The 72,089-nt window shown below is 39.5% G+C and overlaps 2 protein-coding genes and 1 long non-coding RNA gene across 8 annotated transcripts; 1 reads left to right on the forward strand and 2 right to left on the reverse strand.

Annotated features, from left to right (window-relative positions):
- Nucleotides 1-4,755: 4,755 nt before the first annotated feature.
- On the reverse strand, nt 4,756-13,777 carry LOC115338837. Its single transcript, XR_003922547.1, has 2 exons — nt 9,565-13,777; nt 4,756-5,627 (listed from the first exon to the last, which is right to left on the reverse strand). It is a non-coding gene; the product is annotated as an uncharacterized LOC115338837 (long non-coding RNA).
- Nucleotides 13,778-13,781: 4 nt separating this feature from the next.
- Nucleotides 13,782-54,180, reverse strand: LOC115338835 (spidroin-2-like). Of its 6 annotated transcripts, none has more exons than XR_005932027.1 (7): nt 53,381-53,623; nt 45,037-49,542; nt 34,478-34,536; nt 30,784-30,849; nt 27,938-28,023; nt 17,900-18,009; nt 13,782-17,800 (listed from the first exon to the last, which is right to left on the reverse strand). XR_005932027.1 is itself a non-coding variant. In XM_030007749.2 (6 exons), exons 1-5 carry the CDS (start codon nt 54,178-54,180, stop codon nt 30,805-30,807), a joined length of 681 nt encoding a protein of 226 aa, XP_029863609.1. In that variant the 3' UTR covers nt 28,019-28,082; nt 30,784-30,804. The 6 variants fall into 6 exon arrangements, 1 of the variants encoding a protein (XP_029863609.1); XR_003922545.1 differs by having other exon boundaries at nt 13,783-17,800; nt 45,037-45,187; XR_003922546.1 differs by lacking the exon at nt 45,037-49,542 and having other exon boundaries at nt 13,783-17,800.
- An 11,205-nt stretch (nt 54,181-65,385) lies between these two features.
- On the forward strand, nt 65,386-68,195 carry OTUD1 (OTU deubiquitinase 1). Its single transcript, XM_030007748.2, has one exon. It carries the CDS (start codon nt 65,619-65,621, stop codon nt 66,969-66,971), a length of 1,353 nt encoding a protein of 450 aa, XP_029863608.1. The 5' UTR covers nt 65,386-65,618; the 3' UTR covers nt 66,972-68,195.
- Nucleotides 68,196-72,089: the final 3,894 nt, after the last annotated feature.

Genomic DNA, 72,089 nt, shown 5'->3' on the forward strand with positions numbered 1-72,089 from the left:
CCTTTCTATTTTAATGACAAAGTTTGAATGAAAAATTCCATTTAAAGAGTCACTAACGTTAAACGCGGGTTTGTAATTTATTCCTGTTGCCGGCTGCCGGCGAACCGAGCGCCCTGGAGAAGCAGAGGCCCGGCGGGCGGGAGCGGCAGCGCCCGTCCTGCGGGGCCGAGCGGCCGTTCCTCCCGGGCCTTGCCCGACCCACGCGCGGCGGGGACGCTCCGCCGCCCCGGCCTGTCACACGCCGCCGACAAGCTTCTCGCCGCCGTGCCCAGGGCGCGACACCGCCGGCGCGGATCCCGCCGCCCGCCTCCCCCGCTCCGCGCCCGACGGGGCGGACGAGGCTGGCGGGGAACGCCCGCCCCGGCCTCCGGCGCCTCCGCTCCGGGCGAACCCGCCCGCCGGCCCCCAGACGCCTCGGGCGGCCGGATCCAGGGCGCGGCACGCGTGGGCGGCCGGAGCGGCTCCCCTGGACCCTGCCGCAGCCCCACGGAGCGCACCCCGGTCCCGGGTGGCGGCGGGGAGGGGAGGCCCGGCGGGGTGCGGGGGTCGGGTGTCCCCTCCGGGCCTGGGTGCCACCGCCGGGGCGGGGGCACGGGAGGGGTGTGGGAGAAGCAAAGGGCTTCCCCTTCGGCATATAGGCTGACGCGGGGGTTGTGTCGGCGTTCAGGAGTGACGCTGAGCACCGCTGTGGCCAAGGGGACTTTCGCCTCAAAGTGTTAAACCCGAACCCTTCTCCTTCCCCGCCTCCTGTTGGGTAATCACTGCTTTAAAAGTTTTCGGTATACAGGACTCTCAGCCTTGACCTCACTTCTGCTTAAACAGTCCGTGACAGTTTCTGCATCCTCTACTCTCAAGCGAGGCAGCTCAAAACAGCAACAAAGCCTCACCCAACAGGGAAAAAAGATCAAACTCGAGATGGAGATGTGATGGAGACCTGGCAGGAACTACTGCGTGGGGCAAATCACTACACTTCGGTCCGCGCGTAGGGGTGTTGATCCTCTTCCTGCCTATGTGAGGGGATTGGTAAAACGACGTTTAACGAAATCGGCGTATTTGACAGGCAAAGTAGAGCTTATGCACCATCACAAATAAGTAATTAAGGACGGGGTTGAAATTTATGAAAAATCCCTTGAAAGAGCCCTTTCAAGCATTTTTTTTTTTAAATATGACCTCTTAACCTCTTCTTCCTCGATTGACAGAGTAATTTGAAACAGAAACAATGTAATCTATCAAAATAAGTTGTGTTACTTCTCTAAATCAGATATTTATGTTTGAGCTTTCTCTTACTGACAAGCTGTAAAGGCTCACTGTTATTCCAAGGTTTTATCTCTGAGATTCTTGTCTTTTCTGCTCATTAAGAGCCAGTCTACAGATTACAGAGTCAATAGATGCAAACACCGGACTGTGAGAAAACTCTCCCTGAGTACATAAAAATCAACAGCAGTGGATGCTATACAATGGAAAGCATAGATGTTTTTAGGTGTTCGGTTTTATCATCTTTAGACAAGGAAGAGAGTAAATATTGTGGCAAAACTTCACCTTCCAGTGTTGCACGCTTCCTTTTGCCATTCCCAAAGGTGGATCTCAATGCATCATCATTTCTCAGTGGCAGATTTAAGTGAAATATAGCTTACAAGTGTTCTGAGTGCTCTACCTGTAACTATAGCGCTAATTATCAGTCCAACTACCCGGCGGTGGACCTGGATGGGATGATTTTACAGCTACTTTTATGGATTTTCCTGTAAAGGCATGACTGAACCCAGTGGAGCTCTTTCACTTGATTAAAAGACTGAGGGATCCTGGACCCTGGACAGGTCCCTTCTGTTGCTGAGAAGTGCTTGTAGGCGCCGATGTTCAGTATTTCCTGCCCTAACGCATCCAAGTTATTACGGACGTATTTTTTTACTGGTGCAGCTTATACGTTCCCAATGGTCCTCTGTGCTCGCCCGTTAAAGCGAGACTAAAGTAAAAAAAACCAACCCCAGGCAAAACTCTCAGCTTCAACCCAGTCCGCGTGAGAGGGCACTTAGGTATGAGCAAGCTGAAGCGCGCAGCTGGGTGGATGCGGCCAAGCTTTTAAAAATGGAATATTAATGTCAATAATACTCCTTTACGTGCCTGCAAGCAGTATTTTGGACCACCTTTAAGAACCGGCAGAAAGAAAAATGCCTTCCGAACCGTTCCCGTGGCTACCGGCGGGCCCGCGGTGGGGGATGACTCACGGGGAACCCGACGTCCGCCCCCGCGCTGCCGCTGTCGGTGAAGGGCGCAGGCGTTGGTGGCCGCGGGGACCGGACCCTCGCTCCCACGCCCGTAAGGCCATGCCCAGACAAGAAGCAGCAAGCAGGGTGCAGGCTCGGAGAGAGCATTTAGCCAATCCCGCTTACAGAATACGTCTGCTTATCAGGCCTTTTCAAAAGGGAAAGGCAGCCAAGCCTCGGAGTCACCTCGCCCCGCCGAGGCCTCGGGCAGCCCCGGCAGGGTGTCCTTCTGCCCGGGGCCAGCCCCGCTCCGCGCCCGCCGCCGTGCCCTGCCTTTCAGGGACCCTCGGAAACGGCGTCCCTCGGAGCCGCCGCCCGGCCGGGGCGGGCGAAGGACGGCAACGCCAGGCCTCGGCGTCCCACGCGGAACCCAAACCCACCCCGCGGCCCGCGGCCGGCCCGCGGCCCCGAGGACGCCGGGTCTCGCCGGGCCGGCGGTGCCGCCCGGGGCGCGGAGGCGGCCGCGGGCGCGGAGCGTGTCCGCGGTGCCGGGGGGAGGCTGGGAAGGGGGCTGGGCGCGGGCTGGGGGGCCCCGGCGCCGCTTCCCCCGCCAAGAGCCGGTGGTCGTGAGCACGTTCGGAGCGATCGCGCCCGGAGGAGACGCCCAGCCCGCCCCACACCGGGCTTCTGACGGCTGGGGCTGGCACGGGGTCGTGTCGCGCTGACGTTAACTCGCCCTTGCCGTGCTGTCCGGCACGCGGCTTAAAAGAGCAATCCCGTTTCAACCCGTTCTCAGCTTTCCCCAGCGGCAGGGTAGACCTGGCGTCTCCCCTGAGGCGCCAGTTCCCCCCTTTGGAGGGGAGGGAGGGAGGGAGGGAGGGAGGTGGCTCTGGGGCAGTCCGTGTAACTGTCTGCGCCCGATGCTCTACAGCTGGCACCTCACTCCGCTCTCCGGAATTAACTCGCCCCCACTACACACCGTGTGCTGTTGTCGTTCACTGTCCGCTCAGGTGTATGCTGCTTTTTCTCTTCGTGCACAATAGCAGACAGTCCCTTCCCCAAGACCAGAACCAGCCTTCTCCGCGGCCTGGCTTTACACATGGGCGCGTGTGACCAGAGAGGCTGTACTTGCAGCTTTTACTTGCAACCACTTTACAAAAGTAGTGAAGAATTCAAAAAGTTCTACTTGAAGAAAGAAAAGGATACAGGTAAGGAGGGGGCAGGTGCGTGAGCTGGAACCTGTCTAGGATAAAGACGTTTAATACGTCTCCTGCGCATCTATAAAATATTTTGTTCTGCGGGAAGTTAAACTAGAATATGATTTTGTCTTTTGCCTTTAGAAAGGCTTGACATTAGACATCATAAATTTTAAATAAAATATATCTGCATAGAAATAAAGAATCTATATTGAAGCTAATAAAGCGACAAGTATTTTTACTATAAATCCTATTGTATTACTAAACTTGTATGTGGAGGCAGACAATTGGTGGAAGTGATGCAGCACTTGAATCCCAAATCCAGGAACTTCATGAATAGATAAAGGAAACAGTTCACTTCCTAATCCTTACTTGATTTAGATTATCATACATTCCTAAGCCCCTCTTTTTTCATGCCTTTGCTTAAGCAATCATTTGTTTCACTAAATGTCAGCAAACTTATTCACAGAAAAAGCTGTGCATTAAAGCATTGTGTCATTTTCTTGTTTTAAGAACAACTTCCCAAGCTGAGAAAGTTCCAAACAATGAACTCACCTGAGATTTACTGCAATTAGTTCTACCTCAGTATACACAATTCACTGGATTTATCCACGGGTGCGTGGATGCAACCAAGAAATGATTTCACTGGTGCTTTGACGTGGAGCACTGAAGCTGTTCTCACTTCCATACTGTTTGCCAGTGTCACCAAAACAATGCAGTTCACCGTTGTAGAAAAGAAATTCACATTCATTTCACCAAGTGAAAATTTATGAACTGATGTCAATAATCTTTCCATAAGTTGACAGCTTGCAATAAAATCGAGGATATTTTAAACAGGAATCATGTACCTGAAGCATTTCTTTATGTTTGCACCAGTTATGAGGGCTTCAGTATCTCAAAAAGAAATTCTAGCTTGTTATTCTTGACATACAACTGATAATTTTAAAATCAATTACATTTGTACCATACAGACATTTCTTTTGTGAACTGGGTTAGCAGTGTTCCAAGTATATTTCCCTGGAAAGCTCGAACATACTATACTCAGTTTGGAACTTACCAGAGTTTTTCTCCCTGAACATCTGACCACATGATTTGAAGCAAATCAAGCAAATACATTCTATTATTGGAAGAGTAAACCCTTGCCCAGTTTTGGACAGACTATCTACTGTGTTTAAATCTTGTTTCAATAACCTCTGTTTTCTGACTGGTACTTATTTATTGCTGTTGTTTGTTAAGATAGGCTGTCTCTCTGTTATTGTAGATATACAAACCCAAGACCTCAAGACTGGGAATGTAGGGAAGCCCTTTCCCATCCTTGGCTCACACTTACCACAAGGTCTGAGAAAGAATATTCTGCATGGGTTTTTTTTCCTTTTTTTTTTTTTTTTTTTTTTTTTTTTTTAAAGTTTTCAGAGGACTGAGAAGGTGAGGTAGGAGGGCAGGGTGGACCATAGGCACCTGCATACACACACTAAAGAAATTAATCTGACAACAGTTATCGATAACTTTCTTCTTTTGGTGTGTGCTTACATATACAGTCATATGGTTCGGGACTCCAAGCAGTGCACCTCCTCAAACTCCATATACCCAGAGAAAGCTCATGCAGTCAATATTGAATAAGGACGCTGGGACTGTCCTCCCATATGCAGCATCATGTATCAATACTTCAGCAATAACACAGGTGGAAATGAGACATTCTGCAAAGAAGCCACTGACAGCCCTTGAATTCTATCTGTACATACTCTGACAGCTGAATGTTCAAAATCTTCACAGAAAGCCAGTGGCAATAATCCCATGAGAGAGGAAAGGTAAAGCATTTTGCAAGTGTATCTTGCAATTAAAGCTAGGTAGGTCAATACTCAAAATGGGGAAGAGGTGAGAGAGAGGTTTTTTTTTTCTTCTTTAAAAATTGTTCATTTTTTTAGTACCTTTTATGTCTTGTTCAATCCACCAGCAGCAGTATCCATGACAAGAGAGGGTGTAGGCGTACAAAACAGAAAATCCATATGGCCAAATATACTGGACACCTTCTAATAATTCACTCGGATATGGAAGCACAGATGAGGTTGGTTACTACAGAATATTCAATGCAGAGTTTATCAGTTGTCAAGAAGGGACTTTGCAGGGCAGAACAGTAATTGAAAATATCAAAAGATTCCTTCAGAATATCCCATATCCTCTTTGAGGGGAACCTGTCGGGCAGACATCACCCAGCGGTACAGGTCTATAACTGGAATGACATTATATAGCACTGGTAATTAGAACAATTATATCTGTAATAGCTTCAATTATGCATGCAGACATTACACTCTACAATTTAATCACATTAATTCATGAGAAAGATATGAAGCTCTATGCAGAAGACAAAACATCACTATATGTTGGAAGAGTCTTCTGTTGAGTCACAGTTTTCAATATACTCCTTCGCATAACTGAACTGATGAATTTAATCTATTTTTCAATCATTTTTTAAGTATCAGGGTTAGGATTGCTTTAAAGGAAATTAATGAAGAACTTTGTTTCTAATAATTTTCTCTAGTTCAGGGAATATTTTCCTTTCAGTAAAATCGATGCTGCAGTGAATATTCTTGTTTGGCTAACTAATGCCTTTTTTTTTTTCCTTTCAAAAGTGCTGAAAACAAAACACAGTACAACATCAAGGAAAACCAGTCCCTGGGGTGGCATGTAGAAACTCAATGTTTCTCAGATCTTAGAAGCATTTTCTACTGAAAGAATTCAGGTTACAGGAACATTTCCCACTACAACTTTGTGAAAAATAGTTTCCTTCTTTAAACTAAAAAATCAGAGCAAGACATACTAACATCTTATGTTCTAGACTGCTATGACATGAGAGGTGGGTCCTATGAACAGTGGGGTCAATTCATCCTCTACCCCAGTTGGTCACCTTGTGTACTCCAAGTTCCAAAAGTAATCCAAACTCTTAACTTTGAACCTTGGTACATATGAGCTCTAAAATAGCTTAGAGCAGGCATTTACAAAGTATCTATGAATGCTATAAATAGCTTTGTATAATATAAACATTGAGCATCATCAGAACAGGATGAGCAGACAAGCTGGTCTTGTTAAGGAAACAATTGCTGAAGTATTTCAGAAATAGGAATATTCTCAATCACATTATTTTCCTGTGTGCTCCATGTTGCCCCGCTGAAGCCAGCAACCACCAGCAAAACCCGATAGACTTGTTGCTGAAAGTGTGGCTGCTTTCTACTTCAACAGTCACAATTCAGCTGATCACCTTCCAGTATCTCAAAAAAATTCTAAACTTTTTTCTTCATTCAGCCAATAGTCAGTAAGAGTGATCGGTTTGAAGAATTAAAACAAGTCCATATTACTGTTCTGTAAGCTGAAACCTGCTTCTGCCTTGTTAAAAGAGAATGGAGAAGATTTTCCATGAGTTCTTGATGACACGGAAATGCAATTGCATTTATGTTTTGCTATGCTTTGTTTGAAGCCCCATAGCTTCCCTCTTCCCCTGACACTTTGGTAAGCAAAAGACTGTGAAGACTGCTATATAACTTTTGGCACCTAGATATGGGATGGAGTCATAGATGGCACTTGGAAAACCAAATAATCGCAGTCTCTGTTATGCCTGGTTTTCCTCTGTTCATCATCTGTGAAAAAGTCAGGTGGAAATTACTGTAGTAATGGTGGCAGAAAGAAGGTAACAGTCAGTCAAGAAACTCTCCAGATCAGTCTCAAAAGACTAGCAGTTTGCTGTACATATTAGAGGTTGAAGAAAGGAGGAAAGGAAGAAAGACAGTTCAGAAGTCTTTTCACATAGATGAACTGTCTTTTTTTTTTTTTTTAGAGAGAGAGAAAAAATGATACAACATTCTGGCTCAAATTCCCAGAAACGTTGGCAATTACCAAGAAATGTTAGTAACAGTGCCTAGCTGGACAAATTCCTGCTTCATAGGTATCTGCAAGGCTTATGCATTTGTTAGACCATGTTTGCAGAGTAAAGGAAACTAGCGTGAAACCTCCAGGCACTGAAGCAATCAGACTTTTATCTGCATATCAAGAACAGAAATCACCTCATTTGCAACAAGTCATAAACACTCAAACATCCCCAAAATCCCTACTTACCTAGTCAAAATAAAATATCTTCTTATAGGCTGCCTCCAAGCCTTCGGATCCCATGTCTTGAGTAACAGAATTGTGTCTCTGAGAGAACCACACTTTAACTTAAAATTTGGAAATCTCCTGGTTTTGGCTGGGATAGAGTTAATTTTCTTTGTAGTAGCTGGTATAGTGTTATGTTTTGGCTTCAGTATGGGAAGAATGTTGATAACACACTGATGTTTTCAGTTGTTGCTAAGTAGTGTTTAGACTAAAAGTCAAGGATTTTTCAGCTTCTCATGCCCAGCCAGCAAGAAGGCTGGAGGAGCACAAGAAGTTGGGAGGGGACACAGCCAGGGCAGCTGACCCAAACTGGCCAAAAGGGTATTCCACACCATGTGACATCATGTCCAGTATATAAACTGGGGGGAGTTGGCCTGGGAGGAATTGCCGCTTGGGAACTAACTGGGCATCAGTCAGCGAGTGGTGAGCAATTGCATTGTGCATTGCTTGTTTTGTATATTTCAATCCTTTTATTATTATTGTCTTCTTCTTCTTCTTCTTCTTCTTCTTCTTCTTCTTCTTCTTCTTCTTCTTCTTCTTCTTTTCCTTTCTGTCCTATTAAACTGTTCTTATCTCAAGCCATGAGCTTTACTTTTTTTTTCCCTGATTGTCTCCGCCATCCCACTGGGTGGAAGGGAAATGAGTGAGCGGCTGCGTGGTGCCTAGTTGCTGGCTGGGGTTAAACGATCACAGGAAACAAACGACTCTTCCCTGCTCCCCAAAGACTCCTTCGCTTGAAATCTGTGTCAGATAAAATAGTCACTGACAGCACAAATGCCACCAAATGTAATAGATTCAAGTAATTTTGAATGTAACCATCTCTGCTCTCTTTAATTTCATTTCTTTCTTGGCTTTCTGCATGGGGAAAAATCTTACAGAGAATGACACTGAAATCATGCTCCAAAACCATACAGAGCTAACTTAGCTCTGTTCATAGCCTCAGCAAATGGCTGACTAGAAGGAAGAAGAAGATGGTTAATCAGAAAGGTAAAGTACTGTGACATACAACTTATCTCTTTCTTCGTGGTTGCCCTTATCACTATTATTTATCAATCAGAGCACAGCTAATGCTAGCTGAAAAACAGCAGACACAGCTAAATGTTTCCAGGATCAAGACTGTCCCAGGGACCAAGACCGTCAGAAGAAACACCATACCTATGCTATCTCTAACTCATTCCAAAATAAAAGTAGCTTTTACATACAGAATCAGAAAAAGGGCTGGAGAAGACCTATAGAAACAGAACACAAGGAGTACAGCAAGGCCCAAGGTAAAGGCTTACACTGGTTAAAGTATATAACAAAACCAAAGAGAAATATTTAAATTATATTTGTGCATTTAGAGATACAAATGTAGAAAATGTAGCAATTCTCTACATTTATGAAGTCAGTGAGAAATACACATGTGAAGAATTATTTACGACAAAACATTTAAGAGTGCATAATTGCTTTTAGCCATAAGAATAGACACTGGACTAAACCACACATTTGATATTAAGCAGATGTTTTCAAACATCTTGCTGGAGAAGGAATCATAAGGCTTGAGTAAAGAAACTGTGACATCATATGTCAAAACAAAAAACCTGCTTACTAGCATTCTAAGACAGATAGTGAACAGCCTTGTGCTTAATGGTTATTACGCTTTTTATTTTTTAATAGCAGAGATATTGAAAAGAAGACAGATTAGTATTACAGTTTTGATGCACTCTTGTTGAAGTATGGTTTTAATACCTACCCCATAGCAAACAAAAGTAGAGGTTAAAAAAGTTCTCATAACATTCTTCAAATACACAGTTTCATGGTGATATTATTAGAATTCAGTATTGAAATGGAATTAAGATCATCTGTGATTTCTCATGGAAAGAGATGACAATACATCAAACCCTTCCAAAATCTTACAAGAAAGAGAGATCTGGAGAAATACGATCATGTTCAACCACATGAAGTTAGAAAGAAGTTCTAAGCAGTTAGAAAGAAATACTTAAATTGCGGAGTAGGTTACTATGCATCGCAAATTTCAGACTCACCATCTTCAAACACTTGTTGTATTTGGAAGTCTAAGAAATTAATCTTTGCCTTCTTTCTGCTCTTCTGTGGACTGGGAATATACTGGGGGTTAGTGGTGAAATATTTTCTTATCAAGGTTGATTAGAAGCTGTTGGTTGACTAAATAACTAGAAAGCCAAACTACAATTAAGTTCATCTGAAATCAAGGAAAAAGAAGGAAAATGAAAACTGTTCTTGAAACAAAGAAACACTGAACCACTATAAAATACAGAAATGAGACTTATATAAACAATTCCCATGCTTAGCTTAGTAATGAGTGCTTGAAGAAACCCCCCTGAGAGATATTTCAGCTACTAGCATTTAAGCCAAACCTAATATGGCCTTAATTCTTGAGAGCCTATTTTAGGGCCTGATTAAATTTTAATTAAAATAAGCATAACTATTTCCACTGAGTCTTGAGAACTAGAATTGTTTCGTACATGGCCTTTGTGCAGGATAGAACATGAAGTATTTAGTATTTGCATGCTTATTTACAGAAATGTATATTTATATATTTCAAATATATACAGGCAAGTCTGTACTTCTGTACACCTCTATCTCTATCTCTATATGTATTTCTGTAAACAAACCTGACTGGCAATTTGTTTTGACATGAATAAGGCACATTTCTATCATCTTGCTTAAGAAACTAGTTTTATTCAGTTAAAAAATTTAATGAAGGTCATGTAATCATGGATACAGTGAATTTGATTGCTGTCAGAAACAGACATGCTAGTGTACTATGTAGACTATCAATACCCATAATTTTAAGCACTTAAGCATCTAATATTCCTTTTAAATAATTTCATTTTTTTTAAAGAATTGCTAAGATATTTTCATGTTCTTTTCTGAGAGAAGCATCTGAAAGTCAATTCACCCTTTGCTATTTGCAGAGACTTGTTTAGAGAATTGAAAAGAGATACTTCAGGATGCTTGTCACTGAAAATTGTTCTTTATTAACTTTATGTGAATTGATGGTTAAAATGGAAAGCTCAATTTTTGTATCCTTGGTATCTTTTCTGTAATTACCTATAGCAACCTGAACAATATCTTATTCTTCACTAGCCTTTACTTAAAGGTAATTTTTTTCCACCTGAATATCTTCTGGTGCTATGTTGGCCCCTGGATCCCTGTCATTTTCTGTCATAAATAATTGCATCATATGGGCATTTATATTCACATTACATTATATGTCAGAATTTCAAACAATAATCCCAGTTGAGCGACATATATTTCTCATAAAGATTCTAACTGTGCTAACAAATTGGGCATAGAATTCTCCATCCCCTGAAGTAATCTGATAATCTAACCGCTGAGATTGAGTTATTAGGCTTAAAAGGTAGCAAGACAAATTAAACTCTGACGGATCAGGCAACTGGTGGTGTTCATAACTTTAGAATCCCACTCATTTCTCATTTAAGTCATTTTGGTCTTCCCATTTATTTTAGTACTGGATGAATCAGGCTTACACTGGCCTTGCTAACCACTGAGACATTACTTCAGTTCATATGCAGGTGGTTACAATTGCAGCCACATAATTTTTTTAAATTTTTATTTTATATTGCAGCTGGCTTTAAAACAGAAGCTGGCATGCTTTTCACAAATACTTGTTATTGCAGGCATATGAAAACAAAAAACCTCAGAAAATATGAATATGTTAAATATTTCAAAAACAAATAATAATATGAATGCATGTAAATAATCATAGTTCATACTGTAGAGAAATGGAAAATTCCACATGTCTGCAGCAAGTCATTGTCTGACATTAAGCAACTCTCCCATTAAAACAATCTTCCATTATGCAAATGATAAATGTTGACTCTTGGATATATAAAAGTCTTACCCTATGCTTCACAAAAGTATCAAAAATGTTATCATTATTAAGTACAGAACATATTTAAACATTTATGTTTAGAAAAAAAAAAGAAGTTACATACCAAATTTGAAGGCAAATATAGCCCAGCTCTGAATCCCTTCATAATTCTTGTATCATTTTCAACACAAACAGGACAAGCCACCAGTGAGTAACATGCTAGTCACATACTAAACATATTCCAAGAAAGTGTAGCTTAAGATATATAAGCTGATAAGTGAGAAAACAACATTAATAAAAGATTTTTAAAAGAATGTAACTTTTTGTTGACTCTAATCAAATATGGAATTGCCATGACATTGCAATCATTCTTAAATCAGGGCAATGTTTTAACTTGACCCTACCTGAATTGTACATCTTTTACATGGAAAGTTGAATATATTTGCAGCTACATTTGATATATGAGTTTAATCAGGAAAAGAAAAAATCAGTGCAAAGTACTATTTTAATGCAACTCTGTGTTTGAACATTCATTACGCTAGTGATGGTAAACTCAAAATGGTTTCAGTTTGACAAGCTCCATCCTTGTTCATTCTCCCTGAAACTCTTACTATGCTGTCAGAACTGCACAAAAATGGGCAAAACACATACAACTCTATATGAAGGAAAGAAAAGAAATTAATTTTAGACATTTACTCCTCCCAGTTCTGTTTTGCCAAAATCATTTTCTTAGATTTCTCCAAGCACGGCGCAGTGTATGTCTAACTGAACAGAGATAGAGACAATACTAAGTTGTGCTAACACATGCCCATCCAAAGGATTGATGTGAAGACCTTTCTGAAATCTAGAGCATTTAAATTAAATCCCAAAGGACTCTGAGTTAATATGGAGCCCTCTCCAGTGATCCAGGCAGTAAGCAGACTGTGCTAGTCCTGCACCTAGACTAGGGTATATCTTCCCCTATTTAACTTCCCTTGAAAAAAGGAGGACCCTAATTTCCCTGTTGCCTGCTGTACCCACTTGCATAAGAGAAGGCTAGATGGCTTTTTAGGGGGGCTCTCCCTGCTGTGTTAGGACTTAAAATGTGAGTAGCCCACAGGGCAAGCAATATGCCAAACCTCACAGTTCCTGATCAATCTACCTTCTGTCAGGTGGCTCCCAGGGGCAACCTACAGCCTGAGTCAGAATTCACAGACTAACTGAAGACGTTATCATTATGGTTCATCCATATACTGCAGACGGATGTTGTGTTTACCTAGTGATGTATGCCAGCCAAGGCAAAATTTATGTGCTATTTGTATGCACAAATTATGCACGCAAGATTGCATTGCATGCGGCTGAGCATATCTGACTTTGACAATCTGCCTCTGTTGGACTTAGCATTTCATAATTTTCACTATCATATGGCCTGAGCTGGCTTCTATGCCTTCTTGTATTAGAAACGTTTCTTCATTAAATAAAATGAACCAGTTGCCTTGTCTTTACTTACTGTCTCACTGAGAGATGTGTATTTAAGTGCTAGTAACTGGCATTGCAGGTTTTTTTCTAAGAAACACCTCATCCTTAATCGCATGCAGACTGAAAGGTTTTTCACATTAAATTAACCTACATTAGCTTGTTGTCATTCTTAAGAATTGCAATACATAATTAAAAACATACTGATATTGAATTTCCAAAATATCAAAATAACTATAATGAAGCAGACATTTGATTGATATTCACTCAAGAGTTTTAAATCTGAGAGACTTAAATATAGATGGAGTACATTAGTTCTGGGTAGCCTCAACCTATCTCATATGATTGTTAATCTGCTGAATTCAAGTTCAGAGCACTTTCACCATCAGTGGCTAATCTTAGGACATTCTTCCATTTCCAATAACATTGAAGGCTGGGCAAAACCCCACTGCAGCTGAATTCCTCTAATTTAAAGAAATCAGTCAATATATGAATTATTACCCATTGCTCTGCCCAATTAGTATTTGCATTTATTCAAATTTTGAAAATGAGAAACTTAATTTGATTTCACCAGTAATGAATATGAGGTTTGGCTTTTTTCTCTCCTCACTAATTCACTAATCTTTGCCTGTTCTCTGACATATTTTCTACAAACTCCTGTGTATTTCTTGTGCATGTAATTTCTATGGGGTATCAGGTACTAGAATTCTTAAATTCTATTCATTCTACAGTGAGTCTTCGCAGAGTTCCTTGAGAGTTTGTATTAAGGATGCAATGATAAAATGCATTTTAACGATGAATGTCAAGCACCTTTGTGAATATGGTTTCTCTTTTGATGTGTGAATGTATGTTACATTTTTTAGGAAAAAAAATAGATACAGAGTAACAGAACAAGAATTAACAAACACATTCCAGTTTTAATCTGATTCCATACTACTGAAAAGATTGTGATAAACATGAATAAAAATAGCAGAAAAACAAAAATAAAAGATCAGATTAAACCAGAAAAATATAAATAGATGTGTTGATAGTTTACATTTCTTTAACATATATATATAGGTGTGTCATAAATAAATAATTTTACACAAGTATCACAAACACTGTGATATGGAAGAAGGTTAAGATATTGCAACCAATACTCTCCAGCACAACTTTAAAATAGCCAAAGAAAAAAAAGTACAAAGAAATGTACTTTTATGGATCTTTTTAAGGCCTCAGGGGAAATAATTAAGCAAACGCTATCGATCAGCAAAATTAGAACAAATAACCAGTAAGCGTTCAGCAATCCATGGGACATACATACATTAAAATGCCATTAATATATTACATTAAATGTATAAGTAAAGTAACAGACCTTATGCAGTGGAAAAATCTGTGAGGAGTAGAATAAACACTTTGAATTTAAAATACCATCCTTTTCCTGTCTGTAAATTTACTATAACTTTAACCACAGAGTGCTGATATTTTATCTAATCAATGAAAATTGCTACCTCATTTCTCAAGGTCCAGTTCATGAGGTAATTTGAACAGCTGTAAAATTTTTCCTCTTTCTTTACAAAGAAAGGTATTACACTGCAGAAACAGACCTTTTTATTGAAGGGAAGCAAAAAACCTCAAAAAAGATGAAAATTATTGTATCAGGTGATAAGAATTTTTCTTAAATAAGAGTATGTAGTTCAGATGATTTGGATTATTTTCCTTTGAATTTGTGAGGAAAGAGTGATAAGTGGCAATGAAATATCATCTCTTCTGCCTCAAAATCAGCACGGAGTTCAGCTCCAGTTCAGTAATAACTAAAAGACAACTCTGACTGAAAGTCATGTTTGGTCCTATGACTTAAATCATTGATATGTAGAAGATTTTAAAGTAAAAAACTCCTGTATCGTAAAAAAGATCTTCACAAAAAAACATTTCACATTAACTAGCACCTTTCATGGCAATTATACCACAATGGACAAAGTTATTAGAAATCTTGGAGTTCTGTGCCCTGGTTGTGTCTGGTAACTTCATGGGCATTTTAGCTACAAACAGTAAATTAAGAAAGATGTAAAGGAAAACTTAAATGAATTGAGTTGTTATGACAAATGAAGAACTGACATTAGAAGTACTAACTAAACAAATTTACATTCAATGTTCTCTAGATATTTTTCAGGGACTTAATTCACCAGACCACACAGTCTTTGATGATTTCATAGGACACATAGAAGGTATTTTGGCCACAAGAGGGCTCACATATTTTATAGTTGTTTTTTGAAAAATATGAGTATAACAAAATAATAACAATACACAGGCTAAATTAAAGACAAATATCTGCTGCCCAGAGAGTCACAGTGTCATGAAAAGATAATTTGCATGGTTCTTTAATAAACTTTCAGAAAAAAATGAAGCAAAAATAAGTTTGTTCCTGTAGTCTATTTAGATCTCATCATTAATTGGCTTTTCATCAAAACGAACCTGTTTCTATGATGTTACAATGATTAGCTATGTATAAAATGACAAATTAATCTCTTATTTAAGCAAGTAATTTTAATGGGCTCTGTTAAAAAAATCCTCCAGTACCTACCTATTCAGGTAACACAGTGTATACTCATTAAAGTAGACCTGGTAAGAATAATATAACTTTATTTTTCTACGGAGACTTGCATTATTACTAAAAACACTGATAACAATGTCATTGTATGATCAATGTAGTCTATTCTCACCATTTTCAGATGAGAAGATAACTCGGGGCCTATTTCAATGAATGCTGAACTTAATGAGAAACTATCCCCTGACCTTAGAGATATTGTATCAAACTAAACAAGCACGAAGTACAATACAGAGGGTTTGCTGTGCAGTAGATGTACCTACCATTTGTAGGACAGGAATTACTGCATTTACACACCTTTGGTGTTGTGTAGATTAAAAAAATACAGGAAAAGGACCATCTGAAATACAGTAGAATGTGCAGTTGGTGGGAAATTTTGTTCTTTAAAATTTGGTATCAGTCCAGATAAATTTGAAGTAAACTTGAAATTCTGAAAAAAAAAAAGAAAAAAAAAAATCTTGGAAAGAGCAAAATATGATGCTTACATTATTAAATAGATTCCTTCAGGACTCCATGAATTTAAAGTTAAAGTGTGTCTGATTCATCCCTACAACAGTAGCAAAGATACCACCAAGAACATATTACAGTCCTTTGGTATCTGCTAGGGCTTTCCCACTCTTCCATTCCAGGCAACACTCACATGCAAACTACCTCTGGCTGTAAACCCTACAGCTTCCACATCTTGTTCCAGAGCTTTCAGACTCTAGTTCCTAGGTTCATAGCTCTGGAAGCTCTGGCAGCCCTCATTAGAATGGAGGCTACCAAGGTTTTCCACACTATTTGCATGTTGTGGAGTTCAGCCTTAGCAAATCCTGCGTGTTTCTTCAGACAATAAAGATGCTGAGCACACTATATAAGCTATGCACTACTAAAATATTTTGCTGCAGGGGGAAAATCATAGACCTAAGACATGCCGCACAACTTGTTGTCCACACTGATCAGTACTAGTGACCTCCAGAGTGGACTAGTTGTGCTCATACTGGGCCTGGCTGGGTCCCATGGGGCACATGTGTGGATTTTAGATATTCTTAGTCGGGAGTTTTCGAACTAAAATAGCACTGGGCTATGTCATGGCCTATGAGAGAGGTGTTTTTATAGCATGTTTCCAAAGACAGATATTGTGTGTTCTGAGATGTGGTCTGATGCGACGTGGATGTACCATCTCATCTGTACTGCCTATAGGGAACAAACCAGTACCAGAACTGCTCTAGGGTTTTGTCTTGAGGAACTGGTTGCTCTATTCCAAAAAAGAATATGAGTGAAGCAATAGAGACACACCGAGGCTGACAGAGAGCCAAGACCCAAGGACAAATGTGAGTATCTACACCATTAAAAATTTGTTAGTATAGGCGTAGTCCTAGCATATCTGGCTGTCCCAGTGCTACTTGCCCCAGAAAACAGCATAAGGCTTTTTCAATGGGCAAGATTTATACTAGGACCAGCTTTAGACCAAGGGAATTCATAGCTTTACAAGGTTTTCAATCTCAGTCACAGCTTCACGGCAAATCAGAAAGCGACGCCCCGAGCAGTTGTGCTGGGGCTGTGTGACCTAGAAGCACTACAACTCTCAGCCGGTCTCCATGACCCTGAGCAGAGCTCCATGGGAGCCTTCGTGTTCTTTTGCTAGAAGTTCATTACATTTGATGATTAGAGGGAATTTGTGGGTTTCGACGATTGGCATTTTTCAGCCAAAATGTTTCTGAATATAGAGAAGGAAGATGAAGATTCTAAAGAGGATGGATAGAGCAGAGGAGAAAACTGGCTGAGTAAAAAAGCATGCATAAAGGAGAACTGCCATCACATGAAAACCAGAAGCAAGCACTGTGATTCTGGGATAGAGCAAGTGTAGTGACAGAAAATGGTGAAGTACGAAACGAGATGAAAAAGAATTCTGGGAAAGAGGGGCATTAGGAAAGAAGACAAAGAGAAACAAATAGCCTAAAAAAAGAGTATTAACAGCTTAAAATCTCATTCAAGATTGCCATAAGAAAGACATTAAACAAAATGTAGTCTAACAGCACACAAAACAAGTTTTGTTTTTAAGAACTCTGAGTACTATTAACACAAGCCTACAAAATTACCTGTCTGAAGTGTTTATCATTGTTACAAGCATGTTAACAGTATATTATTCAGACCATTAATATTTAATTCCAATCTTTTAAACCTAGCTATTACATCCTGAAATGCTAATGACTAGGTAACTTAATAATGTATATAACTACCTTAATTTTCCCAAATATAATTTGGAAAATCTATAGGCCTGAAGTATTTTATCAATGCAATCAATGCAATAATATTAAACCTGTTGTGTAGAATTTGTAATTTCTTTTTCCATCTTGTATCACTTTGCTCAGCTTCCTTCCTAAGATAGGAAAAAAAGAAGTGTAAAGAGAAGAAGTTAAATCAACACAGAGGCTTCTTAAATGTCTTCAAAGCACATCTTAAAAATTTTGGCCACTACCTTTCTGTGGTTTGCCTTTCTTGATCTTTATGTTTCTTCAGTTTCTCTGTTTCAGCAGTCAGGGTTCTTTCAGCAGCTTGCTGCTCAGGTACCACATATGTAATCTGAAACTAAGTAAAATAGCACTTATTTTCCTCACCAACTACGGAAAAACAAGTACAAAGTTCTGCTCATACACAGTGCTATTCTTGGAGCAAGTTCTCCTGTTTGGGGTTGTTAGATATTCCCAGTAACCTGTTAAAAAAATGAAAGGTTTTGTAACCCTAGCCAGTAGTTCAAAGTCAGCTCATTTTTTTTCTTTGTTTCTAAGGATTGCGACAATTAGGCAACATTTTGGCAAGTATAATAAAAACAGCACTGTGGATAATTAAATGCAATCTTGTCCTATGTATATGTGTCTGAACCTCATCTTACTGCTATCAATGGCACAATTGCCATTGCCTTAAATGGACGAGGACTCAAGCCCTATCATCATAAATTCCCCACGGCAAAAGCAGTAGTTTGTGGAAAGCATATGGCCAATTGATTAGAACAAAGAATTGAACTCCTGACTCAGACCTAACTTTGATTTTCATGGTTATGTCCATACTTGGGGTCCAGGAATGCTTCCTAATCTTTGCTTTTGTGTGGATGCCCTGACTCAAATCAGTCCCATGTCAAGGGTAAGAGGTAGGAAAATGCAGGTACGCAGACTAGAAGGGAGCTGTGGCACATTTGCAGACTGGGTGATTGGATGGAAGTACCTATGCAGGTGCCCAGGGAGCACCCATGCCATACAACTTAGACGCAGCATGTGTGACTTTGGCTCTTCACTCTCCTTTCTGGGAAACTGATTCCTATGTCTCTCAGAGAAATGTCATGAGAAATTCTGTAAGGTCCTGGGATAAAGCTGCTACATAAATGTCTACTACTACCATTACTTTAGCAACTAAAATGTTAAAGATGCAGTAGTTCCGTGAGATCCATAGACTTTAAAAAAGTCTGTATATAAATATATATAAAATATATACCTAAACATATTAGCTTGTAATAATTAAAAGATCACCTTGTCAGTAAGTACTTTCTTCTGTTTAATGTTTCTGTTTCATAAGATGTTCCTTTTCCAAGGGACATTATCATTTCAGTTTCATTTTGCATTGGCAGACTGCTCATTATAATCTCTTTTTCTTCTACTTGCAGTGCTGAAAACTGACAAATAGAGTCTAATGAGCCCACAAACCTGTGTTAGTTTCCTGTAATACTTTTGTGATTCAGGGAAAGAGAGCACCATTGACCAGGCATGCCATATCAGAAATCTGAAAGAAACTAAGCAACCTCAAATCTTCCATTCTCTTTCAGCAGGCTGTCATATGTATTACTTTTCCAACTGTAAATTATATGCTACACAGGGCAGAGCAAATCTGAAAAAACCAAAGATGAGATTCTTGTTCAGTCCTCTCCCCAGACATCTCCTCCTGCTTCCTCACACAAATACATATTCCCTCCCCCGAGAGACATTTCAACCCTGTTACATTTCCACAGGTCTTCACACAGACACACTGGGCTTGAATCTGGTAAATCAAATACATTACCCACCCGTCTGTTTGAACAGAACTTCCAAGCTTTTGGTAGTGTTTTGTATTAAACACTAGCCCTATCCAGATCAAGTCATCATTTTGTTTTTTCAGCTGCAGATACATTCCACTTTCTCTCACATACACGTGCTGGTAGCTATGTGGTTAGTTCAGAGGTGTAAACACCAGAGTTAAAGAACAGATAGTATTGCAGATACATTGCAGTATCAGGCCTTTTTAAATAAAGAAAAGTCATTTTAGCTACATACTATGAAAGCTGCAAATGAAATTCACTGTAAATATGAATTACTACTAAATGACTGCAAAACCAATCGCATGGTCAAATTCTCCTTTCACACATGGATTTTATACTGGTGTAACACCCTAGATTTCAGTGGCAATATAGCTGGGTAAATGCAGAGTTTGTAAAAGCAGATTCAGGCCCATTGCAGCTATACACAAAATGGACTAGATCTCAAGCCATGGGATAATGGTGCAAAGCAGCTCTAAAGGCACAAGATTTTATTCCCAGCTGATTCTTCTTATAGATTACAGCTGCTTGAAATATAAGCATAATAGGGCTTCCCTCACTGACTGCTGGGACACAGCAGCATAGAAAAGACCATGTCTAAAGACTTTCCACAGTCTGAAGATCCCTAGCTCTTGGGATGGTTCCCTGATGAACCAGTGGCACTTCCAAACTCCAGTTCAGTATGGCAGTCAAAAAGAAATGAATGACAGTTGCACCTGTCCTTCCTTAACGTTTTCTGTGAAAAGATGACAAAAAACCCCACTTTAATGCTAGTGGCAGCTACTTTCTAGGCTTCAACCAGTTCAAATTTAAACATAAATTCCCTCCATTATATTTTTCCAGCTCACTCCTTTTCCTCATTGCAAACCATTACCATGTTTCTCATTAGATCACTTCAATCCCTTCTGTGCTTTGATATTCTTTCTACTTTGTTTTTATTTACTCCTCTGAAAGCTCTGTCATCACATGTATCTCTCAAAACTATGCTCTTCCTGGCTGAAAAGAAGAGCAAACCTCTTTTCAAATGTGGGAAGCCACCATAAACTGGATTAAAATTCAACTTTTGAAGACAAGTGAGACTCCTGCCCCTTTTCAAGAGCTTCTCCAGCTGACTGAAGCATATTCTTAATACAGAAGGGGTCTTGATTAATCTTGTGATCAGAAGAGTCTTTGCTATTTAAACTGCATTTCATATCTTTCAGCTTTGAAACCTCAGGAAGGCCTAATTAAGATTTTATTCACGTTTATATATAAAAGTGGTAAGAAACACTAAACACTAATGTAACAACCATTAGTGCATTAGTGCATTAACGTTTTTGCTTTTCAAAGGCTGGAAATGTATCATTCTAAGTATTTATTACTGTCACTCATTCAACTCACTGCAGAATGGCGGGACTAAATTTTATACCCTCTTTAAGGTGACCAAAGCTAACGAATTGAGTTTCTGCCCTCCTGTTGATCTAGCCAACGAAACCCAGGTGAAGGGCTAAGAAACTCTTGCTTTCTTCCTTCTGTTCAGTTTAAGTTCTCACGTGCCTTCGGTTTTACACAGCAGTGCTGTTCAGAGTAGGACACCGGGACACCCCATAACCATAAGCCTACTGAATATTCTCCACTGTCGGCTTCAGCTCTCAGCAACCACCCTTGGTACATATGCATGGTCTTTGGACTGCCTCAACACATGACCATCTGTCATGATTGCATGGTGCCTCTCCACAACTGGGTCGGATCCTTGCCTGAGGGCATTAGGTTCCAGACAATGCTGGTTTAGATGAACAGTTTGGTTAACACTACAAGGGCCATCTGTTCTACAGGAAATCCTTTCTCTGTGTCATTAATGAAGGATTCCCAGCACATAACTATATATTTGTCTACTTACGTAAGCTTTTATGTAATAGGAATTATAAGGGTATGTTGTTTGCAAATGAATAGTTTGCAAAAATACCAAATTTCATTACATAGGTTTGTACATACTAGTATAGATGAAAACTAACCACATATTTGGCAGAGGAAGTAGTTGCCTAGCTAGTGTTTCAGCACGGTTACAGTACCTCAGGCAATGTAAAAGAACTGAACCTCAATCTAAACCTTGCAAATAAAGTCTATTGCCTGGAAATCAAAATATGAATCCTATTGAACAGGATTCCAAAATTTAACTTTGGTAAATCCAGCTCTTCTGTAGCGTAAGCTACGATGCCGCATATTAGCATGGTGATTATAAGAATTACATTTCAGGGAAGACCTTTCATATATTTCCCATATGTAATCAAATACATAATTAATTTTTAGCCAATTAAGCATGGCCAGAATCTAATAACTACAGTTTTTCATGTTCACTAAGCTTTTCATCCACTGTTCAAATAGACTTAGCGTTCAGACACTGGAACTGTAACTTACTGAGTAGGAAGGAGCATTCTGCAACTAGTCTTTTGGTAACATCTCCCTCTCCTCCCAATCTCATTTTCATCTTAAAAGGTGAAAGTTTGAAATACAACATATCCTACTTATCTCAGAACAAAAAGCTACTTATAGCTATATTACTAAAAAGTATTACTAGTGCATTTCAAAATATGAATAGATTTCACCTTCAACAAGACTCCTAATTGCCTAAAAGGTTCTAAAATGAAACACTGTTGGCTGAATAGCCACGAAGGCCTGGAGGTGGATGAAGATACAGTGGGTTTATAGCCTTGCTTAGAGGGCTTGATAGGTTTTCACTTTATGCTCAATGTAGAAGAGTGTAGTAAATATCAGACACAGTGTCCTGACTGGGAATCTTCCATTTTGGGGAATTTCAGGAATACTCTTTCCTCTTTCCTAAGTTTTGAAATTACAATTACTTAAGCCATTTAAAAAAAAAAGTCTAGAACCTTAAGATCTATGTGCTAGCCAAAGGTTAGTGTCGTCATTTTTGGATATAGTTACAGCTTCCACTACTTGCAATACAAGTGGCATCAAAATGGTTTTATCGCTGTCTGTTAAGATCATATGGAAAATTCACTCCATTTAGTCTACTTAAGTTCAGAAAGATTTGGCAAACTTGAATGAGCCTCAACAGTATTAATAGGACAGATTTCAACCCTAATAAATAGTTTTTCCCATTAATTATATTATTATAAGGTTTTAGGATAACAAGGAGAAAATCTTGAAGAATATAAATACTAAGGAAAAAAACCATTCAGTATGTACTAAATATTAGGAGTTAAGGGATGAATTTAGGGAAGTTAGAAAACAGAATGAAACCAAGAAATTGAACTACAAATAAGAGACACAAGGCTATGAAACAGATTTCAGGGGAACTGTGGCAATCCTATTACCTGTGACACTATTTCTGCTCTACTCTTATACCCTTTCCATCAGGACATTACTTGGATATGAATTATTTGCTCTAAATAAAGAAAAGAGTAAAAAACATTCAATAAGAAAAACCTCCCCATTGACGGGACTAGCTAGAATGATGTAATATACTTTTCCATCTCTAGTCTCCTGTTTCTGTAATAAACACTATTTCTTATTGCATGTATCTCCTATTTTATCAACAGTGCAGTATGCAGTCATCAGCTACCCCTGAAACAGAGCATAAACAGATATCCTATTGTTTTCAAAATCTTAATCTATAACAAAATGGTTTTTCCAGTGTAAATATAATCCCTATCTAGATACATAAAAATTTCTAGAGGTGAATGCAGGTGTCCCCCACTCTATCTACAAAACAAAATTACACAACCAAATCTGCTACAGTACAAACACTGAGCAAAATATCAGCTAACACCATATGTGTACTTAATAGTAGTTGAATAGTAATTGAACTTTATTGAATGTGCTATTGTGTGTTTCTTCAAACCCACATTCAGAAATTAAAAACCTATAGAGCAGAACCTTACGAATATCATTTAGTGTTTCACTCATTAACAGCAGATTGTATCTTGAAAGCACTTCAGGCCGTGCCAAAATCTCCATGGTTTCTGAGAGGCACTGTCCTCCCAGCACTGCAGAGCTATGGGCAGCATGTCAGGTTACGCCTGGACATCCCCACATCCCCCTTGTGATGGCTGGTGAGGAGTGGTCAGGTCCGGGCATTTACCTGCTCGTTTAAGAGACTGAAGGGAATAAATGAGCTTTGCTCTTTTTAGAAGGGTGCGTGGAGGAGGAGGATTCATGTACTCTCTTGCAGGATCAATATGGTATTGATCAATATCGATACAAAACCACACAGCTCTGGGAAATGAATTTTTAATTCACCAGGTTAAAATCCTATTCTCTCTGATGTGTTTTAAAGCACAATAGCAATTATGAAGGTTTTAGGCACTAGGAAGAACAACAGTATGAGTACTAGTAAAAATGTAACAGAGCTACGGTTATTATGGATGGGATATTCTTAGAAATCCAGCTAACAGGAAAAAAGATTGTGAAATAGCAGCAGTAAATTGGTCAAACAATATTATGTAGCCAAGGACGATGACAGATAGAACAGGAGAATCAGGTATTAAAGGAATACAGAAAAATGTTAGCAGTATTTCAAACTCCTCAAAACATTTCTAACAAGAGAAGAACTAGGCCAGGTCATTTTAAAGGTGAAACTATAGTCAAGTGCTCCTTTGGTTCCTTGTATTCAGGTATATTCAGACAGGTACAGACTTGGTCCATGGATAGTGGATTTTTGACACATTTACAACAGGAAAATTCACAAAACACTGAAAGATGCAAGAGGAAAAAAGCATTTGCAACCACAAAAATGATACCTGATAGAATACTGGAAAACCTGAAATTCTTATTTTATCAAATTGTACCAGAATAAAAGAAGAGATCTAAAGAATGATTCATGCACAAATGTTAAGTGCTTTTTTTTTTATATAAGCTGGAATTTTCTTTTAACTTTTCAGTTTCATACCTTTCCTTCCCTGCAACTGGCCACATTACCTTTAGCCTAAAGCTCTAGTCTTTTCAAACAGACCAGTCCAACACTGGGAAAGGTTTGCTGGACAACAGCCTTCAGTAACAACCCCTCGGTAAGAGTCTAGGCATGCAGAAACACTTTGTAGGCTTTTCGAGTACAGAAATGACATAACTATTGCCTACAGCTCTTTAGCCCCTATACCCCTCAATATCACAGCTATATGAGCCAAGTTTCTGGTGAAGACCTAGTTTTCAACCCCTACATAAAGTTTAGGGGGTAGGATGCGCAACTGTGCAAGACCAGGGAAAATTCTGTATCAAGACAGTTCACATAGTGTCTAAGCATCTTTTTTGGCTTTGAACAAAAAATCTCCTCCTGCTTGAGGAAGATATTGTCCTTAAAAGGATAGAAAAAGGTTTTGGAGGTAGTGTGGAGGCTGATTTTCTATCTAAATTTTATGTGGTCGCTACTGAGATTGAAATTTTATGTTATTGCTGCTGAGATTTCACTGTATGATTAAAGATTCAGGGCAACTAAACATCTGGGTAAGTGTCAAAGTAGTACTTAAATGATACTGAATCCATTAAACATGAATATAAACAGAATTCTTTAATAAAGGATATTCCTCTATGCCTATAATGCTTTGAGCTGTAAGCCTAAGTAACAAATAGATAATTACCAACAGTATACCGACGTTTTGTTTTAATACAATCAAATACCAGCTTCAAACATCACACGTATTTCAACTAACCTAGATGTGCTCCAGTTCAGTTTATCTCAGCATATGGCTTGTTCTCACCACATGCCATGGATTTCCAAATCTAACTATGATTAATAGGATATGTCAAATAACTTTTGAAGGAAATCCAGCTTCAGAAAGTGAGGCTGATTAATACATTGATTTAGATATTAACTTCTAAACATTGACTTTTTTTTCCTATTATTTGAAGTTTTTGGAAGATCAGGGATATCAACAATGTTTACTCAAATAAAGGCATTGTGAAACCTAAATTCAATCTAACTTTAAGAATAATAAGACAATAAAATCCTTAATTCTTATAATGGTTCACTACATTTATTCTGTATTATAAAAATATTCTGCAAAAGTTAGAGTGTCCACAAATATATATATACATTTTCCCAGCAATTATTTTTCTAAAATGTTTAAAAAATAATCCATAGCAAAAGAGAAATCCAAACAGTTTAACTTTCCTCACACCTTTCATAAATGACAGGATGTAGTAGTAGGTACAGATGACAAATTACATTTTTATTTGATTATGGTCACATTCAGAAACCTCATAGTAGAATGAGTTTTTAAATAGTTCAATCAACTAACAGAAATTGGTTATAGATTTGTAAGTGCTAATCATTCTTACAAAGGAGGAAAGAGCATTTTTTAAAGGAAAACCTTCAAATCCTATTAAAATGATAAAGATTTTTTCCTTATTACTTCTGCATGTTTTTCTACTTAAAGGATTCAAAAGTTGGCAAGTGTGCAGAAGGATTTACAAGAGTAAGTCTTTGGAAAGGGAGGATGACTTATTTAAAGCAGATCCCACTTTCTCTCTTTCTCTCCATAAATCAAAGTGATTTTGATCATTCAGCATGAAAAAAGGAAAGCATAAATGGAGAATTACTCCCTAAACATCAAGAATAACACAAAGACATATAATTTTCTTATTGAGTTAGGCCACTGCCACTGGAATTGCCTCCCATGACATTTCAAATGAAACTAGAATTTTATGAAGGACAAATGAATTGCTTCAACGAACTGCTTTGTGGAGTTAGTACATTTACTTGACCATGGCCGTATTTTAAAGTGTTTGGGAGAGATGACTATAGGGTTTTGAAAATTATGCTAAGCATTAAAGCCATATAAAAATCTAGTTATGTATGTATTTGTAGACTCTTCTATACCCCAATAAAATTTCTTGTTCTGCAATAACCTTTACTTTCATCTCAAGAGAATTCAATGGTTTCTTAATAACCTGAAACAGCCTTTGAGTATTGACAGCTACAATGCAGTAACATCACTTTATATGTACTTATCTGTTAGTCAGATTTCCTTCAGCTGTATATATTTATGATGCATATATTATTGTTCCTTGAAGGCCAGGACAAATTAAGTGCATATGTTTGCAAGAATAAGCAACCATACCTCATATCAGGTGTAAAAATGTAGAGGAACTGGAGGACCTCCATGGCAGGTATTGTGGTCATTTCTCAAGAGCCTCCTAGCACCACGTAGAACCTAGATACGTGGGATTTTCCTGCTAGTTACTAACTCAGCTGCAGCTTTACCCAAATGCCCTAGCAGCATTTTAAATTCTGCTTCTATTTCCACAGTCCCTTCAGGATCACATCCTACTTAGTTAATCTTGACGAACTAGAGGAAATATTTTTCACATGTGGATAAATATGGTTTTCAGCTTAAGCTTCAGAAATAAAAGTTTATTCAATACCTGGACTCCATTGTTTTAAACTTGCTCTGTGAAGACACTGTTGTAGCACAGTAAGCCGTTGGCCTTCTGCAATACTATGGCATGCGCTTAAGGTAGAATTTGTGCTGCTTTTGGTCTTGAAATATGCAGGTATTATGTCAAACAGCAGGCATCCCAGTTTTCTGTCCCTGTGCTTCATGGCATTGTATTTTTGGTGCAGCATTGCTGCCTGTGGACAAAACTAGGATTTGGGGTCTAGCATTTAAGTGTTTTCCAGTATTTTTAGCTATCTATAAGGTACAGTGCTAATAAAGAGTTTTCTTGCATGAGACTCCTACCTTGTTAGTTGAACTGATTTCAGCCGGACAAACCCTGAGCTATGCTTCCCCACTAATTACAGCTGTCAAACATCATACCCTGTGATCTGCCATGCTCATTCTCTCTAGATTAAAGGGTAAGGAACAGCAAATACATGTTTCAAGTCAAAGGGGTAGTGAGTAGAAGATAAGGACCTAGTCTAGTAGTGATGTTACTTAACTTCATTTAGATTAAATGGAAAAAAAGACTGTTTAAAAGAGTATAGTTGTAATGAAAGCAGACTGTTACTAGTGCAGTGTAAGGGAAGTATTTCATTACTCAGTTAAAACACAAATGTAGGTTTAAGAGAAATCAGTTGAAAAAGAGAAACTAGACTAAGACAAATACAATAGAGTTATAACACAAGCAGAACACTTTGCAATATTAGCTAATTAAAAACTATATTTTGCTTAGGAAAGAAAGTTAATTGCATACTTTTTTCTGTGCCACACCTGGGACACTTTGCACTTTTGTCTTGGTGTCTTCTGCTGCTGCTAAAAGGAATGACCAAGAAAAATGAACAAAACTATAGGCATAAACTTTTGTAAAAAGTCTAATACTAAGCAGTGTTAGAGATTATTGAAAAATTGTATTAAAAAGAGAAACGAAAAAGTCATCTGTAAATAATATATTCAAAAGCATATGACTTTTTGCAGATTTAAAGCTACTTGTATTAGCACTTTGATCTATGACAGTGAAAAACTGTCTTTCAGTTCACCATCTGGGGACATAATAACTAGAGAGAAAAATACTTACACTTTTTCTTTGAAAACTCTGTTGAATATAAGCAGGGACTGTCAACAACATTAGAAAGTGACAGCAACTCCTTGGCTTGCACCACGCTGTAACAAAGCCAGTCGTTTCTGTGTTACTGCTCAGCATTGCTCATAAATTTGTACTACTCGAACGATGGGAAAGCAACAATGTTGTTTACAGACAATGAAATGAAACTGAATACTGATAGAATCATTAAAGACGACAAAAGGGGAACATTTAACCAATTGACATTTTTCCCCCTAAGATTGATTCCAGGATTTTACTACCAATTCAGTTTTGAGTACTTTGCTACCAATTCTGTTTTGTAATTGTTTATTTTTCATCTAACATTGTTACATTTTCCAGGATTTAAACCATTAGGAAATGTCATTTTATATCACTAACATTTTTATTTATTGTAATAAAGTCCAAATATGCAGAATTGTATGGTAATGCAGAAAATATTATATTTATGTAATAATCTTCATGAAATTGCTTTAAAACCTTGTTAAAAGTTAGAGAAGATAATTTGAGAGCATAAATGCTTTATTCCAATCGTATGTCATAGGATTTATATTCGCAGATTCAGCCTTACTTGCAAATTACTTTTTACATTCAGTGTTCATTCCTCTTTCTCTTGAGCACTATGTACTCTGAGAGTGTTTTTATTCTCTTGCTTGTCCATCTTTCATTTCCACATTTGTATGCACTCAGAGTGCCAACAAGAAGTCTCAATGAGCAAAGCATTTAAGTTCTCACTGACTCTACTCCTTCCTTGCTGTTTCCCAGAGGATAAGCATTCCACTTTCAATGTTATTTCCCATTCACTGCTCTGACTTACCTGACTTAACTGCGTTACTGCTGTATTTCTTTTGTGCTTAATACTGATTTGTTTGATAAGAGGCAGTGAAAAGATAAGGCCACAAAAAGTTGCATGGTAAATAATATTAGGTATTGCAGATTAGTCGAGGTATCTTCATTACATTTCACGATTAGTTGCGATACGTACTCTCTGTGTTTTGGGGCACTTAAAGACCTTAGAAACAGCCGCCCAAATATGTTCTAGATATTTGACAACTGTGTGCTTGATTTTAGAATTAGGAGGAGAGGGAAGAGTGAGGCCAAAATCTTGCTCAACAGCCTTTGCAAAGGTTGGACTCCAACGCACTCATCTGTTTTGAACTCTCACTATTACTACATCTGCGCAAAGAAAGGTTTGCCCAATTCATCCAAGAAGATCCCATTACTTGAAGCATTTCTAGGTAAAAATTGGAACTAACTCTGGGATAATAATAAAAAAGAAGTAAACATGTCTCATAATCAAAATTATTTTTAAAAGTAATTTTATTTTGAAAACTTACTTTTCTTCTGAATTAGTAAAAGCTTTCTAACGTCTAGATTTTTTTATATACATTAAGGATATATCAAACCTGACTACTTAAGCTTTGATGTTAAAGGTCCCACTGGGATTTCTAGAACTATCACAACTCAACTTGTGACTTAAAATGATTTTTCTAGGTGCCTCAGCTATGATCCAGAAGTCTGTCTGAGCTGTTTTCATGTTACATATCAGTTCAGAAACAGACTATGAAGGCAAATCAACCCTCAGTTATACCATCTTACAATAATGCTTTCAAATGCTTTTGGTAAATATACAAATCAGACTGTAATTTTTAGCATTAGCTAGGATTCCCTGCTGGCACATTCTTATCCCAAGAGATTTTCCTTGAAAGAGCAAAGTCTATACCCTGGCCTAAATTTAGACAACCAAATTTTAAAATATTTTATTTATAATTTCCTAATTCCAATACAGTCCTGCTTACATTTTCAGGTCAAAGAAATTTTCTTAAAATGTGATGAGAATTAGAAACCATTTTCATCATGAATGTGCTTATTAAAATTAATTTAATAGGCAACTGATTTTGTAGGCTTTTTTTTAACCTTCACAAACTGATTTGAAAGACCTACTCTATAGCATTATATTTTGTTTTTTCTCTAATTTTCAAAAAATGCAGTCCTATAGTACTCACCCAGACTCACTGAAACTGAAAACTGAGTAAGTACTGCAGGATTGGCCCCCTATTAAAAAAGCCCAAGACACATGGTGCTGAGATTAACAAAACAAAGTAAAGCAGCTATGACTTGGCACAAAGTTTGACAAGCTGCAGAAAAGCAAATGTTTAAATAACTGAAGTGGTACTGATTTTCTATTCACAACCTTTTCTCTTCTAAACAGTATCATATTCTTTTCCAGCACATTTAGATTGCAAGTCAAGCTGTGTTTTATTTTTTATTATAATAAACCCAGTCAGTTTACTGTAACAAAGACATACTAGTGGTGATCAGTGTGAAAGCCAGTACGAAATCAGGCTAAGGGAAAAAAAAAAGTCAAATGGTAAAATAAAGGACCAGCCGTCTGGAAAGTTCCTGGATCATGTAAAAAGAAAATAAAAGGCAGTGTTCTTATGAGACTAATGCAGAATACAAAAATATTTTAAGACAAAACTCTGTATCATTGCCTATGACATTTGTAAACAGCAGCAGCAAATCCTTTCAAATAATGTTGCATTTATTAAATATTTTCCAAGTCCTCCTAACACAAAAAAGTAGCATTTTTAACAAAAATATTTCCAGTAGCATTGTTTACATCTGTTCCTCTCAAAATATGCTCAGAACAAAATAAAACTGTAAAGTATTTTTTCTATCTTTTTTCACACGTAAAACAACTTCCTTACATAAAAAATAAGTTTATTCAATCTATGGGATATTAAAAGGGTTTTGTGTATTTTATTAGATTTGCAATAAATGATGGTTCACAAAAAATAATGTATACATAAGTATCTTACCAGATTTTTAACTCATGGTCTTTAATTTTCAAATTCTGCCTTCATTTGTTCTTGAATTTCAATCAACTAAAATATAAACATGTGAGAATTCATGTTGGATTTCATACTACAAACAGACATAATTCTCTAAAAATCCTTTCTAAGTACAGACTAAGACAGATCAAGAGACTACACGTGGACATACACATATTTTTGTATTATAACTGGTAACAGAGAGAAATTTTCACTTAGAGCTAGATACTTTTATGTGGAGTTTAATAATGTCACAGGACTCACACATATAAAGTTCTTTTGACATAAACAAAGTAGAGTGTGATGTCACAGCAGGTAGGAAGATGATGAAAACAATAGAAACAGAGACTTCAGTGACTTAAACTCTCAGAAAAGCGGGTATTTGTGGAAACCTATTACAGTCAAAGAGCAGTAGTGGCAGTTTGGAACCGCAGGGGCAATTCCACTGTTCTGTTGTAAATTTGTAGAAAGATGAGCAGACGTCTACATCATCTGCAGCAAGTTCTAATGTACCCTCACGGGACAAACATTGTCAGGCAAATTACACATCTGGTCTCACTGAGGACAAAGGATTGCGCCTAAAGAGCAATTCAAGCAGAATTCTTTTAAGATTCTTCAGAAGTTCCAGAATCAAACTCCCTTAAACAGTTACATTGCATGGCAAAGCTTCCTTGGTTCTGCTGGGTTTGAGCTGTCTGGGACTTCTGTCAGAGCTACTGTCAGTTGGGACTTGTAAGTTAAACGTCTATATCTCTCAGTGTCACCAGAAGCAGGGTTTGTTACTTACCGAATTTGCATTTTGAACATATTTAAAACTAGACAACGTTGAGTACAACACTGACATTCATTTTCTTTCATAAAAATGGAGAAATGCTCCCCTTCAGCATAATAACCTAGAAGCTAGAATGCTCAGCCACAAATCAGGGCAGCCGACATTGTATGCCGCTGGGAGTTTTATGGGGGTTGATTACAAAATCCCAAGTCATGGAAAAGTAGCCTAACTACCCCTCTATGATGAGAATAAGCCACCAGTTCTGTTCAAGCTGTGCCATTGGACACAAAGAATATGAAATTCATGAGACTAGATACAGAATACTCATGTACGAGCTTGATGACATACCAAAGCTGTGACTGCATGAGAAAGGGACAACCTTGTGTTTTGACTTGCTAGATCATTTATCCATTTTACATTAGACTATGAATTACAGGAAAACAATATACAACCCCCCCTCAAACCCAAGCAAAAACACTCTGCAAAAATCCAAAAAAAAGAAAGAAAAATCTATAGAAAAGTCCCTTCCTCTATGCTGAGTATCCTAACATGTAGCCTGGAGATTATGGCTTTTCTCTGCTTGCTCTCCCTGTGTCCAGCTTTAAAGAGAATATTTTCCCACCAGAACACAGTGTAAACTAGCAGTTAAGTCATTGGTATATGGAGCTATGAGTTCAAAGGTCCTCAAATTCAATGATCAGAACACTGGGCAAGTGCTCCAGTCCTTATGAAAAACTCAGTCCTTACCATCCCTTACGATGCTTTGAGAGCAATTAGAGATGCAATTGCTCACAGCTAGTGCACAGCTTGGCTGCTTGGGCACAGGAGGAAGATCCAGGCTTCAAGACCCATCTACAAGAAATCAGTAATTTCTAGCTAGTCCAGGTAAGAGACAGTTCTTCCAATGTGTTTCATCATCACTTATTACTGACTGTGTCTGCTTTGAATCCCATTTTAAAGTGTTAACTTTTACTTACACAGTGTATGTTGGATACTGGTGTCTGTATCAACTTTGTAAACTACATTTCTGGAGTGAAATGTCTGACTGCTGGGCACTACAGCGGTGTGTGCCTTCATGCCCAGCTCCTCTTTTTCAAGAAGCGAAGCTTTTTAACCAAAGAAGAATTTATGCACATTCTGGCTATTGAGAGAACATCCTTCAATGGGATATGCGAAGGAGGGGGCGGGGGGGGGAGTCAGAAACTTCAATCAATGTAGTTAATCTTTCAGAATTATAGTTTTTCTTTTGGGAATGGAAATATAATTAGATTCATTATCAGAATTATAATGAGAAGGACTGCTCCAAAGATTTCTCACAGCCCTTTAGTCCTACAGTTCAGCTCACTTGACAGTCTGCACAGTGACTGTGAAGGGCTACCTGTACGCGTAGCTGTACTGGAGGCAGTTTGGAAGGAAGGCGTGTGATCCAAATTTTCACAAATGCAGTGCTTCCAAATCACATGAGAGGCATAAAGAAAAGAGATCCTATGCTGCAGCTCAAATCCAGAGACTGAGGTCGTAGTGGGAAGACACTAGATGTAAGACAACGTCCTCCATTGTATGGAGATGAAGGGAAGGAAAGGAAAATACAGAGTGAGTTCAGGAAAAAATTCCTGTGAGTGAAAGGATGAAAAAAATGTACCATTAAAAATATTCCTTGGGCTTTGCAAATGAACTAAGAAGAAACGTTCAGTATAGGAACAGATAACTGGCCCTTTCTTTCCAGCATAATGAGACTTCAGACCTAAGCAGGATTCCTGACCACTGTCCACCTAGATAGAAAAAGACAAAAACTAACAGAAGACACATCTCTTCTTTGATAGACTAGTGCTAGACAGACCAATTAATATTCCACTTCTGATTTTGGATTTCATGAACAGAATCCTAATGAACTTACCCTTTCTATGCTCCTGTAAAGATAAGTAGGTATCACTATTTTCCAAGTGGGAAACTTGGTCATAGAAGAGAGATTCATCTAAGGTCACAAGGAAAGACAGTGAAAGGGATGATTCTAGAAATCCAGTGCCTCAGTCCCCACAAAAATATAATTTTTTTTAAAAAATATGAATTTGCATGACAATTTAGTAATCATGGCATTAGCATATAGAAGTACTACTATTTCCCTTATATTTCACCACAAAGAAGTGAATTATCTACAAAACATTTTGGAAATGTTTCACAGAAGAAATGTTTGCTATAGGAAGAAGTTCTGAGTCTATTTCTTATTTTCAGAATGAGAACTATACACTGTAGAAAAAAGTCCTTTGAGAACTATCACAAGATAGGAAGCCCACTAGAAAGATATCTAGATGTTATATCGGGAAAACACTGAGAGCTGTCAACCTTTTACTGACATCACTTATTAATTAAGAAACATTGGTGTTTGTTGGAAAGTTTTTTTAAAAAGTTGACTTTTGTACCTTGTTCAGCTATTGTTTTGCTCAGATAGCATATAAAGAATAATTCACATATACTATCAGCTCTATCCAGGAATAGTGGAATATTTAAGAAGTCACAGGTTACAAAAAATAACCATTTTCTATTTTGAAGTTACTAGCTCTTCACCTATACAAATCTTCTTTCCCTGCCTTCAAAAGCTTACTGAATGTGTTACTTTTTTTTTATTAAAGTATTCAATCATTTTACTGTAGTTTATTGAGATTCAGAATTTTCACTGTTTTAACAACATTATGAAATATGACAGGATGAGAAAATCAAAATCACGATATTGATTAAAGGAATACCAATTCATTGTTACTCTCCAGTGAGTTATACTACCATAAACCAAAATGTAACATAATTCAAGTTAAAGTCAGCTTTCTAACATTATTTGGACTACACACTGCCAACGGTCCAAGCTCGTTACTGTTCTGCCAAGAGCAAAGCTTACAAAAGTAAAAATTACAGTACCTTTTGACCAGCTTGCTCATCAGCTTCCATTTTTGATTGCATTCTTTGAACTTGCTTATCTGAAAACAAGAGGGGAGAGAGAAACCCCGTGAAATTACATGCCTACGTTAATGTATTCAAAATGTTTGCTTCAGGTCAGTCTCTAAACCCAGCGGAATGCACCGGGGAGGAGAGTCCTAGAAGAACTGTGACCTTCACCACCGCCCTTGACATTCACAGCCTTCTTCCTGCTGTTCAGCCGGCTGGTCAGATAGAGATGAAGAAGTAAGTTCAAGAGCCAAGTGTGACTGAGTGCCCACAGCTTTTCATTAATACTAATCTTGGACATCCTTGCTGTTAGTCACAGCCAGTACAAAGTGTTTTAGCAGGTGGTTCTTTATTGCTCGTACAAAACTACCAAAAGATAAGAAGCACCATTGAATCGGATGATAAGCAGGAATCGGCAATATTGTCCGTGTCAAATTCGTCTTGCCGCTATTAAAGGTGATACTAGGTCTAATCTATACGGACATAACAAAGATAAACACCCAAATTCTACTCTGTTGCTGTAGTTTCTAGTCCTCCATTAAATATTTCACTCTGGCAATATATCAGAAGTAACCTGCAGGTAAAGACTGTACATGGTACCTGTCAGGAAGAAACCCCCTCCTTTTAAGAACCGTAACAAAGCACAGGTATCAAAAGTAGTGATGGCTTACTTGAGAGAAACCGATTCTGTTAGAAACTTTCACAGAAACACAAAACTAATCATATGAAGAAATGCACATCCGGATATTTTGCAGAAGCACAAAAACTGCTCTAGAGAGAGAGTAGGTTTTAATACAGTTCCCTTAAGATAAAATAGTAGACCATCATTTAAAAATGTAACTATCTACATATGACACTTTCCTGTTTCAGTAACTTTACAGCACGTATCTGTCACAAAATATGAACTCTAGCCACATTGCCAGGCAATATTAGAAGTCTCAAAAGCCACAACAACTATTCCTTTGTCATAAATGAAAAATATGTAAATATATGCATTAAAATTAGAATAAATATGTATGAATTTCTCTGCAAATACATCCAAAATTAGCATTCAATACCAGGAAAAGACAGCAGTCCAGAAATAAGTCGCCACCCTCCTGAAGCGTGTTAGCAATTAATTCCAACTTTAGTGACACTTCTTACACGCTGCATTTGAACTAATCGTCTTGATCTAAGATCAGTTTAAAGTTTTACCTAATAAACGCTTTTCTTTTTCAGAGCGTTTCAGAGCATTTTCGAGAGGAGAAATCTCATTGTGCGGTTTAAAAACCTCTTCTTTGAAATCCTCATTCTCTTTTTCAAGCGTTTTCTTTTTTTCACGGTCGTCATCTTCAAAGACGACCTGAAAGATTGCGATGCCTTGAATTTATAAGTAAGGAATCGGGGATTTAAATGTGCCGCACTGGTGCAATATTATGCAACGCAGGATCATATAATTTCTGAATTCTATTAGAGAGTCATAATATGCGTAGAAAAAAGTCGAGCCTCTAAATAGGTCCCCGCTAGAAGAAAGGCTGCAGTACATTATATACAAAGCCCATAACACATGGGGACATTTTATTGACAGGAATAATGCATATCATACTGTTTGTGTGCCCTCATCATTCAGGTCAATTTATTATGGAGGCTGTGTCCAGGAAGGCAGCTGGGGCCTATCCACCCACACTTCCCCCCGTGTTTATGAAGCGCCGTCCGTAACTAGGCAGGCGGGAGAGACCGTGGACAGGCAACACCAGGGGGTTGCAAAGTGCACGGCTAGGGAGGGGGGCTTGTTGCCTTTGTGCCATTCCTCAGTGACAGTGCTGCCAGTGTCATGAGGAGCACATCACATGTCAAAGCGGTGAAGTTTTCAGGCTGGGAGCCGCATGGAGTCCATCAGGCCTTCTGATATCAACACAGTTGGTTTTCCACTTGGTGCCGGAGCCACCCAGAGGCAATTCATATTCTGAACATTAACATGGCTTTGCATGCCTGTCACACATAGAGCGTGCAGGGGTTTAATGCTATTGAAGACTACGGTTTAAATCTCTATGCAAACAGTGATTACCTTGTAAGAAGGTTCCAGGATAACATGCAACAAAAGACTTTAAAGTTATAGTTTTAGTAAAGCAAACTCATTTACATTTTTATTATGCGTGGCCTTTGTTTAAATCTTGCCACGTCCATTATGGAAAAGACTTCTTATGCGACTGAAGCTTATTGGGACAGCTACTCTTTTTTTCTTGTTGGTTTCAAAGCTATTGAAAACATTTGAATATATTGTCTTATGGCTGTCTAGATTTTACTGCCACATATTTCTTTTAAAATTATAGAAAAGCTTTCAGAGCTGGCACAGATCTTTATAGTAATACCAGAATATTAACTAACTCCCGAAACCATTTAAAATATTAACACAAAAGAGAAGACTCAGACAGCGGTCGCTTTGCTTACTACAGGAAATTTAGGATATTATTTGCTTTGCTTGGTAAAAACATGGATCCTTTTTAAAAAATTACTTCAAAATAAAAATGTTAAAGACCTTCAAAAATAAAATTCCAAGGTTTTCAAATGGCATATAAACTGAAACTGTAATGTAATGGCGGGTAAAATTTAGTCCATAACGATTTGTTTTTCCTCAAAAAAGACAATCTTGATGTCCAATTTACCAGAACAAATGATCGATGTACATAAAGTTTTGGCCGCAAAGTTTTCACTGATTTTTATAAGAAATCATGTAAATAAAATGCCAAGTGCTTTGGAAAGTAATTCATATTAGTTCACGGTTCCTCTTCCTTTACTGAAGAAACAGCAGTAGTTTACATAAAGGCCAAGTATGATTAACAAAAATATGACTTTTAATAATGTAAATTTTTTACAAATTCTAATGAAATACTCCAACAGTATTTCATTTTAAACAATCCTTGTGCAGTAACAGATTTAAAATTAATCCCCTGAGGTAATCATTAGAGAGCATGTTTTTACTGAAAACTTTTACCAAATCCCATAGACAGAGGAGCACACCCTAGGGAAAAGAGTAGCGTTAAGAAAACAGCACCCGCAATATCTAAGTAATTAGCTATCACTCTGCTCTGGCAGTGGTCAACACTAAACTACTGCAAAACAAACTTAGAATTTCAAAAGACCTTTTAAGTAACTGTTACAGCTCTTAATAGGCTTAAGTATTTGTTCCTTTGCTCTGGCTGTATTTGAGCATCAACAGCTGATGCTCAAAGAACCTTTCCCTAAAATAAACAAAAAGATTTTAATTAATCCTGTGACTAAGTTTTAAATGGTATCGCAAATATAAGTGTAATCATAATCTTTTACTCTTTTAAGGAAAGGATATAAAAACTACAAAAGACATTTTCTTCACAAACTTGTACTTTGCCCATTACTTAGATAACCTTTAGCTCTAGCTCCACCATCTGCTAAAACCAAGAACTGCAAGTAATTAACTATTCAGTCTCCTGCTGCAATGAGGACACTCATTAGCAAAATGAACAAAGGAACAATTTTCTGTAGCTACAGTCATCTGTTACACTTTGAGTGGCAGGTTTTGTAGCAATGTTCTCTCTACCATCTGCCCACAGCGGTAGCGTTTGGCTTGCTTAAACTAGGGAACTTTTAAGTTGTAAGAAAAAAGGGCTAGAGGTTGGAAGGCCATTATAACACGGCTTGTATAGGAGGCTTCAGTATTTCTCACCTTTTCTGTTTTATTGCCTTCATCCTAACAGTTTTATTACTTCAAGTAAAAAAAAAAAAACCAAAAACAAACTATATTTTAGCTTTAATAAATTCTACTTTATATTTGCTAAGATTATGTATTTCAGACTGTTATGATTGCTTTTCTAATAATACTAGACAGCTATGCATACACAATTTTGGACTATAACAAACTTCAACCAGATTCATCCACCTATACTCATAGTCTTCTAGCCAAAGAGGTAAAGGTGAGAGACTACATCTATTTATTATGCAGTTGAGAAACATGCATTTCTGTTTGGTACCCTGCAGTATTTAATATACACTCACAATAATCAATTGGCCTTTTGAATAACAGCTATGATTTTTGCACTCTTATTGCAAAGAAGCATGATGCAATTTACTGATGCTCTCCTATGACACGAAAGAAGAAAATATTTGAGCATACTCTAGTTAAAATTATAAACTGAAGTTGTTACTGTTGTTGATTTATTGGGAATTTGCCTTGAAAACAAATCAATTCTCGAAAAATCTGTCATCCAAATTATTATGTACCTTTCCATTGCTAAGCTCTACTTTGGGTACTTCAAGCCGGCGTTACGGACACCACGAGAGGGTGCAATTGTACAAGCTGTCACGAAAAACACCCCTTTACAAATAGACCGGGGTTGAGTGGCAAGAGAAATGAGCATTTCGAGATTTATTTATATTTCTTGTTATTACCCATAATATGTTACATTCGTCTGTTTATAATTTTATTTTTTTCACAGTTTATATCTGTACCTTTCAGAGAAATGCAGTTTAAGGTTGAACATGGGAACCGCTACTGCTAGTATGGCCACTGGTTGAATACAACAAGCCTTTACTTTTAACAGTCAGTCACCCTGTTGTTACACCCGTAACTTCAATTCAGCTAATGCATATATTCTGTAAGGGCTTCCAGGCTTGAAGATTTCAGGAGATCAAGATGCCATCATTCCTTTGACAATATGGTCTAATCAGCAATCAGTCTCATAGTGGTTTCCTCTTGTAGCTGCTGTATTTGATTTTGCCATCTATGGAAATCTTTTAAATCTAACAAAATGACACCAGCCAGGAAGGGACTAACAAGTTGCTATTGGCCCAAATAGCTCCATTTACCTTTTCAAGGCATGTCAGAGCTGGAAAAAAGATTAAAGACAGCATAGCTTTGGAGGGAAAATAGGCATTTCATTGCAAAATCTTTGACAGAAGAAAACACTGACTGTCTCATGTTTCTATTTTGTATAAATGCAGAACTCTCAGAGAAGAAGCTGGTGATGACAAACTTTTGTGGTATGGATCAGCTACCGATTGCATAGGTACTGAAGTAGTCCTTGAAGTGCAGCCTAAGGATGGAAGGGTTTGCCAGCCAATTGGACACTAATTGTTTATTCCAACCAGCCTTCTCCACTTTCCCTTTTTTCATCTGTTCAGAAGCATGTCTGGGACAAAGATCAGTTAGAGAATTTTTGTGAACTGTTGTTAGAATACTTCTTGTGACCCGGAGAGAGATTGAAGTTTTCATGTACAGTACCTCTTAGGAGAATGCTGTATAGATCCCAAACCCTAGGCAAATATCCCATAGTGCCCTTCTTGGCAAGGTATTCAGATTCTGTACTCAAGTAATCTCAAACTATTTGATAAACGGATTTAAACCAAGTTTTTCAACTTAGGGCATTTTCTCGAGCTCTTAAAAATGTTTTGACTTTTTCTTGTTCGCTTCCCTAACTGTGCAGACTAGGACTAGTACTCACAAGATTCCAGAGATCAGATAGCTCCTTACACTTATCTAATCATTGAAAAATTATACCAACCCTTTCAAAAACTGTTGTAAATCAGGAATCTGTGTTCAGTTGCCAGGGTACTCTGCACTGCACCCCCCCCCCCCCCCCCCCCCCCCCCCCCCCCCTTTTTTTGGTAGATACCAAATTCCTGAAGATAGGTCCCCATTCCGTAGTTATGGGCTGCATTCCTTGCTTCTAGAGGTATAACTAATAATTTGTTTCAATGGACCTAGTTCACGACAGGTTGCTATGACTGCTATGTGCTGTCTTTACTTACCTATCATTCGTGTTGCCTACAAGTTTAATCAGTAGTGTTTAAATTTAATTCCAGGTCACCAATTAATAATGTGGAACTTTTATTAATTATTACAGAACTTTATTAAACAAACAAACGAACAAGACCTATACAATGTTGATTCCTCATTTACTGGTATTTTTTGAAATCTTCCACTGTTGAACAGGAGCTCTGCCCAAAGAAAATGTCTTTATCTGGATCATAAATTATGCTGGACAGCATCCCATCTTATTGGAGTTAAAAGGACAAATGGCAACAGTAGATATTTACCCTGCAAGATCCACAGTCTATGTAATTAATGTAACTTTGACTGAAGTTCTTGAACTGAAGAGGAAACTTCGCTGCTATGCCTCCTGGTAGGCAAAGGTCCTCCTCCATGTATGCCTATCTCTACCTGAGGTCTGAAACTACAGACTTCTAGGATCTTCCCAACCCTTAGTGGAAGATCACAAAACTAAATTTTAAGGCATGACATATCTTAGTATAGCATATTGAATACTATATTTTAAACAGTGCTACTAAATCTAACTCCTTGCAAAAGTCTTGTCTTCACAGATACCACTCAACCAAACTTGTATTCTACTGAAATAATGAAATCAGCTTTGTTGGAAAATATATATTTCATATAAAGCCCTTAGTGTCGATTAGGAAAACCCGTATTAAGCTTGCCATTACGTTAACATAGCTAACATAAACAGGGCAGCAGTCTCTGGGGGACCCCTGGATCTAAGCTATCTGGGTTTCCTCATCTAGAAATATGTACTCTCTGTAAACATGTAAAATCCTTTCTGGAGGTTAATAAATCAGAAAGTACTTGTTAACCTGGGATACAAGCACCTTGTTCTCCCTCCTCCTATATACAGGACATGCTTTTTTAAACTGTCCCCAGGATTTTCATGTTATTAATAATTCCACAATTTTTACCTAAGAGTAAGGTCATACAGTTGCAGCCACTTCCTTTGCTCCCAATACATTATTTTGTCCTTAATGGTGCCATTTATAGTACTTTCTTTGATACATTGTTCATTTTATACCCTTCAAAAACTTCTAATCTGTCAAAGAGTTTGCAATGAAATGCCTATTTTCCCTCCAAAGCTATGCTGTCTTTAATCTTTTTTCCAGCTCTGACATGCCTTGAAAAGGTAAATGGAGCTATTTGGGCCAATAGCAACTTGTTAGTCCCTTCCTGGCTGGTGTCATTTTGTTAGATTTAAAAGACTTCCATAGATGACAAAATCAAATACAGCAGCTACGTATTTTTTTTCCCTTTTTCCACATTTGTTATATGTTGCTTTAATGTCTATCATTTGCTAATCTCACCTTGCCATGGAACTAAAACAGGACTTTAGTAAAAGCTGTTCTCTTCCTTGATTATGAGACTATGTCTTTATGGTTACATACTACTTATTTTCTTAGAGATTTCAGCTTTTTTGTTCATATTATTGTGTTCAGATTTTAAGCCTCAGTCAGTTTCCCTCACCAAGGTAAATCAAGCTTTTGAAATATTGCATGCATGTGCATAAAAACCCACTTGCATACACAAATGTGTTCATATACTTATGGCATGTTATTGACTTATAATTCACCTTGGCCTCACCTTGAGCACTGTGTGCCGTTCTGGGCCCCACAATTTAAGAAGGACGTTAAGGTACTTGAATGCATCCAGGGGAGGGCAACAAAGCTGGTGAAAGGGCTGGAAGGAATGTCCTCTGAGAAGCAGCTGAGGACCTTGGGCTTGTCTAGTTTGGAGAAAAGGAGGCCGAGGGGTGACCTCATTGCTCTGTACAGCTTCCTGAGGAGGCAAAGTGGAGAGGGAGGTGCTGAGCTCTTCTCCCTGGGATCCAGTGGTAGGACACATGGGAATGGTTCAAAGCTGCGCCGGGGAGGTTTAGACTGGACATTAGGAAGCATTTCTTTACTGAGAGGGTGGTCAAACACTGGAACAGGCTTCCTAGAGAGGTGGTTGATGCCCCAAGCCTGTCAGAGTTTAAGAGACATTTGGACAGTGCCCTTAATAACATGCTTTAACTTCTGGTCAGTCCTGAAGTGGTCAGGCAGTTGGACTAGATGATTTTTGTAGGTCCCTTCCAACTGAAAATATTCTATTCTATTCTATTCTATTCTATTCTATTCTATTCTATGCTATTCTATTCTTTCCTTAGAAAACTACTATCAGCATTCAATTAGGTCAAAAGCAGCATTTTGTTATGCTAATTTAAAAAGTTTTGATAGAAAATTCTCATTTTCTGAATATATTTCAGGAAGAAAAAATTTCTAATGTGCCACCTGTGTCTTCACATGATATGAAGGAGTGCTTCAAGAGTTACTCATCCTCTTCTCCAGTTTGCCACTTGTAACAGAACCTCACCAGAGGGTTATGCTAGCACAAGTTCAGCATTACAAGAGTCTTAATGTACAGTTACCAACAATTTAAAAAACAAATTATTCTTTGATGTTGAATACCACTCCTCTAATTTTTTTTTTTTTTTAACTACTTCATCTTTTCTATAAAGCTGTTTTAGTCAGATTTCAACTTTACAGGTATGGTTGTACCAGATAGATGGTTCTTGATGGGAGTATGACTATGCCCATTTCCCCTCCCCCTTGCTTAAATCCTATAATTAGTATATAGTCAATTAACATTTTGCTTCTCTCCACACCCTCTGCCATTTCAAACTAATATAATTTGTTTGTAACATAAAAAGTTGGAATACTATTTACCTTCTCAGTTTATGTTATTAGTGAGAATCTACAAGTATGATATTTTTTTTTTTAAAGGCAGAACTCAATGTTTTAGATACAACGCATGCATATATATTAGTATACTGTATCTGGCTCCACAATGACCACCAGCTGGCAGCTTGGGTGTCTTTGCAGTGGGTTTCACAGCCATTACAGTGGGTATACACATGCCATTTGGTTAAGAGGCAGAGTCCAAAATCTGCATCAAAGTCCCTGACGATGCACTAAAGAATTCTGCATTACAGGCACTAAAATCTACAACTACTTGAACTTGTACTGCTAAAAGCTGCAAGACAGTTTACGTACTGCTGCCCAACTATTTTGAACCCTAATAGCAACGAAAGGCTTAACATCTAATTTCCAGTGGAGGTTACAAAGGATTCTTTACAAGCTGCTTTCTGATCCAGCTAGGTGTTCTAAAAGTACTCCCACCAATTTAGAACTTTTAAAAGATAGTGAGGACATGATTCTGTAACCCTAGAATTCCGGAGCCTACTGTGATAATGACAACCCCTGTTCACATCCAGCCTTCTCTTTTGGAGAAGAAATGTGAGCCATAAAGAATGCAATGGCAGCCTCTTAGTATATTCACATGGGAGCCTGGATTGCAGCTCTCGTTACAGAGAACATTTAAACATATTTATTTTCATAAAGTAAAACAGCCTCATTGGGGCTTACCCAAATGAAGCAAAAGAGATATAAGCCGTATCACTGTTGACTGTTGTAGCTAACAGTTTGCTGCAAGAAGGAATTACTATCACTTCCTTCCGTATGCAGGAATGACTGACCTGGCTTAATGATCCAGTTCTAGAACAGGTTGCACAGCTATGAATTCCAACTGGGGAGAGATACCTCGTTTCCTCAGAGGGTACATCGTAGACCCCATATTTCTCCTTTACAGGCCATACTGTCTACCTTAAGTGGCTGCCAGCACAGTTAGATGGCATTTTCAGATCTCATTAGTACTACACATTTCAATGGTGCATAGAGAGCAGAGATGAAAAAGCAATGCAGTGTCAGGCTTAGAGCCTGACACTGCTTTTTATCAGCCTAAAGCATATGTGAAGTTTTGAAAAAGTGTTACAGATTTCTCATACTTCAGTGAACTGCAGATGAGTATAGTTAATTTGGGTAGGAGAAGGACATGTTTACATCCCTATTACAGAAGGGATACGAAGGTGATGTTTGGACATATGAGACGGAACTGGGTTCCCTATTTGAAGACTACGGACTGAGAAAGTAGGACAGTTCTTAGCCATTATAACTACCTATTTATGTCTGCATTTGGGTGGGGAAAAAGATTCATAATTGAAAAGGGCTTCTCATGTCTATTAATGGTTGTACCCAAGTAGCTGTGATAGTCCATGAACTTCTACTCCAGGAGTTACGAAAAATCAAACACGGGGGATTTTATATTTTATTTTACATTTTAAATGAAGATATATCTTCAGTGAATACTCAAAATGCTGACTTAAATGATTAACAACACAATTCTGAAGAAAAAAAATAAAATATTTATTTTTGAAGTTATTTAGAGACAGTAGGAACAAATTGAAACACGAGAAGATGTAATTACTTCTGTAAGTAGCAGTAGAACAGAGGTGGAGTTTTCTGTAACTGAGATGTTCATGCATGGAATAAGAATAGCACTGAGAGCAATATTTTATAAAAGTTTTTTAAAACTTTTGGAGTTGATTTTTTTGTTAAGTTTTTACAAAAATATTTTATAAAATATTTTATTTTATTAAAACAATAGATCTAAAAAGGTAGTACAACTACCAACTCTTGGTCAGACTATCACTGATAGAAATTTGTGTGACATTAATAGAGTACTATAAATTATTTTAGTCAAAATACTTACGATAGCACAGGATAATCCCAAATAGTGTTCTACCTTCCCAACCTAATGTTTCCTATAAAAATAATGGCACTAGAAATACACTTCATTGAATTTGTTTAAAGATTTCCACATTTGGATAATGAGTTTATGATCTTTGACAAAAACATACCATTTCAGTCCTTCCTTTTTTTTTGGTATTCCTGCAGTTTTCTCTCCAGGTCTTCAATTATGGACTCTTCCTTGTGTAGTTTGTTACATAAAAGCTTCAACAGTTTTCCTGGTGAACATGCTGTGTCTTCTCCATTTATGTTGTAATACTTCTATTACAAGAAAAGATTCTTCAGTGAGACTTTGCATAAGCCTCATAAACCTTTTGAAAGCTACAGAATATTTTTTGTAATTTGAACACATCATAATGCATATTTTACATTCGAGAGTTCTGTTCTAGTATCCAAAATAAAATTTTCTGTATCTGACATTTCAAATGCTTAAACAAAAAGTGTGTTCTATCTAATACATAATCTATAATACTAGAGAATTCAAATGCACAGCAAAGAAAAAGGAAATTTGGAAAAAATTTGCATATCCTATATATTTTAAATCAAAGAATGTATTTAAAACATAAAAGAAATAAAATAAGGAGAAAATACAGCATAAGTACAGAATGAACAAAATCAACGATTAAAATAGTATCTTTGCATTACTGGCATTTATTTCTGCATCTGCTTGATTGCACAAGCAAAGTGTTTAAATTACATTAAAGGATAAAAAAAGAGCACCTACAATAGATGATTTAGTTCTTATGTAATCAAAAAATAAAAATAAGACTTTCAAAGAAAAACAACATGTGCAGCCTCCCTTTATACAGAACTATGTCTCCAAGGTGGTGCACTGCCAACGGCTGGCCATTAGGAAACACTAAGCTCAAAAGTGTGTTTGAGCTCTTCCTTCAGGAGTACCGAGATACCTATTCTCCAAGGTTAGGTGATTAAGTATCAGTCAACTTCTTTAAAATATTAATATTAGCAGAAATTACTATCTCTTGTGTAAGACATTAACATCTGTAGCACTCGCTGAGGAAGTGAAAGAAGTAGGGTTCAATCATTTCCTCAGCCACAGTGGACTCAACCTCAGTTAGTTCTCCTTTCTCAGAGCACCCTACCTACGAAACTACACACGTGCCTGGGACCAGGCGAATCTCTACCTGGTTGCTGAAGCTGGACCAGAAGAATCCAAGAGTAATGCAAGATCTTCCAAAGACAAAGCAAAGCAAAGGGAACCTGACCCTGCAATCCCCTGGTGAGAAGACTGCTACCATATTCTCCATGGCATTCATATGCATTTTTCACCATGGAGTGATTACATGAGCTGGACTTGGGAAAGAAAACTTTTCACACACAAAATGAAGTTTGCATTATTCTAGATGGTCTGTGCAGCAGTACTTGATCGCATGTAGACACTCACATTTTAGCTAGTCACACTTTGCTTTTTTAATAGTCTGTGGAGATTTAGTTGAAAGTCAGATGAGTCCAGAGGACAACTCAATTCACCCTTAAGTAGGTATCTAACATTGATCAGATGAACTGTGTCCTAAAAAATACCTATTTCTCTGCCTTGACTATCAAGAAAGCAAGGTCAGCACAGCTGCATCATAAACATGTCTACATTATTGATGAAGTGTTCCAGGAGACAAATGCCACTCCCTTAATTTTTGTCAGAAGTGACTACTTCCCAAAAGGAATGTTTCTCTATCTAATTTTAAAAGGAACATAGTTTTTCTTCAAATAGTCTATATAGTCTACAGCGCTCTTTTAAACCAACTCTGCTTAAACTATTAAAGTAATTGCTAGGAACATTCCACAATTCTCACCCCCCCCCCCCCCCCCCACCCCCCTATTTTACACTTGGTTTTGGAGCAGAATTTCTTTCTTCAAGTGATGGTGCTACATATCATTATCCAGGAATGAAGAAGAACAAATGTAAAAAATAAACATCTTTACTCTCTGTGAAGTCTTAATAAATCTTGTAGTTTCTTTCTTTACAGAAGCTACCCTTTCCTTCACTGCTAAAGCCTAGCTTTTGCCTTCCAAACACCCACTTTAAGCTATGCAACATTCTTGAAATGCATATCATGTTCTGTCACTTGCTCAGTCTTTTCAGCATTCTGATTTCCTCTCACATCTTTTTAAAATTCCTCAGCCTCACAGTTCCTCGTATCTTTTCTGTGAACTTTCCTCCTTTGCTTCACATTTCTCTACCCTGTTCTCTGAAACATCCACATGATTAATGCTGGTTTGAACTCATTCACCAGTGCACCTGTTCTCCTGTCCCTTCACATGTCTAGCAGATCATTCATTCTGTAAAAACAACACGTTCTTTTCTCCTTCCAGGATTCTCTATGATTTTCTACATACTGTGTTATACAGTATGTGCTGTTAATATACTACACACACTTCCCACTATACATCTCCACTTGACTGGGCTATGTACAAACAACAGTAGAATAATTATAGCTAAATTTTTTTACCCACTACCTTTCCCAACTATCCATATAAGTGGTTTATTTTTTTTATTTCTTCCTTCCTTTCTTTCTTTTCTCTCTTTTCTTTCTTTCTTTCTTTTAAATACTGACTTTTTTTTGTCAATAAGTACAAACTTGCATGCTCCATTTGCATGTGGGGGAAGAAAGATGAAATTTAAGTTCTATACTTTCTAATTTGGATTATTTTTACTGTTCCAATTACATCCTGAAATCTGTTAATAAGTGAGTGGGACAGTCCCTAGAGGGCAGTACAAAGCCACCTGGAGTGCCCACAACTGGTCACCATTCTCTATTAGGTAGCCTTAGAGTTCAACTACCAAATTTATCAAGATATTTTCATTTTTTACTGAACCAAAGAGCATTTTATGTGATTACTGTGTTTCTGCCTCCTAACAGACCCAATCACAGACTGTCAATTAAAGCAAGGTCCCTTCATTTGCTGTGAATTAAAGCATGCTCATCCCTTCATTTGATTTGACTACCCTCAATAAGATGGAAAAGTGTGCACTGACTGCATATTTGGGTCTAATCCTACACTGCTTGACTACTTTGTGGTCAATTGTTTTTCACTAGTCAGGAAATTAAAACCTGTAATTTTTGCTTTCTTCCACTGGTATCTACTAACATACCTCATTCATATTGTAGCAACTATGTTACTTACCTAAACCTGTACTTGAGTATGCTAAACTGCATAAGGGGGGGAAAAAACAATACTTGTAAAAACAACTATATTTTTGTGTTAATTATTTTGTTTCTATTCCATATAGTTTAAATGCTTAGTCTTCACAAAAAATCCAAATACACCCTTCTCCAGATTTTGAAGTGCAAAGCTATTCTCTGTAATTAGTTTATGACATATTAATACTCAGACCAGCAGTCTGCTACCACATTAAGAATTGAAGCCCACCTCAGTATTTGCTCTGAGAACAGCCAGTGCATCACCTGACTGTTGTTGGTAGCTTTGTTGAATTTGAACCTCTTTCTGCAATTCAGTGTGTAACAAATTACTGAGAACTTTGATGTGCAACAAAAGGACACAAGCAATTACAAAACCAAACCAAACAACTTTTATATACTCTTCTTTTTCATTTAAGAAAATTAAAAAGCTCTTGAACTTAAAAAAAAATACTAAGCTCATGTTCCTTTTCTATAACTTTTTTTTGCTGTATTGATTTTTTAAATATTTGGGTTTTTTATGTTCATATCAGAAGCCTGAAACTGAGGCTTTATGCATATTTCTCCCTTGCAGGGAGTGCTCACTAGCTGCAATATGATTGCTTGGGAGTGTTAATGTTGGCATGGGCTGTGACTTACTACCTAAAGATCATTGACTACTATTTTCAAACAAACACATGGGACAAGAACAGTCAATAATTTATACACACAGGAAGTGTGCTACGTTTCTTGCCTATTAAAATATTGTTATAAAGTATTTTATTAGAAATAACCACACTACAATTTAAGAAGTTTTCCCAGATATGGTTGTTAATATGCCAAGTACAATGTAATCCATGTTCTCTTAATTGCAAATTTGCAAAGACACCTTAGACAGTCACTTTTAAATCTATATTAGCACTTTTCTTTATTTCCTTATTTTCAATACTTCTGTGGATTACTTTTCATTAAGTAAAATATTGTATCAGTCTGCACAAAGAAGTTATATGAATGAGAACTGGCATCTAGTGAAGATTAATATGTAAGTCAACAAGGATTTTTCTCTTTACCCATTTATGTAAAAACTCAATGTCTGTCAGTTGATCATTTACGTATTTACAAAGATTTGAAGCCTGATCTTCAATTTTTTCTTCATATTGTGCTTGAATAATGCTTTTGTAGATGAACAAATCTTGCTGGAGGGAGTGAACAAGCTCAGAATCAAAATCTTAGTATTATTTATTTCTATATACAAAGTAAGCTACTTAAAAGAAAAGTGCGACTGTTCCATTACTCTGTTCCAAGATGCTGATGGCTAGATTCATTCACCTAAATACAAGCATCTAATGCATTTCTATGCCCTACAGTATCGTCTTTGGTCTATAACAGTCACTTGGGCAGGGGTCTCAACACCTGTCAAGAGTTCACAGCTTCACATCCATGCTTTGGACTTCTTAGGCTGTCAGCAGGAGTTTCCATCTGCAGAGCAAATCACCTAAATTTAGGTGTCTGCATAAGAAGTAGGTGAGGAAGTTTCTGCTACAGGCAACAAAGTCAATGGAACTTGACTCAGTTGCTCGTGCACACATGGTTTAGTGTCAGAAGAAATGCGGTATGAAAGACATCTTACGCAGGGCTGGCAGACATGACACAGGGCTAAAGGAAACTGTCCCTTTCTGAAACCAGAGACAGAGGCCAAGCAGCATATCTTTAGACATCTCCACTGACTACAAAGACAGATTTGCACCGACTATATGCGAAGCTTAGATGCCCTGCTCAGACAAAGATACCCCCGTGAGACACCTAAATGTAGGTTTCTTAATCTGTGAGCTGATTCTCAGCCCAAATAACAAATCTGACTGTTAAATAAAGTCTTGGGGAGCCTTCTATAATGAAAATATGAAATATTGCACCATTATGTTCTCTAATGAAATTAAAAAGTAATTATATGAAGAAAACTGTAATTACTTCTGCAGAACAAAACATAAATTATAAAAATGTGCCAAAATGAATATATATTGCCATGTCAGAAGTATCAATGACATCTTTGTAATGCTTGTTGTAAGCACCGGTCCATTGTATCAGTCCTGTGGATGATAAAATTTTAAAACTGACATTAAGGAAACTGTAACTCATGAAATGGAAGATCTGAATGTACAATATTAAGCATCTATTTCAGTAGTCCCAGGCAAGGAAAGCATGAGAATGGACCCTCAATATAAATACACTTTGTATCCAGATGTACAAAGTGTTCTCTGTTAAAGTAAAAACTCCCCCTCTCCAAACCTTCAGTACTGCGTACTGTAAAGAGATTTGGATTCAATATTTGACAGGCAGAGAATATTTATGCAAGAAAAATATCTAGCTTTCTCAAAAAAACCCCCTAATTTAGGAAGACACAAGTATCTGCCAGATGGTAACTAGTCAGATTCTGCAAAGGAGACCCACACATATGTATCAATACAAATATCAAAATGTAAGCTCAGAAAGTGGTCAAAACTTGTTTATAAATCCTAATTCAACACTCTGCAAAGTATTTTTATGGTAAACCCTAATTCAACACTCTGCAAAGTATTTTTATGGTAAAAAGAATAAAAATAACTGCATTTTAGCAAGAAGTGACAGACGAAGTGTTAAAGGAAAAACATTCTGCTTGCCAGTGGCTCAGACAAGCAAAATACTCTGAAGTCTTTCAGGGATGTGAGGTAGAATGAGATATTGCTTCTAAAAATAGTACCAAAAGGATTTAATTTTAGTTCTTATCTCTATATATACCACCAAAGAACTAAAAAGAAAAGGTTTTTTTCCTAGGAAATTAACTTTTTTGTGCACGTAATTATTTTATATCCTGAAGCACCTTCCTTCCTAATTTCTTACACAGTAAAGGGACAGAAAGAAACACCTCATTCTGATGGAACAGACCTCCCTCTGCAGGTCTCTAGAGGCACCAGTCTTCCACCACAAGTTGCTAAGGCATTTACGTTAAGCAGACTGCACTGTGCCCCCTTATGTACTGCACCCTCCCTCCCAAGTCTATGCATTAAATTTCAGTGAGACACTGCTGAAGATACACATATAATTGTGCAAATAATCAATAACACATTTGGATCTTCTTTCTAATTTGCTTTTGTATGTGATTTTATTTAATCTCCTTGATCAGATGTGTGAGGTCTCCTTAGCCATACTCATAACTGGTATCAGGCAAGTATCAATGGAACTGACAGGCCCACATTTAATTCCAGACTCTTAGCCACTATTAGATAAGTTTAAACCTTCAGAATTTTCACTTATGTTTAACTTTTTTTGTACATTAAACAATGTTAATCCCTACATAATTTCCTCTGATTCAGATAGCCAAGCAATCCAGTCCCTAATTCATCTATCAATACTTGTATATTATTCTATTTTGAAAACAGAAATTTATATAATTTAGCTGAAATAGGTATATGAAGACAGAAGAAAAGCCAAAACAGATTCCTTAAGAATTACACAAAACAGAGATGACAGTGACAAAAGTACACGTTCTAGAGCATGAAGACAACTCTGTCTGTATGTACAGAAAGTATCTGTTATGATACTTTCCAAATTTACCTTGATTAAAGCTTGCGTAGCAATAGCTAGCTCCTTTAATTCTGGTATTTCTTTGATATCTGTTTGTGTAGCATGATCTGTGCTGTAATATCCTATTTTTAGGTCATCTGAAATGCAAGGCCTCCAAAACCAGACAGAATTGAAAAAAACCCTTGCAATATTACAGTACTTGCATTAATCAAGTTAATGAATCTTCTGCTAATAATGGAAATTCAGAGGCAAAGTGCCTATATTTTTTTATCATTTCACTTGTCTGACTTTTTTAAGATAGAGGGGAACTTAAAAAAGTGTAATAAACACATTAACAATTTGTATTTGTTTGTTTCATGAAGACAATTTTTTTTATTCAAATAACAAATAACAAAAAGTTAAACAACACTAAACATTATGCTAAAGAACATAAAAGAAAATGCTAAAGAAAATAATGTGTTCTGTCAGTAAATAGATTATTTTCAGTGTTCTGTAGAGAAATATATCAGTCCAGAAATCCTGGACTGTAGATTCGGTTAGGAGCTGGATTTTCTGTCTCACTGATAAATTTGATTATTTTCACACTCTTAACATAGTCTAAAAGACACTTAACATTGTTACATTTTTAATAAAAAGTTAGAACATTGGATTGTTAAAAACATAATACTTTGACTTTGTCAAAATTCCTTTCTGTTAGAAATGGATGGTGTCAGAAAATTCTTGCCCAGGTCTACCTAATTAACAAGTCATCCCAACTGGGCAAATAGGTTTAAGATTTTAATAGCATTCAGTCGGAGGTGTTCCAAAGACCTCTTTACTTTGTGAACATTCAGATATAGTCTTAGTATTTGCAGCCCAGAAAGCCAGCTGTACCCTGGGCTGCATCAAAGAAGCATGGCCAGCAGGTCGAGGGAGGTGATCCTCTATTCTGCTCTGGTGAGACCCCACCTGAGCACTGTGTCCAGCTCTGGAACCCTCAGCACAGGGGAGACATGGACCTGTTGGGGTGCATCCAGAGGAGGGCCACAAAAATGATCAGAGGGACGGAACATTCTCTCCTGTGAGGAAAGCCCGAGAGAGTTGGGGCTGTTCAGCCTGGAGAAGAAAAGGCTCCAGGGAGACCTTATAGGAGCCTTCCAGTACCTAAAGGGGGCTTATAATAAAGATGGGGACAAACCTTTTAGCAGAGCCTGTTGCAACAGGACAAGGGGTAATGGTTTTAAACTAAAAGAGGGTAGATTTAGACTAGATGTAAGGAAGAAATTTTTCACGATGAGGGTGGTGAAACACTGGCACAGGTTGCCCAGAGAGGTGGTAGATGCCCCATCCCTGGAAACATTCACGGTCAGGTTGGACGGGGCTCTGAGCAACCTGATGTAGTTGAAGATGTCCCTGCTCATTGCAGGGGGGGTTGGACTAGATGACCTTTAAAGGTCCCTTCCAACCCCAGCCGTTCTATGATTCTATGTGAAACTCCCCACTGAAGCAGTTGCGATCCCAGCTGTAAGGCTGCCCTGTAAGATGCGCAGCGCAGCCAAAAAGTCTGAATTACCATGGGCTCTGTTAACTTTAATTTAGTGCACAAATAGATTACTTTCAATCAAACGTAGAGGCAGATTCTTCCAAAACAGAAGAGGGAAGTGTACACCAGATACGGTCTTATCCCTGCCGGTCCCCAGAACAGCAGCAACATACAGGGAACGTTGTTAAATAGGTAAGACAGAAGTATTTAGGCGAAAGCTCGGCCTGTACTCACTCCAGGAGGGTTACCGACAGCAAAATTCAGGATGCGTGCGGTTTCATGGTCCAAAGCACCGTGGAGCTGAGTCCCGTTAACACCGTCCGGGAACGGCGCTCGGCCCCCGCCGTTGTTAAACCAGGCGGGATCTCCACGGAACGCGGCGGTACCCACAGCGCTCGGACTGCGACCCGCCGCCGCCGAGGGCCGCGCCCGGCGCAGCCGGACGCCGGGTCAGGCCCCGGGCCCCGCCACCGCCACCGCCCCTCACCGGCGCTCGGGCTCCGCCTCCTGCGGGCAGCACACGGCGGCGCCAGCAGCTCCGGCGTCTGCGGGCCCGGGCGGAGGGCCCGGGCGGAGGGCCCGGGGGCCTGCCCGCCGGGGGACGCCGTCGGCGGAGCCGTGGCAACCGGGCCCCACCCGCCAGCCCCGCACGCGGCGCCGCTCGGAGCGGCGGCGGCCGCGACGCTTCCGCCCGCGGGCGGCAGGAAGTGACGCACGCGGCTGGGCCCGGTGCCGGCGGCGGAGTCGGGGTCCGCTCCGCCGGCGGCGGCTCCGCTGCTTCCCCGGCCGCGCCTTCCCCCCGCCCCGGCCTCCGCCGCAGAGGCACGGCCTCCTCCCACCGGCCCCCCCCAGCCCGCCGGACGCCCCGCCGGCCCCGCCGCCAGCCCCCGCCCCGCCGCGGCCCCCACCGACGCTGCTGCCGCCAGCAGTCGCCGAGCAGGCCGCCCGCCCGCCGCGGGAGCAAAGCCCGGTGTCTGGTTCACCCTGGGAAACCTCCCCGAGGGGAGCAGAGCCGTCCGACCCCAGCGTCCCATCTCCCGAGAGGCAGAACGCTTTTCGTCCCTTTCTCCTAGTTGCTGCCGGTCCGCTCTTACTCCGCGAATCGTCTCGCTTTCCTTCGCGGTGTTTTTCTCATCCGACACGCGTTAATCCGCTTCGGTAACCAATTCCCCACCCTCAGCCAACCTCCTCGCTGTTACAAGCATCTGGCGAACGCAAGACTTCCTATTTAAGCTAAAAGTGCTGTTAAGTTGAGAATCCGAATGGCTAGACCCCCACTGGAGAGTAATTGTCTGAGGAGACTTCATGCACTCCAGGTAAATTATTGTCAGGTCAAGAAGCCTTTTCCCCACATCGTGGCATGTTTCAGAGAATATCGCATGTTGTGTGGGACCCAAGCGCAACGATCCCCACCTCATACTGAACTTCACCCACTTCCCCCTCCTCCAGTCTGTTTGAAAACAGGTGAGACGTTCAGATGGGCATTTTAAGCTACGTAAGAATGAGAAGGAAAGGTGGAGGAAATACAGAATAGCGGCTTAGGTGCTGGAGGTGGAAGAAGAAAAAATCTCTGGCAGTTTATGGCTGGAGGCTAGAAGAAGGTCATGTCAAACATGAGTATAAGCCATTATGAGTGGTCTGTTTGCTTTCATTGTAATAACAAACTTATGCTTTGACATTCTAGTTTTCTCATGGTTAGGAGACAGTAGTGTGATGACCAAAAGCTATGCATAATTTTCTCATAACTCTCCCTCGATAGAAGTCCATCAGAGAGTGTGGGCTAGCTGGAAAAACTATAAAGTTATTAATCTCTGTTTGAATGCACTATTTGATCTGTAGTGCTCTTTGACCTCAATAGTTACTAGCATTTAGACTAAAAACCACTTCAACTTTGCTTGAACTCAAGTTACACCTAGAGAGGTGGCAAACATTTAAATTCAAACATCACATCAACACGGCACAACTCCATGCAAAACAATGACTTATCTAATAGAAACTGTAAGGATTTTTAAATAGGATGACTGCTTCTAATGGAGTTGAATTCTCCTAGGATTAACACCTATGTCTCTGTTCAATGTGATACATAATTTTTCTAGACCAGGTTACAGACTCAGTTTCCTTTATCCGAAAGAGTAGATCACCATTTTCAGTATTTGGAGTGATTAGCATGGATAAAACCATTCCAACTTCTGTGAATCCACAGAAGTGTCAAGGATTCATATGGCATGTAGAAAAAATGTGCCTTTATTTTCAAGAATGAAAATAACTATATTAATTGCACCTTTTCAGCAAGCTCAGGGCTCTATCTCATTTCATCCACAGAAGAAATAAAGAAAGTGATACAAACTGCCAAGGTAAAATTAAGTGCTAGATTTGTTCTCTTCCTTGAGTTCAAACTGAAAAAGGGATAAAACAGCGATCTCTTTATATTAGTGAAACGTAAGATTAACATAAAAAGGGAGATTTCATTAAGTCACATGTGCTGAGTAATAGTTTAAACTGATACTTGTAACTCAGGTGGTATTCTCAGATGTTTTCTTTCAGTTAGAAAAATGATAAGGGTAACTGAGTGAAAGGCAGCAGTTTTTACTTGGCTTAAAAAGACCATTTGTAAAACCTGTCTTACTTTTAGGTCACCTTCCAACAATAATAACATAGAGAAGAGTGCATTTTGGTTTGGGAAAAACTCTAATTTGCCATTGGAAATAGAAAAAGTTTATTAACATAGGCTGTAGCGTGACATGGCAAAAACTGCCAAAAAATTACATTAACATTTTTACAACACGTAGGAATCAGATTACAGGTTAAGAGCACTTGTTTTCTTAATGCTGTAGATTGCTTCCATACATATGAAAGGAGCAAGTTGTATTCATTAGAGGATCTGATCAGAAGATTCACATTTAAATCACTGATCAGAGGATTCATGTTTATTTATTAATACTGAAAAACACTGAAAAAATCAACACTTTGTTTATGATATATTTCATCTTGTGTAGGTTGTTTTCTTATTTTTGATTATAGTCTGGTCTTAACTATTATAACTACTATCTTTATGTTAAGTAGCTGGACGCTTCACACCCTAATTAGCTACTGCAGTCATAATAATCTTGTTTATTTAGAAATGTCTTTTCTCTCTAGCCTGGGCAAGGCCAGCTATTGGTTCTTTTGAGATAATAATCAAACGTTATTTGTTTATAGTCTTCATTCACCAAATTCCCTAAAATGGACTTTATGGTATTTTAACCCAGTTAGGAGCTGCTGAAAATGGATTTGGATTGTTACTGGTGCCAAATCTTAAAGAATAGCATTTATGGCATAATAAAATACTGGCTTTAACTTTGCAAAATGAGTTTAGTTGTAATCTTTGAAAACGGGATCCTACTAGCCTCTGATTTGTGTCCCATCTCTCCAGGAGCATTGCTGTTTTGCTGGCCGGGGCTTCTGCTTTCTGTGCAGGGAACACTGTGGCATCACAAGCGAGAGACTGAGCTTCTGCATGAGCTCCGCTCTTTTTCACCATGGCTTCCTGCACAGCTTAGATGAACTTGACCTCTAAGGAACTGATATTTACAGTTGCACATAACATCTTTTTAAAACAAGATACCCTTTTAGTGCTTAACTAAACCACAGTATTTAGGGTCCATTATGTTAGAATGGAACAACAAAGCTGCTGTGGCTGTTCGTGATGTGCCTGTTTGTCTCTTTGGCCTGGAAACGTTCAGTTTCAGTGACAGGATGGAACTGGCAATGCACAATAAAGCTCCACTCCCAGCTACCTCAGGTTTTTGCTTCAGATTCTAACTGTGATCATTTTACACATTGAGTCTTGTTTGACTGAAGTCATCAAGAGTTAATGTCAGCTCATTAATTTCTGACCGAGTCTCCAAGGTAACCAGCTTCATGTCCTAACAGTTCTTGATATTTTTTCTTACAACCCAAAATCTTAGTCCTGTATTTCAGAGAAATAAATAATTTTCTAACTTAGAGTAGGTCACAATACAAGTATGACAATTAAAACCATACACATTTCCTATTTTTCCTCATTATCTGAGCCATGTTTGTTGACCTAAGAGAATACAATATATCTGTTTTATTCTCACTGGCTTTGTTGGAAAAAGTGAACAGATCTTCAGGCATATAGATCTTTCTGCAAGTCTGAAACAGCAGCAGCAAACTTTACAAGAGAGAGTTGCTCTTTGTTTAAACTAATCACACTAATTCCTTGGACAATTTGGAAGAAAAAAGTGTAGCAGCATTTTCAGAAGAGAGCTGTATTTGCATGGGGAGAGAATGACAGATCATAAACCCCCAGGAAACAGAGATAAATGGAGCAAAGAAGTGGGACAAGATTTGATTGCACATTAAGATCAAAGTTTTTACCAAGCTATTGCCCTACTGTTATCATTAAACCATAATGGACCTCACATTCATAGGCCACCCTGATTTCACCATGCTGCTGCTTGTATTTTGTTACCAGGACCCTTTCATAAAATTATTTGCAATTATGTCATATCTGAAAGCCAAGGCTGTGAGTGAAGACTAAATATATTCATTGCCAGTTTGTATCCATTTCTTTTTGGCCAACACTGTCCTTTAACTTCACGAGCTCTTCTCACTCTCTAGTATTTCATCTGTGATGTATTTATAGAGATCCCTTCTCAACCTTCATTAGGTAATGCAAGCCAAGAACAGTTAGTCTCTTCTTGTTAGACAGTCACCTGTGCCCTGATCATTGTAATTCCTCTTTGCTCACATTCCAGCCAAAATTCATCATCCTTAAGCAATGTTGACCAGAAATACAAATGCAGACAGTATGCCAGATGAAGTCTCACAAGCCCTTTCTACAAGAAATACTTATTGATTTTGGATACGTTCTCACCTGCTGTGTTCGAGGATCCTATTTGTCCTTTTGAAAGCTACATCACATCAGAAACTACAGTGATTCAGCAGTTGAACAGCATGTGTGGGTCTGTCTTCTGTCCTGATGGTTTCCCACAGATGAGATTCTGCTAATAACAGAAATACTGACCTGCCAGCAGGTGGATGATGTTTAATTTTGTGCTGTTGACTTTCATCTAGTCACATAAGCAATTCCATCTATAGTCTTCAAAAGTTTCCCATACGATGTTTCAAAAATCTTCTTTATTGCAAAAATGCTGCTCAGCTCTGAGTCATTAGTGAAAGTCAGTAGCACACTAAATGCCAGTGTAATTAATGAAAATACTAAAGTCAGTTCCGAGACAGATCTTTGAAGAACTCTACTAGCAAGTTTCTTTCAGTGTAACAATTCCTTTAAATTGTCTTCAGTTGTCTCTCCCCAGCCAGGCCCATCACCACCTTTTATTTCTTGTTCGAATCCCCATCTTCATTGGTTTGGTAATGCCTTGTACTATGCAGTATCAGAAACTTTATTTAGATACAGCAAGGTTAGATATACTAAATTCCCTATAGTAACTTTATATCAAATTCAGATAGACGTGCACAAAAACCTCTGTTCAGTTGAAGGGCCCAGGTCTGATATAGTAACCTCATTATATTTGGGATTCTTAGTCTGAGTTACTAACTGATTAATGCTTAATTTTTGTAAAATTGTGCTTGCATATAAATCACAGCTTGAAGATGTTTATATTTTCATGTACAGATAATGTAACTCTTACTAGTGCTTCTTTGTAACAATTTTAATGTTTCGGTTACACTTGAATAAGTTCTGAAACTCTCCAATTGCTAAAATATTATTTTAAAATCTCTATAGATACTCACTCAAAGCATCAGGAGCACTACTTTGCATTTTGAGGCTAACTAAACTGAGTTAAGATTCCGTTCTGATTGGAGTTACTGGTATAAATCCACTAACTGGAGCATAGCTGTTCCTGACTTCTTCCAGTGAAAATTACTTCAGATTTGGGCTCATTGTTATAAATGCTCTTTTAAATTATCTCTTGCTGTATTAGAACTTTGAAAATGTCAAACCAGAAAAATAGTTCCATATTGTACATTTAGATATGGTAAACTAGGTTAGGAAAGGTTTAACTATTTACACAGAGTAGGACATCTGTCAGGATGAATTGATGTCATCCCTCCTCTCTAATGGGTCTACCTGTGTTATTTTTTTCTCGTTAGACAGTGGAGTTAAATAGCTGTGATCTGACCTTGCCATAACAGTTAGCTCTGCGCTACACGGGTGGAAACAGAGCAGGTTTTTAATTGCGATGAGGTAAGTTCTCTCCCTACACTTCATCAGGACTAGGACATGACTTGCTGAGCTGGTTATGTAGCCCATAACCACAGCCCTTTCCCACAGGAAGGACTCGGCAGTGGAACAACAAAGCTGGTTAATGTAATTACATGCTATTCCATGACTCTCAAAGCATGAATGATGAAATGTGGTTTTCTGCGACACTCACCTTTTTCCTCCTTTTGCTGCTTACTGATGGCAGAAAGGTGGGGAAAGGTGTGCGTTGCAAGGTTGTGGAGGATAGAGGGGATGACACTTCCCATTGAATCCGTCTGTTTCCAAAGCCTTTCTGTTGCGAGGCCACACATGGAAGTACTGGCTACTTGCTACCTCACCGGAGTATTCTTTCACTTCAAGAGCAGGCACCTTGCTCTTGGTGCAGTATTGCACCTTCTTTTCTACCACAGTTATTTAATGCTTAACAGTTGTTATCAAGATTAATCTATTAATAATATTTCCTGTAACTGTGAGTGGCGATTTCCTGCTTCTGGTATTTCTGTATTGCCCACTTCCCCTACCTCCTTCACAGTCTGTCCTTGTCAGAACTCTGTTCTGCTCTTGGTATTAGTCAAAATACCTACTTTCCTCAACCCTAAATTTGCCATTAACCAACATGAAAGGGAGAGAAGGTGACTATTTAATTTCCTATAACTGATAAAAAAATATAGACATTGCAAACACTTCTATATCTTGTAAGGTTTATTAAAATAGAGGAGATAACCCTTTCTAAATGTCATACACATTATAAAGCTTGTTTACATCACATTATTACCACTAGGGTTTTTTTCAGAGGAAACAGCATTGTAGATCCCTTTTTTTCTGGTAGCATCTTAAGGCTTTATGCACAATGACCACCACAAATGCTGTCTACACTTCTGAGCAGAAATGAGAGACCTGACCTGCGTCATCGCTCACATTTAGAGACTCACTTATCAAGTGGAATACCACCCGAGACCTTGAGATATGAGCAAATGTCTATATTTATCACCAATAGCCCTTTTTCCACAAACTCTTGCCACATGATGTCATAGCGTGGGTTATATCTCTAATGACTAGTGCACCCATACAGTGAATAAGATTTTAATTTTAACGTGACAGTGTAGCAGAAGCTGAACAACAAACTGTGAGGCAAAGCTCTCCGAGACACAGCACTTGTTTTATGCAGCGTATTCACACCTCAGAAGTAAGTGAGGATACACCTTCTCTCCTTTTTATGTTAGTGGTACATTTAGGGTTGAACAAGTAGGTAGTCTAGTTAATACCAACACTTAAGCCAGCACAAAGCAGCTGGCATCAGGAGAAGAAAAAAGAGACTGGGAGTGGGAAAGAGCAGAATTTTTTCTTTTGGCAGTGCTGTTGGTTCGTGACATCTTCACAAGTTCACTAACTATACCCTGAATAAGTTAGCTGTAGCTTGGTAATTTTATGAAAGGAATAATACGCTATGATATGATCACCTGCAGGCAACAGAGGATAAAACTGATGATTCAGGAAGTTCCTTCTAGTTCCATCTTATCTGTATTTCTTCCCTGTATTGGAAGATCCTTGATACAGATTTCTATTTTCTATTAATTTAAAAATTTTGTCCTTGATATACCACTTCAAATTATTAATAAAAATTAAACATTCATTTTCCAATTACATACAAAGAGCTATTAATTCATTAAATACTTCAGCCAGAAATATCTTCGGCTGAACGGCTGTAATGTTGGCACAAAAAAAAGATGCAGTGGAAACGCTTATTCAGTGTCATTCAATACATCATTTAAGCTAACTTCTTCCTTCTTCACTAACAAATGTTCCTGGTGATGTAATTAATTTGTTCCTTCTATGTCAATCATGTATCTACTACACATTAAAGCTAAAAGTAGTTCCACTCTCAGGCATCTAGTTTTACGTCAGTGAATACCGCTGTTGTTCCACAGCTGTTTTTGTGATCGTGGTTTGCCTTCTAAACAATCTAAACAATTCCTGGAATGTGCAGCATAACCAGTGGTAACAGTCACCTCAGGAGAAACTTTAACCACAGGAGATGTTTATGCTTTATTACTACAGAGATTGTTTCAAGATCTATTCTGTATTAGCAAAGGACGGTACATTACCCTATAATGAGTGAACCAGAAGCCCAGGAACGTTAATCTACGGAAGACGGTGAAAGGCATCTCCATTGCTTTCCAGACCCCTCTAGTGCCTGTGAGGCCACAATATGCAGGCAAAAGTGACAGAAGTGGCAAATGCAGGAATATTCTGGAAGCAATCAATCTGTGTGTTGTGTTTTATCCAGGCCACACTAAAGCAAAGTTTAGTTTTTCCCTGGGATCAACAGCAGCTCTATATGCAGCTCAGAGAAACAGCAAAAACCCATCTTCTGGTAGCGAAAGGCACTAAAGGCACAACCACATGCCCCTGGCTTTTATAGATACCTTGCATTGAAGACACTCAAATTCTTCCTTGAAATTTCTTTTTCACAAGAACTGTATTCATAGCACTTGAACATTCCTCTCTGGAACAAACCATGGTTTAGGACATTATTGTTAAAACCCTGTGTCAGACATCTAAGAAAACGACCTTTTAGGTAAGCGTGGATTTCTGTTAACTGCTAGTATGAAAGCTGAAAACTAGCCATGAAATGCTTGTGCGCAGCAGTTCAATGGGATTTTTGTCATTGATCATCCAGAGAGACTGGATTCCCCCCAGGCCAAGTACATGTGACTAACACTGGGTGCTCAGTTATGGAAAATGTTGGTTACATTACATTGTCAGTGTTTAATAACACCACAGGTAAAACACACCACGGTGAGATTCTCTTTCCATTTACTTCACATGAGGTAATAAATATGTTAAATGTAGTATACTATTAACACTAAGTGGTATAAATGTTTGTTGTGTCTCTCGGTTACCTAGCAACAGATTTTGATTATATTTTAACCTTATTAGCAAGCTTACTATGTGCATTTTAACTGAAAATATAGGTAAGACATTATATCTAGAGACTAAAAGAACAATCTATCTGCTACCATTACCAGAAACTGCTGGCATATTTAGTGTGTATTTCAGGACATTCCTTGGATTTTTGTTCAGAGATAAACAAGTTATTTTTGTCCAGAATATGCTATAGTAGAGCATCAGAATACTAACACGATGGTAATTTGGGCGTACATAATAAATCTGTTTCTTTCCTCCAGTGAAGCACCACAAGCATTGTACCTCATTGTAACTAACAATCAGAATCAAACAGCTGCCCATCCGTTAATGTACCACTGTTCCAAACAACCTATGGTTTTGGACAGGCAGAACAGGCATTAGTGGGAGTTTCTGTAATATCCTTGAAGAAAGAAAATTGCAGTACTGAGTATTCAAAATGCAGCACTCACTTATGACAGAAGTGCTCTTATTCTGCTGGATCTATTTACTATTCTCTTAACAGAAAGAACTGCCTCTCTCCCCCCCGCCCCCCTCTGTTACCAGACTATTTAAGACTTTAAACCCACCACCCTGTAGTCAGCTCTGGCGTTTACTAGCAGACAGAGCAGCAATTCACTAAGCAAAACCACAGAGATAGCTTTTTTAAACTAAAAAGAGTAGGCAGAAGAGCTGGTGAGCATGAAGTAATGTACATCTTTATTATAATAACAATGAACAAACCCACAATGAACTGCTACTGGCACATTTAAAACCCCCTAGGAGGGGGCAACTTCCAGTGATTTTACATTAAATCACCTATGAATATATTAGAACACATTTTAACTTGGAAATGCACCTTGTCAAGTTTTGACTAAGAAGTAAAACTAAACAGGAGTCTTTCCTTTGCTCCAAGCCTTCATTTCAAGGAGGGAAGATTTCAATTTACCACTATTTGATCAATATATATTCCTCCCTAAGCAATGATTAGTCCAGAAATAAAGACTCACTGACTGATATCACAAGCTATATTTAAAACAAAGTTCTGAACATTCTGAAATACAAGAGTCACTCGGTAATTTCAGAGCAGTTGTAATATTTTATCCCCCTGTAACAGGCTGCCAGAAATGCTCCTGGCTAATGCCCATCACCAATTCTTCTAAAGATATCAACTTTCTGGCTGTAGCAGGTAAGTCAGCACATTTGGGTTTTGATTCATACCTGATACACCTCTTACAGTTCAACTTTGGAGGCAGTAATTTTGGATATATATTGACTCTGTAAATTTTTATTAAGAGGTTCCCAGTAATGCATGGAATTAGCTGCTGTGTTTTATCCAGAATAAAAAAGCAAGGTGGATGTGAAAATTGTTCCCATAAATATCCACAGTTTTTAGCATGAAGGATTTCAGCAGTTTTCCTTCGATATGCAAGTTAGCCAGGGGGATCAGAACATGTTTTCTGTGTAAAGAGAATGAAATTCCATATTGTGTTGCTGGTAGCCCTGGAATCAGCTGCAGAGATTGAAGATCCCTGGACGTGGATCCAAAAGACAACCAAGGCTCCAAAGAAACAATTATTTTTCACATTGCAGTCTGTTGCAAGTGATCCTCTTGGTTACATCTTTTTAATTAACATAAATGGAACAAGGAAAAATTTTTCAGGATATCCAAATAGAGGAATTTTTTTTGTTGTTTGGTTGTTTTTTTAAAGTTCTGCAATCTGCTTGGATTACTAAAGCTTTTCCGAAGATATCTGAGATTCTGGGATGGAATCCAGAACATTTTTTAAATATCACTTTGAAATTACATATATCGATACCTTTTTTTTTTCCCCCATTTTGGTAGGAATCAATGTCTGTGTTAACACTTGATCATAGTGTAAACTGGTGTTTCTTGGTCAGCATGCCTGTCAGAACATAATCAAATCCAGTGGTACAGATAACGTCATCCTTCATGGACGAAGGGTTAGATACAACTTTATTTATATCACAGCTAAGGCTAAAAGACGTGGCTTAATTTTAAGACACTACAGGCATTAATAAACCAATTATCAATGATCCCTATGAGACCTATATTTTAAATCTGGTCTCTCCTGTTATTATGTGATGATTTATATCATACTTTTTCGGTATGCATGCACTACATTTTCCGAAGCAGGACTGCAGGCGGACAAATAGCAGCTTGCGACAGTGACTGTCAGAAAACTAATGAATGAATATTATTCCTACCCCAGCTGCAAATTATGAATCATGACACTGATTACAGGCAGGCAGAAGCATCGTTCCTTTTCAATAATAGCATGGATACAACACAGCATCAGTCAACTGTCGGCAGAACATCTCCAATAATTTACACTTGACTGTCAAGCCCGAAAATCGGACTGCTTGGCCGACAAACTGTCTCAAGAGAAATTCCTTTCGCTGCCCTCCCTGGCATTTCCCCGGCCGGCCCCCAGAACACCCAGCGCCGCCGTCCCCTCTTTGAAGCTTCCCCAACGCTTCCCGTCACCAAACCATCTCACGGCCGGTGCCCAGCCCAGCGTAGCCGAAGTTCCGTGCCGGCAGCCCGACACGGCAGAGAGCAGCCATTTCTCCCCGAAACGCTCCTCAGACGGAGGCACCTGTTTCCGCCAGCCTCCCCGCGCCTCCCCGCCACGGCCTCGGCTACGGAGCGCGGCTTCCCCGGCACCGGCTCCCAGGCGGCGGGGCTGAAGCAGACCCGGGGAGCCGGCCCCACACGAGAGAGCCCAGCCCGGGGCCCCCACAGACTGCCCGCCCGCTCCCCGCCAGGCCCGGCGCCGCTGAGGGGCGAAACGCCCCGGCCCTCCCCGCGTCCCCTTCCGCCAGGGGGCGGGGCGGGGCGGTGCTCGCTGAGGTCACGCATCTCGGCTCGGCTCGGCTCGGCCCCGCCCCCCGGCCCCGGCCCCGCCCCCTCCCCACCCCCTCCTCGCCCCCCCCCGCCCCCCCCCCCGCATTCCAACGTGCCTCAGCCCTGAGGTAAACACGGGCGCGGCCCCGCCCCCGGGCCCGGCCTCCAGCAGCTTCCAGAAGGGCCGGAGCGCGGCGGGCGCGCGCGCCCGCGGAGGGGCCGGGCCGGGCCGGGCGGCGGCGGGGCCGCGCGGCGCTGGTGGCGCAGTCGGAATTGCCGCCGCCGCCGCGGGGCCCAGCCGGCAGCGGGGCGCGCAGGGGCGGGGCGGCGGCGGGGGGGTGATGCCCTTGTTTATTTTTACCCGGGCGGCTCATCCTCCCCGGCAGCCCCGGCGCGGCCCCCGCCGCCGCTCCCCGCCCCGGCTCCGACGGCGCCGCCTATAAAGCGCCGCCCGCGGGGAGCCGAGGATGCAGCTCTACAGCTCCGTGATCACCCACTACCCGGCGGGCGGGACGGCCGCCGCAGCCGCCGCCTCAGCGGCCTCGCCGAGCGCAGCCGGCGTCTTTAAGGTCTCCCTGTCGCCGGGACCCCCCGCCGCGGAGGCACCGAGCGCCGCCGACGCCGCGGGCCCGAGCCCGGCCGCCGAGAGCCCCGCCAAGGACGCCTTCGCTCCCGGCGGGGGAAGCAGCAGCAGCAGCGCCGCCGCCATGCCCGCCTTCTCCTCCTGCCTGGAGGTGATGCCGAGCGGCCCCGCGGCGGGCCCCGGCGGCCGGCCGGCGGGCGGCCCGCAGTACAGCTCCTGCGCGCAGGTCACCGTCAGCCGCCGGCGGCCGCTGGAGCGGATCGTGCCCATCCGCATCGTGCAGCGAGCCGAGGCCCCCGGCGAGCTGGTGCCGGCCTCGCCGCGCAGCCGCGCCTGGCTGGAGGGCATCCTGGAGAGCATGCGGCAGGCCGGGGGGGACGGCGAGGCCGCCGCCCTGCCGCCGCCCGCCGAGGAGCCCAGCAACCGCAGCCTCCGCCTCAGCGAGCACTGCCAGGCGCTGCAGGCGGCGGCCGCCGGCGCCCAGCCCGGGCTGCTCCCCGGCCGTCGCCCCGCCGCGGAGAGGAGCAGCGGCGGCCAGGCGCAGCCCGCCGGCGGCCCCTCGCCCGCGGAGGGGCGGGAGGAGCAGGAGGAGGAGGACGACGGAGCGGGCCCCGACGCGCGCAGGGGGCCCGGCGGCAGGCCGGAGCGCAGCGAGAAGCTGGCGCTGTACCTGGCCGAGGTGGAGAAGCAGGACAAGTACCTGCGGCAGAAGGGCCGGTACCGCTTCCACATCATCCCCGACGGGAACTGCCTCTACCGCGCCGTCTGCAAGGCGGTCTACGGCGACCAGCGGCTGCACAGCGAGCTCCGCGAGCAGACCGTGCACTACATCGCCGACCACCTGGACCACTTCAACCCCATCATCGAGGGCGACGTGGGAGAGTTCCTCATTGGCGCCGCCCAGGACGGGGCCTGGGCCGGCTACCCGGAGCTGCTGGCCATGGGGCAAATGCTGAACGTGAACATCCACCTCACCACGGGCGGGCGGCCCGAGAGCCCCACCGTTTCCACCATGGTTCACTACCTGGGGCCCGAGGACCCGACACGGCCCAGTATCTGGCTGAGCTGGCTTAGCAACGGGCACTACGACGCTGTGCTGGACCGCCTGTGCCCCAACCCGGAGTACGAGGCGTGGTGCAGACAGACTCAGGTACAGCGCAGACGGGATGAGGAGCTGGCCAAGTCCATGGCAGTGTCCTTGTCCAAGATGTATATTGAGCAGAATGCCTGCTCTTGAGACCTCCGGGGCCTCAGGCTGGGAGCTTTGCTGCAGGGACTGAGACAGACAGAAGGCGTGCTGGCTGTGATGGTGATGCCTTAATCCTTAATGAAGCAGCGGCACCCCAGACTGAGAAGGACCGTAGATTGTGGGGGATAAATACAAACGTGTTTGTAATATTCTGTTGTAAAAACTTAGCCTCGGATTATTTGCAAGCAGATTCTCCGTGTATGTTTGTGTCACCCCTCCCCACTCTCTCTCTCTATTTTCTATAAGAATGTATTTTTTGCACAATATTTTTAAACTGTTACCTCCATCTTCTACATCTTGCATTAGTATCTGGCTTTCAGCTGTACAGCCAAAAACGTTTGTAAACAGTTTTTGTAAATAAGGCTTATGATGTAACAGCTGTTTTTTGCTGTGTTTTTTACCCATAAACCTTATATTTTTACCAAATGAAGTTGATGTCAAACTGACCCTCCCTAATTGATGAAAGCACCGTGGGTATTTTCTTGCAAAACTAAAACAATGGGTTTTGTAAAAGTGCAGCAAAGTATGAACAGACTGCTTTTCAGAACAGTTGCTTTCTCTGCCTGGAGCACAGAACAGGTCCTTTGAGCCAGTTGGAATGCAGCTACACATGAACAGTACAGGGAGCAATTGACTCTTCTGTATTTAATTACTGTTTTGAGTAAACTGGCCTCTTGTTGCTGGGTTGGCTCGCCCTCTGCTCCATTTATATTATTTATCTGTAATAACAGAACATTAACTTGCAATAGAATGTTGTGACTAGATAATAGTCTCCTGCTTTGGTAATAATTGCCTTGGCTGCACCTCGGTGTTTGTGTTCTTGTTTCTGGGGTTATGGTGTCTTTTGTATAAGCCCTGCTTCTTTTTTGGCACTGGTGTTGCACCAACAAATCATTATCTGATCACAACATTTTATTCACTTGACGCTATTTTCTAACCAAGAAATCAGGAATGGTATTCTACATTATGGTTTAAAAAAAAAAAAAAGTATTTAAATTGAGGTTTGTATGGTTTGCTGGGTCAAACATTTAAATGTTTCCAGTCTGAATTCTGTCTCTTCTACTTTCTGATTAACTTGTTAGATATATTTATTAAGTAATGCAGTTTGTACTTTTTTTATTTTGTAATATATTGTGATTTTGGAATTTATACTGTATTTGTATAATAGGAATATTCACAGCTAAAATGGAATGAATAAAGAATATAATTTTACTTCTGCTCTTCCGCCCTTTGAATTCCTGGTGTGGTGAAGAACTGCAGGTGCATTCCCAAGACCCTTTATTTAGCTTCTCTGCCTTAGATTCCTCAATTAAGAGGTGGGAAGAAGGGGCATGGTACTTTACAAGTGTGAGCCACTGATAATTTTGGTGTCTGAATATGAGAAAGGCAAGCATTTAAAGACAGTTGAATATCTGTAATTCTTTTGTAACTGTGAGAGATCCTAGCATATCTCTTTGCCAATGAGAAACACTTTTGTATATTAATATGCCTTAGAAGAGGGGTTCTCGAGCGTAGTACCCGGGCTGGTAATGCCAGTGGTTGTGATGAACCAGCTCTCTGCTGGGCCGTGCACACTTGGGTTTGGACTTTGGTAATTGGGAATCTCCATTCTGCAGCCAGTCCCAAACTCATTTTAGATAGGCCCTGTCACCAGTGATACCTTGGCAACCTGCTTGTTACTTGAACAGAAGTGACGTCATAAGGAAATACAGCTTTTTGCTACCCTTACAACATGGAAATGCCTCGCAAGTTGTTGAACAGTACTCTGTGTGCGTGTGCATGCATGCATGGATTTACAAATCTACCCCTGATCTCTAAAAATACTAGAAGGCCATCCTTAAATGACGGAAGGGTACCGGGTTAAAATTAGAATTAAAAATGAACTAAATAGCTGAAGTGCAGCAGTCTTAATTGAGCACACTTGTGATAAAGAGCTGCAGGTTTGATTGTGTGTATATTTGGTACTGTTTCACAAGATGCAAAGAGTAGATTTAAATAAATTTAATATGTTATTTCTGAAATACTGGTAAATGCAGACTATGTTTTTCCCCATTTTCTTCACACACAATCATGCTTTTTCTTTAAAGGTTAAATAATGGTGGAAAAAACCAGTCTTGCTAGTCCACTATTGCTTAGCTTTACTGAATCTCTCGAAAGCTGAGTTCTGAGGTAAGAGCAAGGCAAAGATGCAGACATGGATGTGTTCATGAGGAACAGAGAGAGCTGATGAGAAAAATGGCTACTTGGGTGGCTGTAAGCACAAAAATCCAGCATCACTAAGTATCAGTTATGTGCTTGACTGATTAAAAACTTGTATCCCAGACTGCTTAGGTTTTGGGTTGGATATGATGAATTCATTTGAAGTTGTCAATATTCCAAACTTTAAAAAAAACTGTTTCTTTTAGGTCTTCTGAAATTGCCATTTTCAGCTATATCATGAATTGTGATTACAAATTTTGTTTGTGTTTTGTGGCACAAACCTTAGAAACACTCGCAGAGTAAGGTAAGCGAAGAAGGATTGATATTGCATAGTGTTCACTCTCCGAGGTATAACTTATATTAAAATATCAACAAAAAAGTAGTGTTAAAAAATAATAGCGCCGAACCCTGGGATAAGTTCCCGCAGGGTTCCTTAGCAATTTTGATGCTACTGCATGAGTCACAGGGACATGCAGATAACTTTAAGGAATTTGAAAAAACTAGGTTACCTGTTGAACTAGTTTGCAAAGACATGGAGGATGTATCACTGCAGGATGTAACAAGGCACTTGTTTTTGCAGCTTGCATTACATACTGTATCTGCTCTAGAAGGAAACGACAAAAATGGCATGTCAGACGTTTCAGGCACGTGGAAAGTGAAAACTTTTTTGTAGCTCTGGTGTTTAAAGTTCAGCTGAGACACTTGGGTTCAGATGCAAGCTAGTGGTGTCTTGCTTGAGTAGCAGCAGTAGAGGCAGTTTTGTGGAGTAGGTGTATAGAGGTAGTGATCCTAATATGGACAAAGCGTTACAAAACTGCTTGTAACATTGTCGCTTGCCCCCAGCAAAAGCACAAGTAGATGCAAGTTTTCAAGTTTTCCCTCACTGTCCCCTGTTCAACAATTCCAGTGACGAAGGAAAGGACAGATGTTGTCCTTGCTCATAATTTCAGTACCCGATTATTTTAACCTTGGCTAATCACTTGCGTAACCCAGCTAATCCTTAGACCTGTCTGAGGACGTTGGTGAACAGACTCCTTGTTATTGACGATAGGTGAGAAGGAGAGCTTGATTTTCAATACTCAGTTGTATGGTCCTTTAAGCCAGGTAGAAAAAGCTTGAATTCTAAACTGAGCAAATGTGAATTGGAGTCTGTGGGAGCATAAACTTTGCGGTGCCATCTTTGCTTGTATTTTATAATACAATTGTGAATTAGTTGACTTGTTGGATGTTTCATTTCAGGAGTTTCTTAGGTTGCCAAGACTATGGCATTCTGTCACTCAACATGCAATGGATATGTTAGAATTTTTCTGTGTGTTGAACAGGCTCTGTTACACAAAGCGAGGTTTGCAAGAACTGAATTGGTTTGTATGTACAATGAATGCATCCTAAAATAAGGGTGGTGGGAAAGGGAAGATTTGTGTTAGTGTCATTGTTCTTCATCTCAGTCAATGGTTTTCTTTTTGGAAAGTTCAGTGGATGACACTTCATGCTTAGTAACTTGCTTGGGATGCATAAAAGTATAAAAGTTGCCTAATGCCAGCTACTGGGTTTATCTGTCCTGTTGTACTTGGCTGGTACATTACATGTGTACAAGGTAAATCTGCTACATTAATGTCACTTGTAATAAAGGTGTATTTCAGTACTCCTTCTACATGTACAAAACCGCGTGCATCCAAATATTTCTTCTCTCTGCTTTTGCTTTTATTATGTCAGAATTAGTTGCTAGGATTTTTGAGATGAGATTCTAATTTTGGTTTAGTGGTTTGTCAGTGTGCACATACATGGCTTCTGAATCTAAGCAGAAAATGATGATGGGTATCTCACAACAGGGACAAGTACCTGGCATTAACCATTTTTTGCTTATTTTTTGTTTATACTCTTTCATACATATTTAACAGTTTATTGATATGCATTGATAAGTGTTCCTAGGATGTTGGTGCAAAATGAAAAAAACCTCAGCTTTGGTGTTAAAAAGATTGTCCCATTTCTGAATGGCATGGTTATATGAAAGTATGCAGCGTGCAGAAAGGTTGTGAGTAACTGTTTGAAAGGACATCAGCTCTGCCAAATGCAATTCTGTAGTCACAGGGGCTTTTTTAAAGAAACATAAAAAATTAAACCTTGAACTTTTTAGTAATATACATGTGCATTTTAGTTGAAAAAAAGTGGCTTTCATGTTTCCTGTTCAGTTTTAATTTATAATCTGTCTTTTTAAAAAGCAAGTTTATAGTATTAATGGATAGACAGATATAGCAATGCAGTAATATATTGTACTTCAGTAATTTTTTCCCAGAGTTAGTATTTAAAATATTTTTTTATACAAGGAAACCCATTCATGGTATTCAGACTGTGAACTAATAGAAATAAAACACTAGCAAGTTCCAGGTTTCTGTTGCACGAGTGGTTACTATTCTGTCTCCTCATATATTTATCCTAATTACTGAATAAGATCAGGCTTCTCTGGAGAAAATGTGAGCATGCAATTGTAGTAGCATGATGCATGTACACACATAGAACTAATCTTTCCTGTGTGATCTGAAATTTGGCATTTCCTGCATTTTTAGCGCGTATTTTTAAACCATCATGCTTCTAATGCGTATTTTATTCCCTACAGTTTTTACTGGAACTTGTAGAAAATAAACTGTTGTGTCCTTCCTACAAGGCACGTTTAATAGCGTTTGAACCTTCAGCACTGTAGCACAGTTAAGCAGTGTAAAGAATGGCATCTGCAGTGAAGAAGACTGTTGAAGGAGGGGAGGGTAGCTGGGCGAAAGCTGGAGCCAGGAGAAGGTTGCGAAGGATCCCGGGTTGTCTTGTATCCTTTCGTCTCCCGTGTTCACCCACATCCCAAGCACGGGGAGATCCCGACTCGCTGTGATGGGCAGCGGGCCTGTGCCACTGGTCTGG

The sequence above is a fragment of the Aquila chrysaetos genome, chromosome 3, assembly GCF_900496995.4.
Source record: "Aquila chrysaetos chrysaetos chromosome 3, bAquChr1.4, whole genome shotgun sequence".
NCBI lineage: Eukaryota > Metazoa > Chordata > Aves > Accipitriformes > Accipitridae > Aquila > Aquila chrysaetos.

Bases quoted from the DNA above. Each gene is read 5' to 3' on its own strand.
- OTUD1 (XM_030007748.2), top strand. From the start codon at position 65,619: ATGCAGCTCTACAGCTCCGTGATCACCCACTACCCGGCGGGCGGGACG.
- LOC115338835 (XM_030007749.2), bottom strand. From the start codon at position 54,180: ATGGGACGCTGGGGTCGGACGGCTCTGCTCCCCTCGGGGAGGTTTCCC. The intron at 34,537-53,633 runs GTGAGGGGCGGT...TCTTGTTTTCAG, and splicing joins GAGGCGGAGCCCGAGCGCCG to ATAAGCAAGTTCAAAGAATG. The intron at 33,543-34,477 runs GTACTGTAATTT...TTGTGACCTTAG, and splicing joins ATGAGCAAGCTGGTCAAAAG to ATGAATCTCTCTTCTATGAC.